Below are 65,586 nucleotides of genomic sequence, written 5' to 3' on the forward strand. Positions count from 1 at the left end.
TACTGCAATCCAACAAATACTTGTGGAAGAATATGTACGAGTGATAAGTTAAGCAAAGTCCATTTCGCTAGACTGGAAGAAGGAGGATATGAATGGTATATGGTTTAGCGGTTTTGTTAATTAAATCTTGTTGAATAATAGAATATTGACTAGAAAGGTGGAGTGGGGGACATAGGTAAAAGAAGAGGATCTAAAATCACATAAAGATGTTAAAGATTTATTATTATTTTACTGAGTAGATATGGGATCTCTGCTTTGTTCCCCAACATGTTCTTATCTGTGTTTTAATGAGTGAATCTCTTCCAGAGATCTGCTCTGTTTGCAAATCATTTGATTATATTCTCAACCACAAAGTCACAAATCATGAAGTTACATTAGTGCTGCATGAGCTTCAGTCAAGTGCTGCAAGCAGCTACACCATTGCAGAGGTCCGGTAGCACTACTCTGCAGCAATCAGTTTGAGGCCTGCAGCATATATTGCTTTAAAAATTAAGTCCTTGCTCACAGTGGAATCACTGAGAATTATGCTACTGACCTCAGTGGGATCACAAACAATTTCATTCCTGTTTCATCATGCCCAAATCTGGAGGATGCCTCAGAGGTCACTTAGTCCAAATCCCACCAGTGGGACTGGGTCCTTTATACCCAAACAGTACCTACAGTATTTGGACTGTTATCATCCACATTCAGAGACCAGAATGGAAAACAATAACAACAATGAATTTAATCCCAGTCTAATCAATGGTGATAAAGTACTTTTCACTTTCTGTGGCACGTGCCACATGAGTGGCTAAAGGAAAAATGGATGAAAAGGAAAATGAGGCATTTTTTGATATTAAAAAAATCCACTTATGTGATTGACTTTAGATGGGCAGACGAATCAGGTTTCACGCACTGCTAATGCACAGGAAATTTGGTGATGCAAGCACTCTCAGAAGGCTGTAACATTTTGAAAAGCATGTAGACAAAAAACAGTGTTAGGTTACTTAACTCTAATAACCAATTCTGATTTCGATCTAAATGACGAATGCTTTGTATATATTTATGCCAAAATCTATTTAGAAAGATTATAAAATCCAGCTCAGATTTACATAAGAGGAGCTCAGTTGCTCGGCAGCTTTGGTGGTCTGACAGTCTGAGGTACCTCGAGTCCTGTGTGCAGAGTCACCTGCGAGGAGAAAAAAACCGAAAAAAGACTTAGAACTGAAACTTGAAGATGAAGCAGGAAACCTTCAACTATAACATGAGTTTGATAGCATAGCAACCAGTCAGTGTGGAAGGGCTTCTCATCAGTTTAAAAAGAGAGTTCTGACCACCTGAAGTTGCCCTTTTGACAAATTAGAACTCCACACACACACACACACACACACACACACACACGTAGACAAAGGGAGCCAACATAATGGTTGGACTCCCAAATCCCATCAGCTCCCATCAGCTCCAGACAGCACAGCCAATGGTCAGGGAAGATGGCAGTTGTTAGCCTGTTATATGTGAAGAGAACCACTCTGACTACTGCTGTTCCAGGCAATTGATAAGTAGAAACATTTTGTGGAATACTTTCACAGCCTTAGTTAGCTATGCAGTCTCCATGCATTGTGTGGAGAAACTCCATAACCTCAGCCAGACCTAGGCAAAAAGGTATTGACTAGAGGAGCTCCCTAGCCTCAGGCCTGAAAATGCTGTGTGGGTCAGAAGTTAGTCTAAAGCAGCCTTTCTCAACTGGGGTTCCATGGAAACCTGTGAGAGGTCGCTAGGAGTTACCTCCTCTCAACTCTTTCCTGACACAACAATGAATGTCATTGGACAACATTGCTACCCCCTCACCCTTTTTGCACATGCATGCTTCTGTTCCCCCATGATTCACCCATGAAAATGGCAGGAAATATCTGTACAGTATGCAGGTATACAGCCCCACATTTCACTTTACTCCTGAGTTAATGGGGTTGCAAGCAGATTTTTTTCTGGAAGCAATTAACATGAAATTGAGTGCTAAACTCTCATTATATTCCACTAGATTTCTGGAAGAGTCTTTTATATCAGGGGTTGGCAAGGTTTACCTTGCCTGGGCTGGTTCACTCCAGTGGAAATCCCTCTGTGGGCAGGATCGCGCGTGGGGACTCGCCGAGTGGGCAGCTCGTTTTGGGGGCGGCTCGTAGGCAGGTTAAACTACCCACGTGGGCCGCTTGTGGCCCATGGGCCTTAGGTTGCTGACCCTTGTTTTATATCATGTGAAAGCTCAAATATAGTGTGGAAATTCGAAGTTAGGGAAGTGTCAGAGAAACAGAATACACTGCTTGTGTGAATGCAGCCCAAATGACCGCCTGCCCTGCCCACACCCAGAATCACCTCAGTTAAGGGGGATTTATACAGGATATATAAAGAGTGTCTGGTAGATCTTTATGTACAGTGGTACCTTGGTTGTAAAACTTAATCCGTTCAACTCCCAAAACTGTTCGAAAACCAAGGCACGGCTTCCAATTAGCTGCAGGAGCTTCCTGCATTCAATCAGAAGCCGTGGAAGCCACATCGGACGTTTGGCTTCCAAGAATGTTTAAAAAACGGAACACTTACTTCTGTGTTTTCAGCGTTTTGGAGCCAAAACATACGCATACCAAGGCATTCGAGAACCAATGCACGACTGTGTTGCCTTTAACTAATTAGATTTTCTTCATCCAAAACTTCTGGCTTTCATGTGGTTTGTGCCAGTCTACCAACAAATAATACTGTACTACTTGATTGGGCTATTTGGATAAAGGAAATTGTACCACACATTCTCTGATTTTGATTCTGGTTACTCCCAGACAACCTGGTGTGTTTTTTTAAATAGCTTTCATCCTGATTTGTTTGCACAAATTTGTGGGGAAGTTATATGACAGGGGCAGGTTTGCTGAAGAAAAGGATCAAATCTGCTTTAATTGTACAACCTAAGTTTGTCTATTTGCAGTTGAATGTGTCAGTAAGCAATTGAATCCCTACAGAAAAATGACCAGAGTTTGAAATGGCTCCAGCTTATACAGAAAGATGGATTTTGTCCTTGGCAATGTACATGAAATGTACATGGTGTGGAGTGAGAACAGAACCTGGGAGATCAGGACTCAAATCTCCACCCAGCCATGAAGCTCACTGGGTGACGGTGGGCCAGTCACAATCTCTTGGCCTAACCCACCTCAAAGAATTGTTATAGGGATAAAATGAGGAGGGGAAGAACTATGTATGCCACTAGGGACTCCTCTGAGGAAAGGTGGGATACAAAAGCAAATAAATAAATCTGTGGGAAAATAATTTTACCTGCACGTTTCGGTTGAGGCTTAATGCAGGCATGAAGACGCCCTCCACATTTTCAAATGCTGGAGGTCCCTGCTGTTGCCCATTTATGTAAAAGGTCAGGGTGTGCTTGTTGAGGTCCAGAAGAACTCCTACAGTTGCACCTTTTGAAACACCCCCTTCTGTTCTAAGGATCAGAGACAAAAATGCCTATGTTAGCTACATTACCTTGATGTATTGTACTTAATGCAGGAATCTCTTACGAAACCACAGGAAAAGAATGAAATAATCATTACTATTTGTAGAGTTGAACCCAAAAGAAATATTGGCCCACACTTACCAAATTTCCTAAATTTGAAATTGCTGAACTACAATTTTACAAGCAAATTTTACAAATGTTGATTTGCAGTGTTGGATATGACCCCACGTAACGCTATTTGGGTTTGAGGTTTGCAGGGCCGTCTTTAGCATATGTGCCACCGGGGTGTAAAGATCCGCCCAGCGCCCCCAAATTTAGTTTAGCCACCCCCAAATTAATTTTTATTGAGCTTTTTTGGGGAGGGGGGAAGCCAAAGTTGTTGACCTTTTAGGGGGGCGAACTCAAAGTTGTTTAGCTTTTTTGGGGGGGAATCGCTCACGTGTAACAGCAGTGCAGCGGAAAAAACTGCTTTTGTTTCCTGACTCGTTGGGAATATTTGATGCTACGGAGTAACGGAGCTACGGGGGGGGCGGGGACTTTCGCTCCATTGCTTTTCACTGTCGCTGATCAAAAGAGACCAGTATACAGTAGGTATACATTTGGTGCCCCCCCCCCCGAATTTGGCACCCGACTGCCCCGCACCCCTTGGGCCCCCGGGTAAAGACAGCCCTGGTGGTTTGTAAAACACTGTTGGTAGTTCAATTTCAACCCTTCATTTAAATGCAATGCAAGAAACTAATTTCAAATGCCAGGATTTCTAATTAAAGTTGATATATGTTTCCACGATCAACATTATCTGTATCAAGGGGGTAAAAAGTATAACGTTTTGTGAAAAGAAAATTCTACGCAACTAAGTCATATGTATGCTTTGTAAAATTTCAAATTTGTCTGAAAATGTATGTAAGCGGCAACGCTACAGAAATAGAAAAGGTCAATTTTAGGGCAACCACAGGGCACCATTCCCTAGAACAGCGTTCGAGCTGGGACAATCAACAGCTGCTCTTTGCTCAATCCCTGCTAGAAGAAGTTGTACCTGTGGCACATCTGCCTTCCTCAGAATTCTTAAAAATGAACCAAGGCCCTGTTCCCTTCTAAAAAAAGATCACTCCAATTTTGTGTTATATTAAACTAATAGAGGTATTTGTGTTGTTTCTGTTGTGCTTACTGTTATTATTATTAGTTTTTGATTGAAAGTAAACAGGGAAGAACTACATGCATATGTTTCCAACTGACCTGGCCATCATGAAAAGATGTTGCTTAAATGAAATAGGAATTCAAAGGCTATGAGACTAGCTCCTAGTAAATCTGTGTTTGTTACTAATAACTCTTGATAAGGTGACAGGAACAGCTGCTTAAACGGCAGGATCAAACTATGCTTATGGATTCAGCCAACTACTACATGCAAGACTGATTTGACATTACGGTAATGTGTTTTTCCTCAGGGAAGGTAGGCTAGCCCAACACTATAGCGTACAGAACCACTGAGCCAGAAATTCCCTGAATATGTGCATTGACCACACACACTTATGCTTTGTTAATGTCACTGGAGTTTTGCAACAGCATTACATCCTGACATGCAAGGCATAATCTTAGCATCAGTTTCAAGCAAATCTACAGCTACAGTGGCAGCAGCTCTCCAGGATTTCAGACTGGGAATCTCTGCCAGCCCTACCTGTAGATCAGGCATGGCCAAACTTGGCCCTCCAGATGTTTTGGGACTACAACTCCCATCATCCCTAGCTAATGGGACCAGTGGTCAGGTGGTGGGAATTGTACTCCCAAAACATCTGGAGGGCCAAGTTTGGTTAACCCTGCTGTAGATGCTGGGGAATTAACCCAGGATCTTCAGCATGTAAAGCAGATGCTCTACTACTGAGGTATGGCTTTTCACTCTTCAATGGATACAGGAGAGTGAAGAAAACAACACACTTAACTGTTGGAACAGTTATGCATAACATCATTATAAAAAGAGGAGAGGACCACAGTAAGAAACTAAGCAAACAATGGGTTGGAAAGGCATAGTTAAAGGGTGAGTATTATGTCATTAGATCAGTTTAAACCAAACTATTGCGTAGTACTGAAGTCCTGCAAGGATGCACCTTAATTGTTTGACATTTTTTATTATTGTCTTCCTTGAACAAATAAATAAATTAAGAGAGGTGGGGGGGAGGGAAAAGTACCATTGAATAAGCAGGACTCCAGCCATGCTTCTCAGTCTCCAAACCCTTATTCATAACACTAAGTCCTAGGGGATTGTGCAATGTTTATGGTAAATTACTATGATCACAAGGGAGGATGTTAAGACTACTTTCCATTAGCATAAGAGGGAATGTGAAGTAATAATTATATCAGGATTAAGAGATTGTGAAACAAGTATTGTAAACTACTATAATTAACATTGGTGCATTGGTTCTTTTGTGAAATATCATTGTAGTTATATTCTTTGGTTGAAATATCAGGTGATAAAGTTTACCAATGTGATGAATGGTGAAACATTAATTTTAATGAGCACACATGTCAAATACATTTTGATCTTCAGTGGTTTCAATTTTTTTCAATTAAGTGACAATGGTTTTGATCTTAAGTTTATTTAGTAAAGTTTACAGGGGGTAGTTTTCTGCCCCCTCTTGCCACCTGATGCTGTGGAAAAGCAACTTGTTAGAGTCTGGAACCTCCCTCAACAACATGGGATAGGACAGGGAGGTCTACTGGAAAGGGGGCGGATTCACCCAAAATTGGACAGAACCTTGTTAAGGAAGTCAACAAGATAAAAAATCCTACAGTTTTGCCATTTGTATTTCTGTATGACATTGTACTGACAGTTCAGAATCCTTTGATAATAGATTTATTAATAGCAGTAAAAACTGTAAGTAACAAAAACTGATTAATACCAAATACTCCCACCATAAAGTAGTGGCTGGCAAAGGTAGGACAAACCACTCAGCTGTCTAGAGTGGGTGAAACTGTCGGACTGAAAGATTGTAAATAATTGGGGGGGGGGGTGCTAAGAGCATCCCATGGCTGCTAGAAGCAAAAATTATGGTCTTGACATTAATGTACTTAGTTACTTCTGTCTGATCACAGTTTTGTGATATTCTGTAATTTATCTTGAGTAAAGGCAATAGCACTTAATTTGTATATTTATATTTATAAATATAAATATTTATAATAATATAATATAATATAATATAATATAATATAATATAATATAATATAACATAACATAACATAACATAACATAACATAACATAATTGGAGTCTCCTTCTTTGGAGGTCTTTAAGCAGAGGCTTGACAACCATATGTCAGGAGTGCTCTGATGGTGTTTCCTGCTTGGCAGGGGGTTGGACTCGATGGCCCTTGTGGTCTCTTCCAACTCTATGATTCTATGATTCTATGATTCTATAACATAACATAACATAATACAATAATTTTAAAATGAATAATAATCTGAAAAAGGTATTTCCTTTCTGTGTCCTCCACAGAATAGATTTTATTAAGCTTTGGTGATATTTCATAAAATAGATTTGGTGAGATTTCATAAAATAGATTGTGTGCCTATAATCCAGTATGCCTGAGAATACATTAATAAAGTAGGTTTCTAGGGCAATGAGTGAGTGCTGCCATTTTGTCGCAACACAACATGGCCTGAAATCAACACAGTGTTCTAAATTTAGTAGAGATTAACATTTTTTCCTCTTTAAATCTAATCAGGGTTTTAAAGGGGCAGATATCTGAGCCTTTGATGTGTATTGTTTTTGGGGAAACATTACTCTCAGCAGGTTTAAAATTATTCTGATAAAAGAAATGGAAACATGCTCATTGTCTTTAGGAACTTTTGAGCAGATCTCAAGCCTCCAATCTCAAGAAGATTGGAGAAGATCAGTCTACATCCCAATCCCAAAGAAGGGCAGTGCGAAAGAATGCTCCAACTACCGCACAATTGCACTCATTTCACATGCTAGCAAGGTTATGCTTAAAATTCTACAAGGAAGGCTCAAGCAGTATGTGGATCGAGAACTCCCAGAAGTGCAAGCTGGATTTAGAAGAGGCAGAGGAACCAGAGACCAAATTGCAAACATGCGCTGGATTATGGAGAAAGCTAGAGAGTTCCAGAAAGACATCTACTTCTGCTTCATTGACTATGCAAAAGCCTTTGACTGTGTTTACCACAGCAAACTATGGCAAGTTCTTAAAGAAATGGGAGTGCCTGATCACCTCATCTGTCTCCTGAGAAATCTCTATGTGGGACAAGAAGCTACAGTTAGAACTGGATATGGAACAACTGATTGGTTCAAAATTGGGAAAGGAGTACGACAAGGCTGTATTTTGTCTCCCTGCTTATTTAATTTATATGCAGAATACATCATGCGAAAGGCTGGGCTGGATGAATCCCAAGCTGGAATTAAGATTGCCGGAAGAAATATCAACAACCTCAGATATGCAGATGACACAACCTTGATGGCAGAAAGTGAGGAGGAATTAAAAAACCTTTTAATGAGGGTGAAAGAGGAGAGTGCAAAATATGGTCTGAAGCTCAACATCAAAAAAACGAAGATCATGGCCACTGGTCCCATCACCTCCTGGCAAATAGAAGGGGACGAAATGGAGGCAGTGAGAGATTTTACTTTCTTGGGCTCCATGATCACTGCAGATGGTGACAGTAGCCACGAAATTAAAAGACGCCTGCTTCTTGGGAGAAGGGCAATGACAGGCCTAGACAGCATCTTCAGAAGTAGAGACGTCACCTTGCCAACAAAGGTCTGTATAGTTAAAGCCATGGTTTTCCCAGTAGTGATGTATGGAAGTGAGAGCTGGACCATAAAGGCTGATCGCCGAAGAATTGATGCTTTTGAATTATGGTGCTGGAGAAGACTCTTGAGAGTCCCATGGACTGCAAGAAGATCAAACGCATCCATTCTTAAGGAAATCAGCCCTGAGTGCTCACTGGAAGGACAGATCGTGAAGCTGAGGCTCCAGTACTTTGTTGTTTTTTTAAAAAAGTTATTTATTAAAATTTTCAAAATTAATACAGTAAGAATATAAAAAGTCAAAAAGAAAAAGGAAAAAAAATACAAAAAAACAGAAAAAAGATACATAAAAATTAAAAACACATTAAGTTCACCAAAATTTACTTTCATTGACATATTTTCCCGACCTCCTCATACCTCCCCTTTTTGTATTCCAATTCAAATTATTGATTCAGCAAATCCTCAACCATAATTCTTAACCTAATAAATTAACATGTTATTATTTTACTTTTACTCTTTCATCCATTTCCTCAATTTATTTTTGCTAACCTTATTTTCCTTTAATTTAGTTCATTTTTTTTAAAAAAACCCAATTTTACCTTATCCAAACTTAAACATCAATACTTATACATCAATATATATTCTTAAAACATTCTTTCTAAAGTCAACCCAAATTCCCTTCCACGAATTTCCCAAATTTCATAAACATTACAAAAACAAAAATAAAAGCAAAACACATTATACTTATGTACCCTTTGGATTCCCAAACCCCACCCCACCCCTTTCCCGGTTCCAGTCCCCAACAAATGTCCATCAGTCTTAATCTAATATTTAGCCTGGAGATCTCACATCCGAGGCTCTTAATTCTCTCTCAATTCCTCTCTGCTGGTTTTTTTTGATAGTCCTTAAAATTAAACACCAACTCTCGGAGAAGCTCTGGCCCTTCAGGATCCATGTTTCTTTCAACCAGTCCTCCATACTTAAAGGTGGAACCCAAATCTTGTTTCTTACTCCTTTCAAGTCCAAATATCCCCAAGGCTCCAACCTCCACCTTGAGCAAATTTATAATCCTTAGGTCTTCGGATCTCCACATAAGGAGATCTTTCCTTTCTTCAATCTCCAATTCAGGCCAGATTTTCCACATCAAATTCTTATTTTTCTTCATTACCATCATGTCAGGCCTCAAGTCCTCCTTCATCATCTGCAGCTCTTCAGGGACAACATATGTCTCCTTCTCCAAATTCTCAAAGTTGTCAATTTTCTCTTTCTGTTCAGTTGAATAAACTTCCAGATTCAACTCCTTATCAGTTTCAATGATATTGTTTACAGTTGAGTCCAGAGTTGTAACATTTATAGCCAAAACATCAATTTGGCCTTGCAACTTTCCCAAGAGAACAAAGACTCTGTCCAATTCAGCCTGAATTCTCCCTTCTCCAGCCATTCTTGTAATGTCCCAAATCCCCCTCTAGAGGGATTTTGGTTTCTTAGTGTTCATTCCAATCCAAGTCCAAAAATCCAGCTAGTTTGTATCAGTTCTTCCTTATTTTCAACAAATTGTAACATATATAACCAGCAGAAGCAACAGAAACAAAGTTCTCTTTTTCCGTTTTGACAGCTACTTTGACAGCTGTCAAACTCTTTAGTACGTCATCAACAGGCTCTCTCGTGGAACACTCCCGGGTCCAGGAGGGTGGCACTGCGGTTCCCAAAATTAGCTCTTTATCCTCCAGCAAAATTTCTTATACTGCCAAATCGTGAAATTAAAGTCTTTTACCAAAGAAGGAAAGAAGAAAAGGTTCTCTCGACCTTAGTTAGCAGGTCTTTGCTTTAACTTGTTTACAAGACGGGGAGGCAGACTTCCTTTTTACACCTTCCCCGATCGTGCCTAATTCTTAAAAGCAAAATTTTCTTTACAGTACCAATTTCCATAGTACTCACGGGTTGTTACTTTTAGAGTCCAATTGTTCAAAAGAAGAAGTCAGCGTTCTCCGACCATGGCAATGCGGCTTCACTCTGCAGGAGAAGCAGTCGACTCTCCGTACCACACCGCTCACCCCGTCCCCCGTTCCGAAGCCTTTAAAAAGGCTCCTTCGCAGGTCGGGGGGGCGCAAATGGTGCCCGCCGAGTCACCAGGTTCACAGGCTTCACCGCCTGTGATTTTTATGGGTCCCCGCGTCGCCGCAGCGGCAAGACCCGATCCTGCAGAGCCGATTCCCTCCGGAGCTCAGAGGGAATCCGCCATTAGTCGATGGCGCTAACCCGGAAGTCCAGTACTTTGGCCACCTCATGAGAAGAGAAGAATCCCTGGAGAAGACACTGATGCTGGGAAAGATGGAGGGCACAAGGAGAAGGGGGCGACAGAGGACGAGATGGTTGGATAGTGTTTTCGAGGTTACCAGCATGAGTTTGACCAAACTGCGGGAGGTAGTGGAGGACAGAGGTGCCTGGTGTGCTGTGGTCCATGGGGTCACGAAGAGTCGGACACGACTAAACGACTAAACAACAACAACAACAAACCTATTTTTCCATCCTATAAATGGGTTGCAAACTGATTAGAAACCCTTCAACCCATTCATCCTACTTTCTCTTCAGTATTTGTGACCTTGCTATGCCAGTGTAATATGCAATATGCAGGTTGTCTAAAATAAATGCAATTACGGTAATCTATCTGTTCCTGAGCTGTGGATCATAAGTCTTGGGCTCACAAAAGAAGGGACCAAGATGGCGTTTCATTTCCACCTCACACGTTAAACATATGTTAAAGCTCTGGATCCAGTGGAATTCCATTCCTGAAATATAGAATCAGCACTCCAGGGCTAGTAGAGGGGGGGGGGGAGGCTGGAGTTAATCATAGCTAAGCTGCTTGGCTCAACAACGAGGAAATGGATAATAGACAGGATTTGACAGAATGGTAAGGATCCCCAAGCAAGCTTTATTGATTAATCTTTTTTGTGTGTACTGTGGACAGAGAAGCTGGACAAGGGCTTGGGTTTGGTGAAATCAAAGTCTTTTATCAGGCTGCTGGTGTAGCATAGTGCTCAGGAAAGTGAACTACAAGTCTAGGAGACCCTGGCTTGATTCTCATCTCTGCCATAAATTCACTAGATGGCCTTAGAAAAACCAATTTCCCGCAGTCTTAAGTACTATCATCTGCAATATAGGGGGGTGATAGCACTAACCTTAGAGGGTTGTAGTAAGGACTGCAACTAGATAATCTATGTGACGGCCATAGAATACTTGAAAGTGCCACATTTAAATGTTAAATATGAGCTGCTGCTGCTGCTGCTGCTGTTGTTCAGCAGGGCTATCCTTATTTCCTACCTTTACATCAATTTTTCATTCTGTTCTAAGAAAATGTTAAGTGATTCACAGTTTCTCCATTCAAATCTTAGGTGTCACATTATTTTCTCCACATTTTAAAATGGGCATAGCGAAGATGGATAAAATCCCAGCATGCAGCAGGAAAGATAAAAAAAAACCTTATTGAGAAGATTGCCACAGGAAGTGTTTAAATTAGTGAAGCCCTAATTCAGACACTGCACTGAAAAGCTTCTCCTGTAGCAGGATCTAGCAATGGTCTCTGATCCATCTGTGGGTGGGATGTTTTTAATGGATTTCTCATTCTTCTTGGTTTAAATGTCTCTACTCTATGTGGGGTTTATTGACTATTTGTTTGGTTGTAGGTCACTTTGGGTTGCCCTGGGCAAGATAAAGCAACTGACCATTTTAATAAATAAACAAAGAAACAATGCCTGAATCTCGCTGCAGATTTTACCACCATTGAGAGCCTTTCTTTGACTCTTTATAGCAGCACAAGCAAAATTGTACCTTGACATCTGTGCAGATAGTCATAACACACATGGATGTATGTGTGGTGTACGCATGTTCAGGAACACAGATGTTGACCACACCCCCTTGCCATGCTCAGTCTCCATGCATTGGGCAACCACTCTAATCAGGGAGTGGTTATGTGCATCCATGCCAACATGTGCAGGCTCTGAATTTATAGTTCATGCCCTCAATTTGCCAAGGATACAAATTGTGTGTACATAGCCTATGCACTTTTATGCAAATGTCATCTCCAAATAAGAGAGTCAGGCTTGTGAGGTGGGGAGGCCAACAGATATGTTTCTGCCACACACACAAGGCCTCACTTGCCCAGCTGCTTTCCCTGCTTAGGTATAACATGCAAACCAACATTTATTGTAAAGAGAATAATATATAGCCTTTATAATGATCTTCAAATATCTGAAAGTTTCCAGAACTAAGATGGAGCACAGTTTTTCCACTGGCACAGAAATTAGTAGCCAATTTACACAACGCCTATAAATATGGGTTGGCTCAGTCTATGTAGCAGTTCAGATTCTGAGGAAATCATCACCAGGTTGCTTCACCATGTGCCCTTTCCTCATAGGGGAGTCGCTCCATCCCATTAATCAACTGGATAGCCATCTTTTGAACCTTTTCCAACTTTACAATACAGTGGAACCTTGGTTCCCAAACTTACCGTAATCCATTCCAGGAGTCCGTTCGACTCCCAAAACGGTTCAGGAACCAAGGTGAGGCTTCTGATTGGCTGCAGGAGCTTCTTGCGGCCAATTGGAAGCCACAGAAGCCACATTGGATGTTTGGCTTCCAAAAAAAAATTTTCATTTGGGAGCGGGAATGTTCGGCTCCCAAGGGGTTTGGGAGCTGAGGTTCCACTGGATCTTTTTTGTGGTGAGGTGAGGTGAAGTGACCAGAAATGTATTCAGTATTCCAAATGTATAATGCAATTTTCACTATTATGCACATTTATACATACATTTTACCCTGGTATATGCATTTTTGAGTACATTATTTTGCTGGAGAACTGCATTGGAAAATCTAGAGAAGTGCAGATTTCAAAGGATGACTGTGTTTCAGTTCATGTATTCTTTCAGAAACTGTGAATTAGGCAAGTTTGTGTTTAAGTGAGAAATGAATCAGATTTCTGCCCCATCCACACTTCCAAAATTAGAGCTTGGTTGAAGAGAAAAATGATTGGAGTAGAGGCTGTCTTGAGGTGATATTTTGGTGGGGAAGTTTAGTACACGCCACTTGGGTGTCCTTATTGTCAGTCTCCTCTCCATTCGCTGATTTATATGTGATTGAAGCAGGCCCAGGTTTAAATTAAGTGGCTGCTCATATTGCATCTAGCTTGGTCCATAGATGCCATAAAAAATAATGAAGTTATAATGTCAACAAATGTCAACAGAACTACACAGCAATAAGCTTCTGATTTATGGGGAAAGTTTGCAATGTCTAGAATTGAAATGCTGGAAGGGTTCCCAAAAGCCCTCTCTCTTGAGAAGTGACTTCCTGAGGGGGGAAAGTTCCACATGCACATGAGAAAATGTCCTTGGATGCTTACCGATTGGTGTGAGAATTGCAGTGCATGAACCAGCTGCGGTTGTTGTCAACGTACATAGCCCATGCCTTGTCATCCTTTCCTAGCATCATGTCCTTGACGACGTTGATTCTAGCAATTCCAAAGGCTGGATCTGGATGGTTATCGTAACGGTCTACATGCAGTTCCCAATAGTGGATCCCCTTTGAGAAAGCTGCTGTGCCCAGGATGACGCGGTCATCATAGCTACTGCAAGTAGCAGTCTGGTTGTCATTTGAAAGGACTATGTCCCGATGGGCTGAAGAGGGATCAAATGTAAACCAGGCCACTATTGAGAAAGAAAGTGTAGACGGATTAGGAGGATGCCACAAAAGCCACTGGTTTGTTACACCCTATCTTGGAAAAGTAGCACTGGATTAGCAGGTGAAGAAGACAGATTGTGGCCTGGCTACCCTGAGTTCCATGATGGAAGACAGGTAGGATACAAATGTACTAAGTCCGAGGGACTCTTTTCCTTCTGGGAAACCTTCCAGGGCCACATGCCACTGGTAGTTTGAGTCAATGGCAAAAGAGGGCAGAGCAACAGAGCATACGCCTCAACTGTCCCACTTTAAGTGGGACATCCTGGTATTACAGAAACCATCCCAGCTTCTGACTCTATCCTGGGTTGTCCCGTTTGACTCCCACGAGAGTGCAGCCCCAAAAGACACCCATTCTGGGAAGCTGGGTTCTCGCACAAGTCACCTGGCTCCCGTTGAGAGTGGGGCCCCCCAAAGACATGTGTTTTGGGGGACTGCAGCCCCCAAAGTCGTGTGTTCCAATTTTTCCTCTGTGGCACGTTGGACGGTATGACAAAGTGCACTTTTGCACTGGAGTCTAGTTCTTACACAGACCTCTCTTTATCCTCTATCCAGGCAAGCAAGAAGCAGGATCAAAATCCAGTTTTGCTGCCAGGCAAAAAGGAGGGGGTGCAAAGCAGGGGAGGGGAGAGGGGTGGTCTGGGGAGAGGAGCTGTGTCTGAGGGTGTCTTTGGGAGAGTCCCAAAGGCCAGGTAGACAAGTCCAGGGGGCACCTTTGGCTCCTAGGCCTGAGGATCCCTATCCCTGCAGTAAATAAATAAATCACATTTAATTTCCATTGATTCCAGTAACTGAGAGTTTAGGATGTTATGCTGAAGTCCATACAGACAACCAATCTATGCAATTATATACTTCTTTACCTCAACATAACTTGGTCTCTTTTATCACCTTCGTCAAGTGATAAGGAGAATTTTTATTACACATCAACTGCCAATGTATGGTAATATGCATGATAATATGTACAACAAAATAGTTCCTTGTATTTATTAATTTATTGCATTTATATCCCACCTCCCCACCCCCCAGGAGCAAATCTAGTGATGAAAATGTGTGACATTACATGACATCATTGTGTAATATTGCATGACATCATTGTGCTGCAGATTTCCCTATTCTTACTCTGATTTCATTGGCTGGTTCTTGTGAAGCCACAGAAATTCACAATGTGGTAGCTTCCTTCTGTATCACTACCAGAAAGAATTAAGAGTTAAGGCTTCTGTTTCTGGCAGCAGCCACACATCTGCTAGAATGTCTAATTCTAGCCTTAGCAACTAGATTTGTTGTATGACACTGAACATCCCAGTTGAGCTACATAAATAACAAATAGGCAAATCTTCATCTTCTCACAATCCAAAATTGTTCATCTTGGAATTTAGCTGCAACTTATCCCTTCGCTCAGGCTTGCATATTTTGCTCTATCCGTGGCCAGGTTGATTACAAATTATGATCCTCTGAAGACTTTTTTTAAAAAGAAAAGAGATTCTTGGGAACAAATGGTTTTTCCTGACATAGTTTGGCAACATGAATATGAAGAGAGGATGAGATTAACATGTGTTTTGTGATTCATGACAGTTAAGTATCATTAATCAATATTAATTTCTTCAGTTGCCCATATGGATAGCAAGTGTAATTACAGAGAACCGAAGCCTGAATTAACATCCATATTTTATAAGACATTGCTAGGAAATTATTTCCACAGAGAGAAAATGTAATTAAGCTCTGGAATTCATCATTGATATATAATTAGGGAAAGGGGGCTGTAAAAGCAATGGACATCTCCATTTTCTACAGAAGTAGCTTCTAGCTTTTAGGTGCCAATAGTTCAAGGGTCTATGTACAGTTTTCAGTTCCATAAACTTCATCACCTTTCTAGTTTCACAGGACCACTTTTTCCCTCACCCTGTTTCAAATGTTGTTAAATATTAAGAGTTTAAAGGATTAGTTAATAAGGTAGTAAAATCAACTGATTTCCCACAATGAAACATGGATTTATTTATTTATATATTTTTTTAAAAACCCACACACAATATTTTCTACAAACTATGTGTGTGCCACACAATACTCCTTTTCTCACTAACCCTGAGTGGGCTACTTTGACAGGTGGGTGGGGCTGCCACCTATCAATCGCATGGTGTCATATGACTTCACATGACAATTTCAAAAGAAGAATCAGCAACACACTATGAAATTGAACAAAAATATTCATCTGTAGGTGCTGCTTGAACAAGCTGCATCTTGAAAACAAACAAAATGATGAAAAGAAGAATCTACACTGTTCCTGATTTTTCCTTTCCAGTTCTAATTCAATGCTTTTTGAATTTGATGCTTTTTCTGTTGTTTAATGATGGTTAAAAAGTTCAAAGATTTACTGAGATTTAGTTCAATCAATATTTTAGTCTGGCCCTGGACATATTCAAAGCATTAAATGTGGGATAACCAACCTAATATACACGATACGCTTAAATCTAATTAACACATGAAGGGGTTAATGCTATATGCCCTGCCAGGCTTTGTTCGGTCACTCTACCTCTCCTTGGGAGGAAGGTAATCAAGCCTATTGTTGTATTTCATTCTACCAGTAAAACATGTAAAGAGGTGTGAGCTGGTTGCTCCAAGCTCTGACTGCATTATTGTGTTCCTACTGTAACTTGGCCAAGATTCACTGCCTGTGTTTTCTGAATGCTGTATGGAAAAACAGATGAATTTGACCTTTGGAGAGTTTGTAAGTAAACCATCTAAACTTATCAAACATGTGATCTTCTTCTATGCTGGGAAGTGGGGAACTTCGGAAGAGGGGAGTTTTAGAACTCACGAGGATATATTTTAAAGGTCTAACAGCCAATATTTCCATGCTTTCCTTTGCTGCATATTTTGTGATTTTAAATCCCTGCTGGGTTTCTTTCACTAAAGAGTACTGGGCAGAATCTCAAAGGTACCAGAAACTACCAGAATCTCAAAGGTTCCATAGATTTTAGACAAAGAGAAATCTTTAGAAGTAACTTTATATATCTTTAAAGTTACTCACCATCAGAAGTCTGTAAAACAACAGTCTTGCTATAAGGGCCCACTCCTGATGAATTAAAGGCTTTGACTCTTGCATTGTATGTACTGTTGAAATGAAGGCCATCAATAGTGCATAGGGTCTCCTTACCAACATACACTTCCTAGACAAGGAGAAAGGCAGCAACTGAGTTCACCAAATTCTTTTTAACCTGGGATCTTTCCTAATAAGACCCTTCAAAGTAACCCGCATGTAATTTCTTGTTGCAAAACAATTAATCTCAGCAATGTTGCGACCATGCAAGGAGAATTTGCAGTACTAGGGGGCTTGCCCCTGCTTGCACCACTTGCCAGTCCAATCTCCCTCTCTCCCTAAGCCCCATCCCCTTAGATTAGGGAAGGGAATCTTTTATTTGGTTTCATGGACCCCATCATTATCTGGATTGGCTATCTGATTGGTGCCTAAAAACAGATAATGATCGCACCCTGGCAAGACATTCCACAAACAGCAAGCCACCACTGAAAAACCTGATTCATATCATCACCCTCTGCTCTATAGTTTGTTAAGGATGCTCTATCAGGGGATCCCAGGATTGTTTGAGGGAAGCTGTGACAGTTAAAGTGGTATAATTGTCTTTTTAATATATGATGTGGATGTGACCTTATTCTTCTGTCATGGGGAAGGGAATGGTCCTCTTCAGGGACAGGTTAAGACTGGATTGAAAATATTTGTTACTAAACACCAGTAGGCAATACAAGCAGTTGTTTAAGGATGCCAAACATAAATCAACGAGGAACCAAGGTCTCACTCGGAATTGGCCGCCGTCTCCGTCATCGAGTTCCAAGATGTAACCCTCCACTGGGTTATGGCTAAAAGGTGGCATCCTCCAGGCGAGGGTCACACTGTTGTTTCGAGTGCAGCACTTCTCCAGCTGCAGGAGTGGGACTGGCGGCACTGAAACAGAAACTAAGCACCGATTAGTGCAACTCTGCCCTTACCCGTGTGACAAGAAGCAAAAACCACACACATCGCAACTGGCATTGCAGTTGCAGCTCTCTTGGCACTTAACACTCTGGGGAACATTTCTGGAGCAACAATCCCGAGGATTGCAGTTTTATGACCAATTAACACTGCCTTGTGTTTGTTTGTTTGTTTTTAACCATAAGGAATATCCATATCTGAGAAAGCGGTGAACGATGAATCTTTGGCAAAGTCACCATCTGTTTACTTCACTGCACATCCAGTTTGGATTTGATATCCCACTTTATCACTACCCGAAGGAGTCTCAAAGTGGCTAACATTCTTCTTTCCCTTCCTCCCCCACAACAAACACTCTGTGAGGTGAGTGAGGCTGAGAGACTTCAGAGAAGTGTGACTGGCCCAAGGTCACCCAGAAGCTGCATGTGGAGGAGTGGAGACGCGAACCCGGTTCACCAGATTGCGAGACTACCGCTCTTAACCACTACACCACACTGGTTCAAGATCCCACCTCTCAACTCATCTCTTGGCTTTCTTCTTTTTTCTTTATTTGGAAGCAGAATGGTTATCCATAGCCTGAACACAGAATAATGCAATTGGGCATTGGTGTGCATTCGGCACTCACTATTCACCTAGAACCCGCATCTCTATAATTGAACCATACATTCTTCTACTAAGGACTAATGTACTTGTGTTATTAACTTTTATTTTACTTCTGCTCATAACTGTTGCAGCACTTTATCTCTGAAACCCTTGCTTTTACTGATTGGATGAAAGCAAAATGTCACCTTGGTTGATATTAACTAGGCTGGCATTTTGAATGGTATAAATCAGATTTGTGTAACCCACAGGCCACATATGCCCCCTAACTTCCCACATGGTAATATAGTGGAGCATTTTTTCTGCGCTGAGGTAAAAGGTGCCACGTCAAATGTGTATCATATGTCTATTGACAAAATTCTCACTACAAAAGAGTTTAGGGATTTAATGTAAATAGGTGACATTCCAGTTAAGCTTGCCATCTACAGTGGACTCAGCTATACAGCTGCAAATAAAACGTTTTAAGTGTGCTTTAAGTGCAATATACAATGTGACACTAGATGGCATTGGTGAGCCTTATGGAAAATTCGATGTATTTTTTAAAAAAACACTCTTTTTAAAAAAAAAGCATTTTCAGAACGGTTTTGATATGTGTCTAGATTCCACCAGACAGGGTTTCTATTCCTGCAAGAATTCTGTGGCTGAAATTTTGTGGTTTAACCTTTGAAGCAGAGCCAACACAGCACAATGCATGAGGCAACAGATGGGCAGGAAAGCATCTGGTGACATATCAGTAGAGCAATGAGTGGACAGCAATGTTTGGAATAGGGTGTGGTCAGCACAGAAGTTGGCACTAGGTGGAGTGCCATCAAAACTCAGCCAGGATGGAGACATGTTAGAAGTGATGCATTTGAGGATTTTGTAATACAACAGAGGGAATCTGTGTGACAGATGGCTGTTTGGACACCAATACAAAACTATTACTAGAAAGCTAAGTATGGGTACAAACATTAAGAGTCCTAATTATAGAAGCTAAAGGAAGTGCTGAAATTTAAATGGTCTGAAAAGTATAGATATGGAATGTAGTTAATGTCATGTGTACATTACTTCAAACACCAGGAGTGATAGCTCCTGGAGCTAGAGTAAACAGTAATATGTATACACCTTTGGACCACACCAGCAAGGCTGAGGGGGTGCATGTGTCTACATTGGCTCCCAGTACATTTATGGGCACAATTCAAAGTGCTGGTGCTGACCTTTAAAGCCCTAAATGGCCTCGGCCCACTATACCTAAAGGAGCGTCTCCACCCCCATCGTTCTGCCCAGACACTGAGGTCCAGCCCTGAGGGCCTCCTGGCGGTTCCCTCGCTGCAAGAAGTCAAGTTACAGGGAACCAGGCAGAGGGCCTTCTCAGTAGTGGCACCCTCCCTGTGGAACGCCCTCCCATCAGATGTCAAAGAGAAAAACTACCAGACTTTTAGAAGACATCTGAAGGCAGCCCTGTTTAGGGAAACTTTTATTGTCTAATAGACTATTGTATTTCAATATTCTGTTGGAAGCCACCCAGAGTGGCTGGGGAAACCCAGCCAGATGGGCGGGGTATAAATAAATTGTTGTTCTTGTTCTTGTTCTTGTTATTATTATTGTCTTGGCAGCTCAGGACCTCCCTATACACTGCCCAGGCTTGCATCCAAGGGAAGCTCACTTCAGTGCTGTTACACAGTGGTTTGACTTCAACCACGGAGCTGTACTCCATTGTCTCGTGAGGAAGATGGATGACAACAACAGTATATAGGTTCTGTTTGAAGAGCAGGCCCAGAACGTGAGACTTACCGTATTTTTCGCCCTATAGGGCGTACTGGCCCATAGGATGCACCTCATTTTTTGGGGGGGAAATGAATTTTTAAAAATCCCCCCCCCAGCCCCCAGAACAGGCTACTATCAGCAAGCCTTGCGAGCCCGGCAGCAACTCCCACCGGGCGCGCAAGGCTTGCCAACACCTGCGCGAAGCACGGGGCGTCCTCTGGAGGGCGCCCCGTGCTACGCGCTGCAGGCTGCCGCCCGCAAGCCTTGCGCACCCGGGGGGAGTTCCGGAGGACGCCCCGTGCTTCGCGCAGGTGTCGGCAAGCTTTGTGCGCCCGGGGGAACTTTGTGCATCCGGAGGGCGCCCCGTGCTCTGCACTGCAGGCTGCCGCCCACAAGCTTTGCGCGCCCGGGGGAACTCCCGCCGGGCGCGCAAGGCTTGCGGATAGCTTCCTGAAGCCTGGAGAGCGAGAGCGGTTGGTGCACACCGACGCCTCTCGCTCTCCAGGCTTCAGCGAAAGCCTGCATTCGCCCCATAGGACGCACACACATTTCCCCTTCATTTTTGGAGGGGGAAAAGTGCGTCCTATAGGGCGAAAAATACGGTAATAAGGACAGGCAGAACTATGCTGGCTCCCCTGGCCATGTGACAAGGTATAAGTCAGCCAGTGGGGCACATAATGCTGTCTAGACATTTGGGTAAAAAAATTCAGCCTGCAAGCTCTTTAGCAGACATGCTGCCTCAAGAGGTGCATGAAGTTATGGGTGGTGTTCAACTAAAGTTTACTCAAGAGTTAGACCCATTGAAATTAATGAACATAGAAGTCAAAGAATCATAGAGCTGGAAGGGATTCCAAGGGTCATCTAGTCCAACCCCTGCAATGCAGGAAGCCTACCCACAGCCATCCCTGGGTGGGCTCAAACCACCAACTTTCTGGTTAACAGCCAGACACACTGAGCCATTGTGCCACCTGATGAACATGACTACGTTAGAGCCATTAATGTCAGTTGGTTTACTCTGAGTAATTTTTTTTACTATCACCCAAGGTTTGGAAGCCTAGCCAGTAAGAGTCCCAGTTTTGAAATCTTTGGTGCCTTACAGCTAGTAAAATAGCTACTGTGAATATCTACAGTATCAATAGGTTGTGAATATTTACAGTAGCTGTTTTAAGAATTATGTTACTAATAGGTAATAATTCAAGATTTCTCTAACATAACATTACTAATTAATCTGTTCCTAGAGCAATGCTAAAGAAGCTCTTCTTTTCTGTATTACTGATGAAATTATACTTTTGGAGAGGAAGAGTTATTTCACCAATGGCAAGAAATGCACACACATTTTAATAAAGTCTGATCCTCATTTTCCTTCTCCTTAGTAGAAAGCACAGCATAGCTAAGGGCAGACATTCATCTCTCAGTAAGGTTGAATAAGGACAGAAGCTTGTTAAAAGCATTTCATGACTTCATTCTGCCATTTATAATAATCCACCATTTAAGTATATATTATTCATTTAAGCTTAAAGTTGTCCTAGTACAACATAGACATCCCTGGGCAGCCTAACCACTAGAAAACCATCACAGAACATCTGCACCCATTTCTGTCCCTTGGTTTCTTCATTCTAACTTCCCAGACAACTCACATGCCACCCAAGCTTTTTGTACAAATTGCATGTACAAAATTGCAACTGCCTTGCCATAGAAACCCAACTCACTGCACCCATGATTACCACTCTCACCCAGAGAGAGTGATGAGAAGAGGCAGACGTCTAAGACATCTTTACCCCACTCCCTATGGAGCCTATTTGTATACTTGGTGTGTCCTTTTCAGAAAGCATCCACTAAACTCAGGAACTGCACGTATGGGTTTGCAAAAAAGGAAAACAGCCCATGTAGGCAATAGCTTATGAATCCAAAAGCTGGAAGTGGCAAATTTAACATCTCTGCTGCTTTGGCCCTTAGAGGCAGCCAGCTTCAGACTGAGAAGGCAGCAGCACTGGGAGAGAGATGGACACACATCCCAACATAATATGGGGCAAATTGGATATAGATGGTTTGTCACTGAAGAAAGGAAGCACAGCATCCCTCCTTATGCCTGTTATCTGCCTAAACATACAAGAAGACACCTATTATAATGGAAAGATTACAGTCCAAATTCTTGCACTGGCAAATAAGGTAAAGGTAAAGGGACCCCTGACCATTAGGTCCAGTCGTAGCCGACTCTGGGGTTGTGGCTTTATTGGCCGAGGGAGCCGGCGTACAGCTTCCGGGTCATGTGGCCAGCATGACTAAGCCGCTTCTGGGAAACCAGAGCAGCACACGGAAACGCCGTTTACCTTCCCGCTGGAGCGGTACCTATTTATCTACTTGCACTTTGATGTGCTTTCGAACTGCTAGGTTGGCAGGAGCAGGGACCAAGCAACGGGAGCTCACCCCGTCACAGGGATTCGAACCACCGACCTTCTGATCGGCAAGTCCTAGGCTCTGTGTTTTAACCCACAGTGCCACCCATGTCCCTTACACTGGCAAATAGAAGCTATCAAATAATAATAAAATACATCCAAATTGAGACCAGGTTCTTTTGCAATTATACAATCTAAGAGAGACTTCACCTTAAATTCTCCTCATCTGCATATTATTTTCTGGGTTTTTTTATTTTTGATGTTGCAATTTGCTGATGTTCTTTCAGTGGCTTCATTAATATAACCCATTTAGTTTAGGAAACAATACCCTTTTGGGGAGCATATTTTTGCCTTTAACTACTTTCCTAAATTCAAGCATTTTTCTGTTGTTCCTCAAGGATTTAGCTGTCGAATTAACTGACCTAATTGCTTTAGATTGAGCCTTTAGAGTTCAGAATTAAGCCAACTGAAATCAAATGAGCTTTGGATGAACAAGGATAAAAATTTACCAAGGATTCTTGTAAAGATGAATAGTGCTGGTAACACTATTTACCTATGAACCATGCAATTCCTTCCAGCAGAAATCTCCTAGCAGTCTTCTGTGTTGCATCAAAGGAAATTGACCCATTGTTGTCTTTCATTTGATTTCATTTTTGTTTGTCCCTCTTTGTTCCTGTGCTAATCTTTGGGCACTTGCAATATGCACATTCCCATAAAAAGCAGCTCAAAAGAATCATCAGGCTGGAGCAGCCACTCATGAGTAGCTTTCATCCTAAGTAGGGGCTCTAGCCTGCTCCTCCAAGCAGCAGAATTGCAAGAGCAATCTTTCTGTGAAATGTCTGTTCAGAATGCCAAAAGGGCTACTGAAGAGAAGCTGGTAGGTTTTGCTGAGGCATTCACTCTCTTTGGACAAAATACAAATGGAGTATCATATAACTGAGGGAGATAATTTGCAGAAAGATGCAGGCTGCACCCGCTGATCCAATGTCCTCCTGGGGCATAGCCCCCAAGGGCCACAGTCCTTAGGGTTCTGAATTCACACCTTCATTGTTTTAGCATATGCGGGCTCAAATGGGATAGAATCAGGGACAAGTTTATGCAATAGAATTTACCTATCAAATGATACTCCAGCTTAAAAAGCTGTTATTATTTATTTATTTCATAAAATTGGTACACCACTTGATTATAAAGAAAATTGTTGTTGCATTACCCACCCTTCACCCTAAGGTCCCAGTGCGGGTTACAACATTGCTTATACAGCTATAATGTGTCTATGTGTCTTTGACAAAGGAAAAGTTTCACCTGTGCCTCTGGAAACTGCTTAATATGCCCTATGCTCATAACAAACGAGGCTGTGACTTCACAAGGTTTCTCCCTTTCATATAGACTATCCTCAGAGCATTCATCATTTGCCATGTCCACATGATGCTCTTCTCTTTCTCAAAATTTTATGCTACAGCAGAAAGGAAATTTGAAATTAACAATTTCTACATCTGAATTTTGAATTCAAAATTTGAATGCATTATCATTCACATATTCTCTCTGTGTGTATATATAAATTGCTGGGCTCAAATAGCAAATGCAGTAAGCCATAGGCTATCAACTACTGTCATAATTTAGAAACATAGGAAGCTGCTTGAGTCAGACTTTTGGTCCACCTAGCTCACTTTTGTCTAAACTGACTGGGTTTCAGACTGGGGACATGCCCAGTTCTATTTGGAGGTTCCAGGGACTGAATTTGGGACCTTCTGCAGGCAAAGCAGATGCTGAATCACCGATTGCAGCATTTCCCCTGTTGTCAAATGTTAAACCTTAACAATTTTCAAACATCAAATCTTGTTGGATGACAGCTGCCAATTAAGGCGAAAAACCACAATACTATTTCACATCAGACAATACTATTGCATACTACATACAATTTCACATCTGCTATCAATACAAATACTTATACCGGCACATGATAACTGCCCAAACTGTCAAATGGTAATGATCACTGCATATCATGCAGCGAATACACGGAAATGCTTCACGATTCCATGTGAGCTATGAAATTCTGAACTCAGATACTAAAGCAAAATGGCAAATATTGAAATCAGATATTATTAGATGTAAAACGCAAGCATCAAATATCAAAATGTACAAACAGAGCATACTGGAGAATATTTAGCCCACAGAAGAATTTTGGGGAACAAATTAATGTCAGCTCTATATGAATATGGTTCTCTCACACATTTTTAGAATCATGCAGCCTATGAATGAGGGCAAGCATGATTGTATGGGTAATTGAAATGACTTGTGCTGTTGATCTGCAATGCTCCACAATGGGGGAAGGCTATTTTTTTTATAAAGTTACAGTTATGTCAGTAAACGTCTTCACTTAAGAAAAGAACAGATGGCCCAGTCTGAAGCTTTTCATATTCTCAGATGTCTAACATTATCTATTACTACTGTCTGAGTTTGTTAGGGTCACAGGAAGAGGAAAGGGTTTTCTCATCACACAAATGCTTGGTTACATCTGGATAAGAAATTCCCATCTTGGAGGCCCATCGGAGGTGCCTCACTGTCACCCGCTGCTTTTTGAAATCCTGGTGTAAAAGAGAGAGAGAGAGAGAGAGAGAGAGAGAGAGAGAGAGAGAGAGAGAGAGAGAAAAGCAATCTACAAAAGCTCACCCCTACATTTCATCTGAATGAAGTCCAGCTGATGAATTGACTGCAACAATGGCTCGCTATCCAGAGTGAGATCAAATTCAGCAGATACTTTGGGTTCCAGAGCTCCTTTGACCCACTGCTCCTGAGACACTTGAACACGTTTGATTAAAGCATCTGAAATCTGAAAGGAAAACATTTAAGTCCCAAGCTATAGAATAATCATTTAAAATTGATCGTGACTCAAGCAAATTGTGGGTACAGGTGCTCTATATAGGACACTCTAGGGCTGGCCCAGAATTGTGTCCTCAACTTTTGTTGTAGCCACCAAGTCTTTTTGCCTGTGTACTCTGGATGGAACAATCCATTATGAGAAAAACATGGGAGAGATTAAACTAATGCAAATGGACCAGTCTCAGAGGAGTCCACTTTTCCCTGGCTTCTGCCATTGAAATGGATGGAGTATCCCATGTTTGAATGCACAAGACCTGTGCGTGCATCAGAGGGCACTTCCAGATTCTCACTATCTTTGAGTGGGATTCAGTCACATATTGCACAATTCCAGTTGATTGGGAGGTCTTGTGCAACAAACCTGCTTCTGCAAATTATAGAATTTTTGTGATAAGAAAAGTGGCTGGGGAAGATGCATTGAAGATGCATTGGAAAGTTTGGACTAACGCTTGATGCAACATTGTTGAACCTCTCTCTGAACAAATTAGGGTAAGTGCTCACTAAATTTTCAGCATCTTCTAACCTGCTTCCAAACAAATCAGGATGAATGCTTAATGAACGAGCACACGTGGGGCTTCAGAAGTACAATACTTCATTATTATTTTCTCATTAATCACAACATTAAGAGGCAACATACCTGTAAAAACCCAGAAGGGTCATTTTCTTTGATTACTTCAAGACAATATTCCATAAGCCCTGTAGACTGGCGCAGTTTCAGAGTACAGTGGTTTATCTGGTCCCAAACAACCTGGGGAGGGGGAAATTCCATGTATAGTAGATAATCCTCTGGGCTTTCACTGAATTAAATAACTTATTTTGGAAGCAAAAGCAGGAAAGCAAAGGCTCTTGCAGCCATATGGACACCACCTCATCTGCATCAGTGCCACTTAGTTGTCATTACTTAGCCCTAGTTCTTTATAAGAATTTCATCATAATTTTAATGGTGCTAAATAATTTGGATAATTCATGCTTAAGACAATCCGTTAAAGAAATTAAAAATAAAATACATACAAAAAATGGAAGTTCCATGCTCAGAGACAATATACCTCTGATTACCATAGACTGGAAACAAAGAGGGTGTGGCTATCTCTAGCATGCCCTAGTTGTAAGGTTTAAAGGGGCATTGACCAGCCACCATTGGACACGGATAGGCCAACTCAATATATCTTTTCTTTATCTATCCTGGTGTAAGCCTGGTTGCAGTAGCAGTGGGGAATGGCCAGGGAGCATTTTCAGGGAAGAATCAACAGACACAGTAAGGGGTGAACACACTGGTTTCCACCACTGCCACCAAGCTTCTCCTACAATGTCCTACATGTCCTTGACTTGACATAAATGTGGTTTTAGAGTTCATTTGCCATGATAACAAACAGCCCTCATTCTAATGGGGCTTGATCTTGGGGCAGTACCCAGCAGATGGTATCTCAAATAAGCCTATGCATTTATGGGTGTTGTCAAATGAAATTTCCACTCACCTTTAACTTGTGTTCACGCTCTTTGGTAACTTTTGTGAGCAGTTTTGCCTTCTGACGAGTCAAAGCATCAACCAAGGCATCACACTGAGCCACCAGACAGGCTTCATAGTCCAAGCCATTTTCCTTGAAGACAAAAAAACCCCCACATTTCCTTCTACAACTGAAAGCCTCTTTTACTCAATGCATTGCCAGTGTTTCATCTTCCTGGGGATTTTTGATTTTTTTTAATGAGGATTTGGCAGCATGCTGTTTGTGTGATTCATTACAAGTCGTGACGTTAATAACAGCTTGTTGTAAAAGTTTTGCGGGGATGCTATCAAAATGGTTATGCTGGAACATTGAAAAAGTCTAAATCTTTAGCATATTTAATTTTTTGCAGTTCTGGGAAATGTTACTATAAAATGGTTCGGCATCATGGGGAGGATATGCACAACTCCCATTCATTTCAATGGGACTTGTTTGCATAGAGAGTTTGTGGTGAACTGTCCCCACCGTCTCCAAATTTGTTTTCAAAGGTGTCATTGCAATCTGAAATTCATTTGTAGCTGCACAGTGTACAAGCGGAAAATAATTCAGTTTGAAACAAAACAGCTGACAATCAATGTATTGTTTCAGTACATGGGCATGTGTATTGCTGTAAAGTCATGAAAGAAAGAAACACGTAGCTTCAATTCTACTGAGCCTGACTGAAGTCTTAGGGACTTATGCCTGAGTAAGTATGAACAGCATTCCAGCTTTGTAAAATCAAAATAATACTTTCTTCTCCAGAGCTCTTCATTAGGTTAGATGGTAAACATAACAAATGTGTTGGTATGTGTGTCTGTGTGAACAGGATTTAAAAAAATTTATTTGGCTGATGTTATTGGATTAACATTTTACAAAGTTGACCAAATAAGCAACTTCTAAAAAGCAAAAGTTGGGCAGGATTGGAACCAAAGAAACCTTTATAAACCAAACCAACACTCAGATTCTACACACAGTTGCCTAGAAGCAAATGCCCATTGGTTTCAAAAGTGTTTACTTCTAAATAAGTGTGCATAGGAGTGTGCCCTAAAATAATGCAGTTTTCTTTCTTTATTCTTTTTGCAAAAAATGCCTATTCCTCCAACATTAATTTAAAAGATATATATGGCAATGAACAGCATAAAATCCACAATAAAATTACATTCATAACCAAGCACAAAATGCATCAATAATCAGTAGATCAGATTAATAGATAGATATAGTTGGATCACCATTCAGGAACTGCCTGGGTAAACACATGAGTATTAAGCAGGTACCTAAATGCCAATACTGTAGGTGCTATAGGATTGTCAGTACTGATGTTCATTGGAAGTTTGAATTGATTATCATTATAATCTGTTTAAATGGTGATCACTATAATTTGTTCTATCAATGCATTTGGGACACAACTTAGCACAGAGTTAGGTCTTGTGCTGGATTGCGACACAGTTAGCCATATAGTCCTATTAAAATAAAACAAAAACTACAAAACATGCTTAATATCTGCCTGTTTAGTTACTGCAGTTTGATATGAAATCCAAAACAGCTAGAATTCTGTAATTATTACCTGTATCTGCTGTAGTATATTTTTCAGCTGAACCAGAAATTCCTTTGCTTCCTTTGCTTTATCTGAAATGCCATTTAAAGCCTGAGACAGTTGTGCCTGTAAGGGGGGAAAAGCCCAGTGACGCCAAGTATAAAACAGATAATCTTTATTCTGTACAGGTTATTCCTAAAACAGTTACTTTATCTAACATTTTAGTGCTTGCTATCATTAGGTTTTTATTTATAGGAGAGAGAAAATGAACCCCTTAAAGTAGTGAGCAAGTTATGTGTCTAATCAAGACAGATTGCCTTTATGAACTCTTTTCACTCTTTTCAACTCCTTTCATTATGAACTCTTTTGGTCCTCTAGTCACTCTAAAGGGCTCTCTTTACATGCTTAGGCTGTGATCCTGTGCACAAGTACCAGGGAAGCAGCTCTGCTATACACAGTAGGACTTACTTCCAACTGCACAAAAATGTGTGTTCAGAGTCACTCTTAACAGAATTTTGCAAACTGTTGTTTTTCCTTTCAGGATTATAACATCTGGGATTATTAATCTGTACTGACTTGCTTTCTCATGAGAAAAGCACTAATCTGGACTCAGTAGTGGGGTGGGGTGGAGCTGCTGAGCCACCCTTCTGACACCGGTGTCACTGCTGCTTATCTAGATGTGGCTGGGCCAGGGCAGGGTGATGGCGAGGTTGGGACTGCAAAAGTCCCCTGGCAGAACAGCTGATATCGATCCAGCATGCCTGCTGGTGCACCTGCATGACCCAAACCTCACTGCTGTCCTGCCCTAGTTCCTTCCCTCCTCTCCAAAGCCACCCCTTTACTCACCATAGTCACCACTCCCCTCCTTAAAGGTAAAGGTAAAGGGACCCCTGACCATTAGGTCCAGTCGTGGCCGACTCTGGGGTTGCGGCGCTCATCTCGCTTTATTGGCCGAGGGAGCCGGCGTACAGCTTCCGGGTCACGTGGCCAGCATGACTTAGCCGCTTCTGGCGAACCAGAGCAGCTCACGGAAACGCCGTTTACCTTCCCGCCAGAGTGGTACCTATTCATCTACTTGCACTTCGACATGCTTTCAAACTGCTAGGTTGGCAGGAGCAGGGACCAAGCAACAGGAGCTCACCCCGTCACGGGGATTCGAACCGCTGACCTTCTGATCAGCAAGTCCTATGCTCTGTGGATTAACCCGCAGTGCCACCCGCATCCCATCTCTTACTCCCCTCCTTACCCATCTCAAAAGACATCACTCCTACTCCCTGTAAGCCTTGCCAAAGCTAAGCCTCCCTTTACAACTCGCCAAAGCGATTCCATCTCTAGACCTCGCCAAACTTTCCACTTGTTGACCAGGGCCACCTGCCTGCATGCTTCAGCTGCCCAGCCACTTGCTTGCATCCATCTCGGGGGGGGCAGTTAAAAACAGCAACAACACATGCAAACATCAAATCAATTCAAATCCAGGAGAGATACAAACTAGAATAAAGATTTCAAAAGGCATGTTGCAAGATGAAAACCTTTGGCGGGCTATAAAAATGCAATAGAGATGACACCCGCCTGATGCAAAGGGAGTTCCAAAGGGTAGATGCCTCCACACTAAAGGCTATCCAAACCCTTGTAAACTATCATGCAGCCCACAAGTTCCTTCACAATAATGGAAAGGAGCTAAATTGCCCCATGTTGTAAATGCCTTTGACTAAAGCTATTAAGAATTCCTGACTCTGGCTATTTTCCCAAGATTTTTCTTAACCACTTGTCCCAGAATCTGTCAATAGCATAGCATACAAGGACAGGTTCCTTATTGATTTTACAAATAAGCATTAATCCTACTATTCCTTCTCAGATAAAAGTTCATTGTTTATTCTGTATGTAATAGCAGCAGAAGATTAATATTGATCTTCCCTCACCTGATCTGGTTGCCGACTGAAGCTTACAAATTGCCGAGAACGGGAAGTTTCAGGACTTTGGAGGCCCACATTCTAAAACAGAGAGATTAATTCCTAAACCCGCGGAGGGCTGGTTCACAAACGGAAATGGGTAGCCCCATCCAAATGCAATTCCTCCCATAAGTGCTGCTTTGGATCAGCCCAGCCTCCAACTAGTCCAGCATTCTGCTTCCAACAGATGATTAAACTCACAAGCAAGGCATGAAGACATGACATCCCATTGTCTGTCCTGAGCAAATCCTGCCAATAACCAGTAAGTACTTATTTCTTTGACCCAGGCAATTCCTCCCCCCAGTTCTGTGCACATGTACTTCCCCTTAACCTGATACCCCTGGACTGAACTCTGGGGAAATCTACTCCTCCATTAACACTATTCAATGACTGAATATGATTTACTGGGTTAAGTTGTGGGTATGCAGCCAATGATGCAGCATTAGAAGTTCGCCAGTTGCCAGGCACATTTTGCTCCTGGCTATCAGTCACCTGTGACAAAGTGAAGATGCCTGGGTGCTAGGATGGTGCCTGATGTCTCCACCATCTGGAGGTGCATGCCTGGGGATCCTGGGATCTTGACTGTTTTCACACATTAGCAACACATCCTGTGGAATTCTATCTGTTATATTTTATCTGCACAATCAGAATGAATTCCAGGAACTGAAAAGTTGTATTGATATAACTTTTGAGCCATCTGGCACCAAAATTGGCAACTAGGTATTCCATGTTGGTGATGGTAACCCTGGTTTAAGGAGACATTTGGCGCCTAGTTTATATATCTAAAGTTCTCACACTGCTTACGTCTCTCAAACTACTACTATCAAGAGCTCAAAAAGCATTGGGTTATAATTAAATCTGTATTTGCACTTTTATTTGACTTTTATTAGACCAACTTCATTTTTACTGGACCAGCTTCTTAACTTTTAATTAGATGCTGCCTTCTTGTTGTACAGTGGTACCTCTGGTTAAGAACTTAATTCGTTCTGGAGGTCCGTTCTTAACCTGAAACTGTTCTGAAGCACCACTTTAGCTAAGGTGGCCTCCTGCTGCCGCTGCGCCACTGCCGCATGATTTCTGTTCTCATCCTGAAGCACAGTTCTTAACCCGAGGTACTATTTCTGCATTAGCGGAGTCTGTAACCTGAAGCATCTGTAATCTGAAGCGTCTGTAACCCGAGGTACCACTGTATTTACATATGTATGTGGGGAAACTGCACACACCCAGATGTGTTTGCTATTGTTTGGTATTTTATGCTATACAATGTATCCCCATCCTCATCCATTTTTCTAGGGATAGCACTCCTTATTTCATGAGAGGGGGGGAGTCCTAGTTTCCCCAGGTCTAAAAAGGAACATGAACAAATGCATTTGTTCTCCACCAAACTGCACAAGTGACTGGAACAAAGAAAGGAGCCTTCTACTGTCTGCCCATCTAGTTCATTAACGTATGCTACACTGACCTGGAGATGCCAATAAACTTGAAACAACCAGCACAAAACCCCAAGGTGGAATTCAACATTGTGTTATTACAACCATTCAATTAGTGCAAGTATTTCTGCTTGCCCAGCTAAACCATCTCCTCTTTCCCTTCCCCTGTGCAATGCACTGGGGGTTCTCTCGACCTTCCCATAACCAGTTGGGGGGTACAAGGGAGCAGGTGGGAGAAGAGGACAGAAAGCCCCAGTTGCCCTGGCAGGACTCCTTGCTTTGGCTCCTGCTAGTGCAACTGCTTAGTTGAATCTGGTCCCTATTATCCAAACCAGCATAATAAAATACTATATACAACACAGAACTAAAACAACCATCAAACCACTCATCAAAACTGCTAACCATAACACAGGAACTTAAAACCAAATCTTAAAAGGCCTGGATGAACAGACAAGTCTTAATCTTGCACCAAAAAGGCAGCAGTGTTGGTGTCTTGGCCAGCTGCAACATGGTACACACAATAAAAAAGAAGCATTTGGGAGGAGTCACCAACAACTTAAATTACACCTTGCGTAACAATTGATAAGAACAGTATTTTCAAAGGTGTGGGATGAAATGCTTTATTGATCGATGCACCATTTCAAATCACTCAACTTAATTCTAAAACTATGAGCACGAAGACAGTGTAACTTGTAACTTGTAGGTACAGTGTTTTTATTTCTCTTTGCATCAGGTTTCCCCTAATGCTGTTTCATCCTTTTTGTTGTAAATACTGGAAAGAAAATAAGCACACAATTAACTAATTTTTGTGATAATAGTGATTATCTTGTGCTCCTATAAGTGTTAATTATCCTAGTCCAATATCCTTGGCAGGATGTAAATGTGACGTCAGGGAGCCAACATCCTCACTGACTGTTCTCTTCCAAGCGAAAAGCATGTTAAAGCCACATATTTAAAACTGGCTGCAGCAGGATATTTGCATGCTGCAATTCTCCGTAATTTACAGCCTCCTGAGCCCCATAATAGTGGCTAAATCATAAATCAAAGTGCCATGGGCTGAATTGGACTGCACATTTCATCAGGTTTTATGAGTTCCTGCATGGATAAGGCTGTGGGAGGAGGCAGAGAGCGTTCACCCATCATGAGCATATGCTACTTGCAACTATTTTGCAAACTGATTCCTCCTCCTGCCCATATGTCTAGGAAGCCAGCCTTTTTGTCATGCTTAAATCATCTTTTGAATAATCTGGGGAGCCATTTAGCAAGCAGATCTAGTGCAATGTCTCCACATGGTGCAGTTCAAAATAGCTCCAGTTTGCCTATGAAGATTTAAATAGTAGGTGGGCAGTCTAAATGATCAAGGGAAATTATTTTGACTGTTCCAATTTATTGAACAAATACCTTTCCCCACAGGCACCCTGGCTATGTAGCCTCCCACCCACTTTTGCACACTGTAGTCTGAATAATGTAGACTATGCAGTTAAGAGTTTTGGGGTACAGTGGATTCTGACCAGGAAAACCAAGTCAGAGAAGATCAGGGGTTCTTTAACTATGGCATGGGAATCCCCAGTGCTTGCTGGTGATCCCCAAGATCATACTAAAAATAACAAAGGCAAATGTTGAAAGGGCCAGATAAGTCCTTCAGTTTCTGAAGAGGAATAGTTCCAGTCTTATAATATGAACTGAAAAGCGGCTGCCTCTGCTTCTTCAGCAGTGCAAGTGTTTGCTGTAAAGAGGTCAACCAACTGGGTAGAAAAAATGGTCAATGGGTGTTGTTAAGTACTGAGCTACATGAGCCAGAAATCTTCACTCACTACTGAAGTTCCTATTTAATTCATTTAAGAAATTGATTCAAACATTTGGGAAGGTCATATGCCACAATCCTCAGGGGACTGAATCACCTCACAATATATGAAGCAGATGTATTTTTGAATGCAACTAAATAAAAATATCCCTGCCCAATGTTACCACATGACAGAAAAGAATAGAATAGCAGCATTCGAGCCATCCCACAGGAACATAACTGTCACAGTTCCCTGAGAGCTCTGATGTATAAATGTATAATGTATGCATTATTTAATAACAGAAAGCGCTTCACCCAAGCGCAATGTGAATAATCAATAAATACTTTGTAGGCCTTTATTTTCAGCAAGGATGGACATAATTGGCTTTCAGCTCAATCTCAAGAGCTTCATGTTCTACTCAAAGGTAAAGAAAATACAACTGTATTTAATAGAAATAATACAAATTCAATGCTGTTATCTATGAGATCTATGTCCTGTGATATCAAAACTGACATGAATTGGTTTAAACCCTAAAATTTTATTGAATGGCTAATAGTTGAATGTGTAGTAAATAGTAAATAAAAATAATGAAGCAGAAGGGAATACTTGATTACGCTTATTCACTTACCTAGGATTCTTTATTCCCATAATTTAAGAGCCAAGAAAATAGCATTTTATCCTGCAACTTTAATACAGCTTGGTTTTTCAACAGACTTGTAGAATGGAAATGAAATCCAGAGTAGTGATGTGTGAACAAAAATTGCATTAACTGTTTTTTTTTTTAAAAATGTTGCTGGAAACCTACAAGGAAATTTTCCATATTCTCCTCCCTCACTCTGAATAAACACCTATTGCTTTTCTTAGCAAACATCCCCCCAAAACCAAATTACAATGAATACATTCCTACTATAACACTTAGTTGTTTCAGAATGGTCACTCTGAACTATTCTGCTGCTGCAAAGTGGTTTATAAAGCTGTTAGAAGTTTCCCAAGGGTGGAAAGCACAGGCAAGTTGCACAGCAGATTAGTAAGAACTGTCTAGTCAGGTATATCTAATATAATGTTATTTGTCTCTCACCAAGGTGGCCTTGAGGAAGTCACTATCCATTAGCCCCATTATAGGGAGGTTCTGGACTTCCATTCTCTTCAACCAGGCCTTTGGCTGATTACATCTGATACCCTTTTAAATGTGTTGTGGGAGCGGGTGGGAAGGGGACAAGGGTTATTGGTTTGTTCTTGTTCTTGTTTTTATTATGTATTTTGTGGGTTTTTGATTTTTTTTATTTTTCTTGTTGTGAGCGATCCCAAAAAAGATGAAGGGTGGTATACAAATTTAGTAAATAAATAAATATAATAAACAATAATAACCATCCCTGGCTTTTTGCTATGCTGACCAGAGCTGATGGGAGTCCAACAACATCTGGACATCTACAAGTTTACTACCTTTCTTTGCCCATTGTTATTCATCTTTAGAATGGGAGAAAGGGTTGTTAGAAAGGCAAACACAATGGAGATAGTACAGAACTGTGCAACTTTAAATATTTTTTGTACTGTAATGCTTGGGGGCGAAGAACCTTGGAGGAGATATTGGGATGCACTCAAAGTTCACTTCATGTAGTTCAGCTGTCCCACAATACACTTTAAGAGCTGGTTCATACAGCTATTGGGACCATTATACAGAACAGCAGCAAATTTCTAAAAGAAGTAGCACATCTCTATTCAGCCTGGATTCAAGACATGTTGTGCTGCAATGACCCTGCTCCCTAGGGTTGGGTTTACTCAATGGTGTTGGGAAAGACGGGCACCCTTTTGTTTAAAACCTGTACATGTACATTACTGGCATTCAAAAAAAATTTCCACCTGGGAGTGAAATAAATACCTGCTAAAAGTGATTTATAGGGTAGGCCTTCACCACTCTTTCAGTGCCAATTTATCTATAACGTTGGGATTCTCATCTGCTGTAGCGATTGCTAGTTCAGTTCTAGAGGGCGGTAATGGCTCCTTACGAAAGAACCGGGAGTCAATGGCCGGCTCTGATCTGGCGTGACACGCTCCAGCCTTTGCCAGCAGGCGGTGCAGGCGAGCGAGCTGTGGAGCAAAGATCAGGACCTCTCCTTGCCTTACCTTGTGCTGCTTCCACATGGCCCCCAAGGCCTTCACCTCGTGCTTGGCGTGCTTGCCTTCTTCCAGGCACTGGTAGCAGACGGGAGTCCGGCAGGTCACGCAGTACATGCTGTAGTTCTCCAGCTCGTGATCCGCGCAGGTCGGGGGCTTGCGGGCAGCCCCGGGCGCTTTGCTGCCCCCGCCGCCGCCACCAGCTGCTCCGCCGCTCGCTCCGCTCGGGGCTCCCTGCTGGCTGGGCGGAGGGACCAAGCGGTGCTTGGCAAAGGGCCCCCGGGACGGGTGGCACTTGACCTGGCAAGAGGCGCAGTAGAGCACCTCGCATTGCTCGCACATCACTGCGGCCGGCTCGGGGGGGCTGCGGTCGCACAGCTGGCACTTGGCGGCGGCCGAGGCGGCGGCCCGGCCCTGCTGGTAGCGCTGCACGATGGCCTCCAGGAGCCGGTTGCGCTGGAAGCCGCGTAGGCCGCGATGGTCCAGCGAGGCGCTGCGGTGGCATTGCGGGCAGGTCAGCGAGGAGCTGGTGCCTCCACCCCGAGGGGCTGCCGCCGCCGCCGAGGAGCCCGGAGGAGGTGGCACCAGGGGCAGAACCCGCACCCCGTTGGGAGACTTAAGGCTCGGGGTGTAGGAGCCGTAGCCGCTGTCGGTCTCGCTGTGCAGGCTCAGCTTGTCCGCATGATCCACGCCGCCGCCTCCGCCGCCCCCTCCGCCTGTTCCGCTGCCCCCTCCGGCCCCGCAGTCGTAGTCGAGAGAGGCTGGTCCGGAGGCTCCGGCCCCGGCCCCCGGCGCTGCCGCAGGGCCCCGGGGGTGCAGCATGGCGGGCAGGTGCTGCTCGGTCTCCGGCGTCTGCACGGCGATGGTTCGGGCGCAAGGCAGGCAGACATTGTGGGAGCAGGGCAAGATGATGGGCTCCCGGAACAACGAGCCACACACGGGACATTTCAGCTCCTCTTCCATGGCTGCGGGTGGCTTTGTGTCCAAACAGCGAGAGCGGGCTGGGATGGAACCGATCAGCGCAAATACAGCCGGGTGCAGTCAGCCTTATTGCTGCTCTTCCGGGAGCCCTTTCCCTCCATGTTCCACAGTAGCCGCTGTCTCTTCCTGCTGCTGTTCTTGCAGCTGGAAAGATGTCGGAGAGGAGTCAGCTTTCAGCACCGCGGCAGGATGGACAGCTCCTTGCTGAGCGGATGTTGCTGAGTTCAGCACCGCGGCGCGGATAGACAGCTTCCCCAGCTGTGTTGCTCTAGCTCGGTTCAGCACCACGATGGAGTTGGACAGCTCCTTTGGGTTGAGTTCAATAGCGCTGATGGGGTTGGCCGGCTCTTTCTGATGTACAGCTGCTGAGTTCTGCACGCATAGTGGAGCTGGAGGCGGGGGTCTTTTCCAGGCGCTGTAGCTGCTGCCGCAGCGGGACTGACCTTGCCTAGTTGCAGCCAAAGGGGTGGAAGACAGCTATTGTTTATTGCAAAGGAATTTCCTTGCCCTTGGTGTATGCAGTTAGCATAGTAGTCGGCTAGCTGGAATTCGTGTTGCATAGATTAAAGGGGAGACAGAAGGGGAAAGAACCGTAAAGGGGGCGGGAATAGCTTTTTCAGCAAATAGGTGATCGCTTGCTATGTGACTGAAAGGAGAGAACGAGTTTTATTTAAAGGGAGATGTCTTTATACGATAAAGCTCCATTATTTATAGACAGGATTGAACATAGTGGGGGTTTCTTTATCTCTAATAGCGTGCTTTCCCCCTGAGGGAAGACGGGGATGTTCAAATGAGGAAGCTTGAAAGAAGAGAGCAAGCTGCAAATATGTTTTCCTTTCCATATTCTTTATCATGCTGGAACACAAATTCCAACCACAAAATATTGCACGCTGTTAACTAGAAGAATGAAAGAGATTTTTATTATTATTATTATAGATGGTACACAGGCTGAATTGTGATTGGATAGTGGCATTCCACACACACACACAAAAGATTATGTTGGAAGTAGGGGAAAAAACCCTGCACCACTCCACTAGCAACCAAATCCAAATTTGCTTCAAAAATAAATCAGAGTTGACAGCTGAGTGTTTTGTGAGTTGGAAATAACCATCATTACAAGGATGCACTAGCAGTGGGAAATCCCATCTGTTTTTTCTTTGCTCTACATATGTTTAGGATAATAGAAAGATGGAATGCTAGAATAAAACAGAGATGATAAAAAGCCATTATTTTATGACTTGGAAGAGATTATAATGGTTTGTAACCCAAGTAGCAATCGTATAGAAAATAAACTGGGTAGGTTGCTCCAAGACCCTTTTTAGAAATAAATAGTCTTACACTTTGCTTACTTAAGAAGAGAAGAGTTTGGATTTGATATCCCGCCTTTCACTCCCCTTCAGGAGTCTCAAAGCGGCTAACATTCTCCTTTCCCTTCCTCCCCCACAACAAACACTCTGTGAGGTGAGTGGGGCTGAGAGACTTCAAAGAAGTGTGACTGGCCCAAGGTCACCCAGCAGCTGCATGTGGAGGAGCAGAGACTCGAACCCGGTTCCCCAGATTACAAGACTACTGCTCTTAACCACTACAGGAACTGTATAAAACCAGAATTGGCTGGAATGCAGTTTTAAATGCAACACATTTTATTTTCCCTTTAAATCTGTTCCTCTACTACCCAGATCTGAGCTAGTGGCATATATGGCCAAAGAGGAAGGGCCAAAAAAGAGAAAAGAAGCAATATATGTTATAGAGGTGGGTTAATAATTAGTGCCTTGGAATGCAAAGTAAATCATTTCAGTCCTGGAATCCAGCCAAAATACAAACTACAGCTAGTTAGCATGGCTTTTTCAATATTTGGCCATCTCTCCACTGTCTTATTGATATGTCAGCATGAGTATGTACATGAAAAAAATATAGGAGATTCTGAAGCAAACGTGGTTTGAAGGTGTTGAACTTCAGAATGTCCCAGAGTTTTCTTACATATATGTATTATTAACTACAATCATCGCCATCACCATCACTCTGATTCAAAATGTTTCATTAGTTTAAGAAACAGCTTGTTGTGTGATGCAGGGGCTATGGTCAGAAGGGAATTTTGTAATGTCCACAGGTGTGGAGATCCTGTCCTATGGATCACAACTTCTGTCTGGGGTATATTTTGATAACTGATGGGCCAATTGCTGGTTGACACAGAAAATGAAAAACTGTCTCAACTCTGTTCATCCTACAACTTTAAGTACCAGTTTAATAGACGTACAAACAGCAGGTGCCTGCACAATTACCTGAGCACTACACATTTAGCATATTCTCCTGTGCATGAGATCACAGTATGAGATCTTGCACATTAATTTTGACATAGATAACATGATAGAATTTCCAGGTGAATTGTGTCTACCTTGGTTGCAGGAGGTGCCTATTTCAGTTAATTGGGGATGTCTAGCAATGTGTGTCCCAAGCAGCTTACTAAACTGGAGCCACCACAGAGCAATTATTACTGTGTTTAACACTACTCACATTTTTAACAATTTCAGTAAAATCCTCAGATGTTTATTAGAGTGGTTTCCAAGTGTTTCACAGTATAAACTTGCTTATATCATTGTATTAACGGACCTACAAGAAACATGCCATTATGCTTGTTCTTGGATCATATTCTCATACAGGATTTGATCTAAGCTGTAAACTCATTGTTACATATAAAAGTTCCTGGTGCAAAACAGAGTTTCTTTCTACCTACAATTGTATGGAAGTGGCAAGGTCTAATGTCTTATTCTGGAAGTAGCTATATTCTCTTACTTCCAGTGCAAACTTGCACTGGCAAATGAATGTAGAAAGATGGTGCAAGAGAGGCAGAGGTGAACTGCTCTGCCACATTTGCTTCTCATATGATGTTTCTGCCAATACCATAACTGCTATAGCAGGGAGCAATGGGACTATAAATATGGAAAAGTTACAGCTAATTGCACTTAGGAGGTAGAAGAAAAAGGGGGTAGGAAAAAAAACCCAGAAATAATTTCTCTCTCAAAAGCAGACTACAAAAGCTTGGGATGCAAGGAGAGCACCACTTACCTCTCCTTGCATTGTCTGAAATAGCACCTTCCTCCTTGGAGTGAGCAATAGCCAATCTTCTGGGCCCTGTCTTGGCAACAAGATTCAGCCAACAACAACTGATTCTCCCATTTCACCAGTTCTTCTTCTACCCCTTTCCTTTGCATCAGTTAAAATCTTAAATTTTATTCTGGGCTTCTTGCCCTGCCAGACAAATTTAGAAATATCTTTCTGCCACTTCTTGAAACAGTCCATCTTGTCCACAATTTGCAATGTCTGAAACAAAAACAACATTCTAGGCAATACATTCATCTTTACAACTGCAATTCGACCCAACAAGGAAAGCTTCAAATTTGACCAAATTTCTAAATCTTTTTTCACTTCCATCCAACATTTTTCATAGTTATCTTTAAACAAATTCCCATTTTTAGCTGTCATGTTAATCCCCAGGTATTTCACTTTCTTAACAACAGTTAAACCTGTTTCATTCTGAAACGTCTCTCTTTCGGTCAATGTTAAGTTTTTCTCTAAAACCTTAGTTTTTAACTTGTTCAACTTAAATCCTGCCACCTGACCAAATTCTTGAATTAGTTCTAAAACTCTTTTAGTACTAGATTCTGGCTCCTGTAACGTCAAAACTAGGTCATCTGCAAATGCTCTCAGTTTATACTGTTTAGCTCCGACCTGTATGCCTTTAACCAACTGGTCCCTCCTAATCATGTTCAGCAGGACCTCCAGGACCGATATAAAAAGCAATGGGGAAATTGGGCACCCCTGTCGTGTCCCATTTTCTATCTTAAATTGTTCCGTAACCACGTTATTTACAATTAATTTAGCCTTTTGTTCTGAATATATTGCACCTATACCATTCTCAAAGCCTTGGCCTACCCCCATACCCTGTAAGTTCTTTTTCATAAAACTCCAAGAAATATTGTCAAAAGCTTGCTCCGCATCCACAAATATCAGGACTGCTTTAGTGTTTATATTCACTTCTAGCTTTTCCAAAATGTCAATTATATTCCTCAAATTATCAGATAAATGTCTTCCCGGTAGAAAGCCCGCTTGGTGCTTATGAATCTCTTCAATCAATACTTTTTTCAGTCTCTTAGCCAAAATATCAGCAAAAATTTTGTAATCCACATTTAATAAGGATATGGGACGGTAGTTCTTAAGTTGAGTCTTTTCAGTTTCCGTTTTCGGTATAAGAGTAATATAAGCTTCTTTCCACGATTCTGGTGCCCTTTTCCCTTCCAAAATTTCATTGCAGACCTCCTTCAAAGGTTGTAATAACCACTCTTTCAAAGATCTATAATATCTGGAAGTCAGCCCATCCGGTCCTGGAGACTTGCCTAGTTGCATATTTTGAATGGCACCTATTTCTCTCTTTCTCCTCCCAGACCCAAGAGCTCCAACAATGCCTCCCAAAATGGCGACGGCATTTTTAACTGCGTCATTCCAAAACTCTTAGCTTTCCAGCTTCATCTTGAAACATTGCTTTGGATCGAAAGTTTATCTCCACACAGCCTTAAATCCACAGCTGAAGTCCTTGATTTCTGACTCATTAGGGGAGGGGATTCTTGTTAAATCACATAAAAAAGGGAAGGCAGGTTTCCCCCCCCCCCCTCAGTCATTTGTCGTACCGTATCTTGACGTATCTTCTCATATTTTATTCTTGTCTTGTTATCAGAGATCTCTTCTGTCAGCAGTCTTTACTCCCCTTTTTCCTTGAAGCATGTGCAATTTATCTCGTCCAAATTGTTTCTTTTGAAGATCCTTGCAACTAGCGGCGCGAATCAGGGACGGCGTTGAGGAGTGCCGGAATCCCACAGGAGGGCTTTGTGCCTAGTGCCCCCACCCCCACAAATTCGGGGGTGGTATAGGGCACAGCAGGCAAGGGCCGTCCCCCCCACAATCCTGGGGGGGTTAAGGAGGCTAATTACCCCCATCATAGCCTCCAAATTACCTCGTGTGGGTCGGAGAAATGTTATTGTCAGCCATCTTCCGATGCGCCACCTAGTGGCCCCCCCGGTCTGTGTTCCCTTTGGAATGAGGTAAAGTGGAGATGATGGTGTCTTTATGACATACGGTTTATTTACACACACACACACACACACACACCTATACAACCTGAGCCTGTGAGGAGGGGTTCACAGCATTAATGGCCCAAGAGGCTCTTGCTTCTTCCATAGCGACAGCCTTGGATTCAAACAGAAATCAAACATCACTCGTGTTCTATCTTCCCAGCTTGCTGATTTGCCTCTAGCTTACATCACTCCCAACTCTCAACTCTGGCTTTGTCCTTCTAACTATTCCCAGGTTGAGGGAGGGGCCCCCAACCATTTGCTCTCTTGCACAGAGCCCCTTCCTTTGTTCCCCTTAATGGCCCATCACCTTACTGGGAAGCTAGTTTAGCTAATCCAGGAATTAGAAGGGATGCCCAAGCAACTGAAGAGTCTTGGCACACAGCCTACTTTCTCCCACCAAAACTCATATAACATATGTGAATGTTGTTAATGTACAATAGAATGCTAGGTAGCTATTTTCAGGTCAAATGTATATTCTAGTTAAAGCAGATGTCCAAATTTTTACTTCATCCTGCAGTGAATCTGGCTATGTCTAACAATATCTGCTTGTAGTTTATGGCTCTGGAAAGAGAACTTATGGCATAATGAATATATTTTAAATAAATGAATCTCTCATGCTGTCAAGATTATTTTTCTCTATTTTTTGGCTGTGTTCTTCATTCAAGGTACTTTCCAGATTTTTAGAGGTCAGTTGTTATACATTTAGGCCTTGGCATAATGACAGCTGGGGTGGAACAATTTAGTATGTTGAACATTTTTCTTGCTTTATTTATCTCTCTATAGCTTTTATTTCAAGGAATCCAAGAAACAACTACATTCTCAGTCAGCAAAATGGGTTGGCAGTGGAAGTGTCATGACAAACTGTGGAGCAAGAACTTTCCCGCACTTGGCAAGTAGATGCACAATTATCATTCCATTAGAAACACAGAGGTGAAGAATTACCATCCTGCTGTCATGTTTAATGCTCCAGGGGCCAGAAGTGAAATTAATGAAGCCAAGGAGAAGGAATGCCCTTCTAGCCCAAGAAAATGCTGCCTGTAATCCCCAGAGAACCTCTCATACCCACTATGAGGCTTACAGTCATACTGAAGAGCCAGAAGTAGCTTTCTTGAAGCTAGGTTGCTTTGTAACCTAGATTGCTACCGTGGAGGCACAGGTTCATTAATTTCTTCAAGCTACCCACACAAACCCAGAGAGAGCACTCAGGACAAGTTCAAATAATCAAATCTGGTGTCAGGAGGAGGGGATGCAGCCTGCAAAGAGGGTATGTCCTTTGGGAAAAGGGCATTTCCATGTCACGCTTACAGCTCTACATTTTACAAATGGGAAAGCTGAGTGGGAATGGTTTATCTCAGGCCAAGCAGAGAATTCAGGACTGAGAAAGGACATAAAGGCAGACCTTCTTTGTTCCAATCCAATACTATCCACTCTCCAAAGAACTCACAGTGAAAAAATAAAAAGCGTGTGTATGAATAATTTTAACAAAAAGTGTTTAATACTTTCATTTCCAGTCCCTTATCCTAACCTTTCAGCTCCTTGCCTGATGTTTCTTTCTCTAATATCTTTTTCACATATGTGAAATGATTTTAGGTGATTTTATCAAATGAATGTTTCATAGCTCCATTGGTTAGAGCATGGTGCTGGTAATGCCAAGGTTGCAAGTTCAGTCCCTGCATGGGACAGCTGCATATTCCTGCATTGCAAGCAGTTGGACTAGATGATCCTCAGGGTCCCTTCCAACTCTACAATTCTATGATTCAAAACTTAAGAACCTAAGAATTACCGTAATTTGCTGGATCGGAGTAAAAGGCACAACAAGTCCAGCACCCTCTTTTCAGAGTGCCCACCTTGATGTCTATGGGCAGCCTTTGTGAACGCAACAGCATTCTCCCCATTTCTTATACCCAGCAGCTGATATTCAGAAGCATACTCTGATGCCAGAGGTATAACATAGCCATCAAGGCGAGTAATCACTGATTGTACAAAGAATGCACAGAATTCACTAAGTGATTTATTGAATTTATTCCCCACCTTTTTTCTAAGGAGCTCAAGGTGGTGTACTTGGTTCTCCCCCTCATTTAATCCCCATAATAACCCTATGAGGTAGGTTAGGCTGGTCCAAGATCCCTCAGTGAATTTCATGGCTGGGTGGGGATTTGAACCTTGGTATCCCAGGTCCTAGTCTAACTCCCTAACCACTATGCCACACTGACTCTTGGTGACTACACCGCACTGACTCTCAAGTTGTCAGTGAGTCTCCAAAACTATTTATTTCAGTGAACACAACTCTTCTTTTCCACACAATTCGTGGCCACTGTGTTTAACACCAGTAGAATTACTTTTCACAGTAATTCCCATATTACTTCTCATCTTTCCCCATCCATTCCCCCTCTGGTTTAGCATTGCATTTCCTTATAAAATATAAAGGGTATAAAAAGAAGAGAAATACTTCACATTGGGTGTATTACTTTACTTCACATTGGGTGTACTGCTTTACTTATGAGAGTCTTCTTTCCTGTTTTAGAAAGGAACTTTGATCTGATACCTTGCCTGAAGTCCCCACTTCTGGTAGTCAAAGCTTTGAACCTGAATCTCTGCTTGAGAAATGCTTTTCTATTGTTAGATTACTGCCATCAGATGAAGTCATTCACACACACCAGGATAATGAAACTGAAGGAAAAGCCACAGGAAGGAGATAGAGATACAATTTGAACAAAAGATCAAGTATACAGCAGATAAGACACTTTCATACTCATGGTACAACGACAGAATGACCCTAGGAACCCAGTTGTCTTGCTCAATGAATTTTGTCGTTTATGCTTCTTCTTTGAATCTGTCTCTTTTTCCTTCAGTCTTTTCCCATCATGTCTTGCAGTGTCTTCCTGTCGTCGTGGTCGTCTTCTTCTTCTTGACTTTTTCTGATCCATTTCTCTTCACTTTGCCCCCTCCCCAACATGGATTAACATGAATTTAAATTATTAATTACTGCAATCTTTGACAAAATCATGAACTCCAATTTGCATGTCACTTTGCTTGGGTATGCTGGCTTAAATTTATCTAGGAAACTGATGAGCAAAGCAGCATTTTTAAGGGCAATTCATACAATTGGTTTACGGGAATAGGCCTTAACAGTTTTTTGCACGAGCAGCTATCATTTAGGTGATGTCATGATCACAGATCCATTACCAAGGATTATTCTTATCATATCAACCCATCAAGTAAAGCATTAGACTAGGACAAGATGAGAAAGATGGTCCTCGATAGTGGTTTGTGATAATGTGTTTTCTTCAAGGGCTTTTCTTTCTGAGAGTCAGAACTCCAAGGGAGCACTGATAAAAAAAGGAGAAAATTGAGAACTCTTGTACTTGAAGAAGAAAAACTGCAGAAATGTTTGGGGATATCTTAATTTCTCCACTCAGAGACTGTGGGTTGCCTCTCTGTCTTTTCTCTGTTGTTGCCTTCCTTGACATATTTGGTGCTGCCCTCTCTTGCTGTACTGGGTGCGCTGACTTTGACTGCCTTATGCAGAACACACAATGTTACATTGATTGTGAATGGCTTGTACAGTGCACATAACAGGGATTCAGGGAAGAAGAAGCAGTAGCTATATATACCATAACAGATGTGCCTGGCGTAGAACAGCTACAGAGATGTGAAGGCCCAGAAAAATAAAAGAAAGAAGAATTTCTTCCCCCTCACCAGGGATTCGTGTCTCTAGGAAGATTGAATTTTTAAATATTTTGCTGCCTTAAGCAAGTGCTATTTTCAAGGTCAGTCCTTCATAGGACATTGGGTACTTCCATTGAGCAAGTACCAATGAATGAGAGTCATGCAGGAGCACAAGGTGTGCTCCTTGTACAATCTGTGGCAAATGCTGGTACAGTGGTACCTCGGGTTACAGACGCTTCAGGTTACAGACTCCGCTAACCCAGAAATAGTACCTTGGGTTAAGAACTTTGCTTCAGGATGAGAACAGAAATCGTGCTCCAGCAGGTTAAGAACAGTTTCAGGTTAAGAATGGATCTCTGGAACGAATTAAGTACTTAACCCGAGGTACCACTGTATGTAGGGACGCGGGTGGCACTGTGGGTTAAACCACAGAGCCTAGGATCAGAAGGTCAGCGGTTCGAATCTCTGCGACGGGGTGAGCTCCCATTGCTCAGTCCCTGCTCCTGCCAACCCAGCAGTTCAAAAGCATGCCAAAGTGCAAGTAGATAAATAGGTACCGCTCCAGCGGGAAGGTAAACGGCATTTCCGTGCGCTGCTCTGGTTCACCAGAAGCGGCTTAATCATGCTGGCCACATGACCCGGAAGCTGTACGCCGGCTCCCTCGGCCAATAAAGCGAGATGAGAGCCGCAACCCCAGAGTCGGTCATGACTGGACCTAATGGTCAGGGGTCCCTTTACCTTTACCTTTACCACTGTATTAGGGATAAGCAAATGTATACAGTAGGAGTAGGTACTGGACACAGGCTGCAAACACTCCATGCATTTAACACACATGATGTCCACACCCACCCACAAGAATCCCAGAAACTTGCTCAGCAGAGTGCAGCTGCACCAATAACCCCCTGACAGCAGCACTGTTGTTGTTTATTGGGAGGGATGATGTGGTGAAGAGGTCAGGGCTGCTTGGCTGAACCTGCAGAAATGCTGGATTGGCTCTGCCAGAAAACCCATGCAATTCCTGCTGTCCTGCTGCTTCTTGGTAAACAGCAGTGGCACTGCTAACAGAAAGGGATTGGTGTGACTTCAGCCCACTGCTCCTGGACCAAACACTTTCCCTTGGGTACAAATCAGAACTTCATATATATGAGACTTCCTATCTCCCTATTGCTTGTAATGGATAAATATTGCATGGGCATAAATCCTTTACCTGTTCACATATTTGGATGAAATTTTAAAACACAATAGCCCCTCCTGAGTGTATACAACCTTCCTAATTTCAGACAAACAGGTTCAGGCATTTTTGTGTTTTAAAAAAAGCAGCAATCTATATTTTATTTTATGGCTGAATTGGATGAAATTTGTGGAAGGCTCTTCTGAAGGGGTGAATACCATCAGTTTTATACAGGGTTTTTTTTTTGGGGGGGAGTTAGAAAAAAGGATTCCCCTTTTCCTCTTTCTGTTTTGGAGGAAAACAGCATACATAACAGACACTATGAGGTACCCCTAGGTCAGAAACCTGCCCAATTTCAGAATGATAGGTAGTGGAGGTTTTATGCCAGATGCCTTTGAAGTTGAAGGGGTGGGGGACTAAAAGACGATTTACTTACCTCCCTGATTTTTGTGTGGGGGGTGTATATTAACATACCAAACATCATAGAGTATTACAAGTCCTTAAACTGGTAACCTGTAAAATTTCAGAAGGATTTGGTACAGGGATTAAGGAGTTAAGATGAATAAGAAAGTTTGCAGGCTGGGGGGTTGGGTTTTTCCCCCAGTTGACAACAGTTAAGTTTCTTCCTTCTACACCAAAGTACAGCAATCAAATAGAAAAAGGAGAGCCCTACAAAAAACTGTTAGTTGGTTGTAAGTTAGAGCTCTCAGTCAGAAACTTACACTCCCACCTTCCCCCCTATCCTTCTGTAGTAGGAATGGACAACCTGTGGCCTTCCAGATGTTGCTAAACTACAACACTAGTCACCCCTAGTCATTGATCATGCTGGCCAGGGCTGATAAAAGTTGTAGTTTGGGGAAACGTAATGATTTTAAAGAGACAGACAGTCTGAGTCTGCCTGAGTTCCGTAGGTTTTCCAGAGCAGCCCCAATGGGGCTTCAGAGGCAGCCAGATTTAGCTTGGGACAGTTTGTGGGACACCTGTTTCAGAAGAGTCTTGAGTCTCTCCAAATCTGCTGAATCCAGCTCAGGATTCATTTGAACCAAATATACGCCCCGGGTATATATAGACCAATGAAATATATTGTTAGGAGCCTTTGCTATTCATTTTGTTTTTCTGTCAAATATGTAGCAGTAGCAACTGTTGGATTGGGGAGGGGATCAAGTACTTGTGTATTAATTTGAGTCATGTTTTTAATATTTCTTTGTGGTTTGAGTGTTTGATAGAGGAACCTCCCTTTTCCCGTTTTTATACAGCTCTTGCGGCATCTGCTTCCTTGCACAGGATGAAGCATGTAATCCTCAGAGTTGGCTCAGATTAAGTAGTTGTTAGGGGACAAATAAGGATTTAGCCCTCCTCTTACTTCATCATGCTCAAGTCTCTACCCTGATACATGTGCATAACATATCATAGTCACGAGGTACCTTATTTAAACTTGCTTCATTTTATATATATATATATGTAGAATTGTCATATATTAGGAAATGCTCATTTTTATGTCACACTTATGTCTAATAGTAATATGAATTTTATTTCATCCATTCTTTTACTAATGAGTGCCCCAAAATGTTGTGCGTTCTTACCAAATCTCATGTTATATGCAACATGCTGCAAAATATACAGGCATGAACATAGGAAAGCATTTATACAATTTAAATACTACAAATCTCATAATATACAAGTGACCAAGAAATGTATAGTGTTGGCATCTGGAGGCTTTAATAATACAGTGCAGAAGGAGTAGCAGTGCAGATACAGTGGAACAAATGTCAGATAGATTATTTGCAGAAAACTGCTGTATAAGGCTCCTAAAATGGAGCTGGAAATGGGATTTCTCCTGCAGATTGAGCACTAGCCATGGTGCAATTGACAATTTTTGCACTGAATAAACTTTGACTCCCATGGTTAGCCAAAATACAGCTCCTTGCCTCAGCCTCACTTACCATTGCGGGGGAGGGGGGCACTAGACTACCAACCTTGGCCTTGACCTGCTCTTTGCCTACAATGAGCACTTACCTAGCCTTGCACCTGAATTCCTGATACGGCTCTCAAAAAGAAAGCACTAAAATTCAGATCTTCTCTGCTGACATCTTCCTCTGAGACACTAGATTTCTTACAATAACCCTCTGTCTCTTTAAACTGTTTTCGTATTTACTTTTTATGTCTGCCAGGAATTTGGGGGGGGGGGGGAGAGAGAGAGAGAGAGAGAGAGAGAGAGAGAGAGAGAGAGAGAATATGAAGAACTGCTGAAGGGACCAGATAAGAGATTTAATTGCCACCAGATACCGTTCTACCCCAAACTGCATTGGCTGGCAACCTGCCCACAAATCCTTCAGACATCCCTGGATGCATAATTTCGCTGAATGGAAGCTGTATTTTCAGAAAGGGTGGGTAAGCTGAAGAAATCGTGCTTTAAGTGTAGGAAATCCTGCCTGCGCAGGAGTTGGAATTAGATAAGTCAGCTTCCTTATGCTCTCTAAGGAGTTTTTATTTCAGCTTTTAAAATCTTGGTGTTTATTCTATATGCAGCAATGACTAGCACAATGATCCAAGCCTTGAATGATACATACTGGAAGGGACAGAATGCTAAACCTCCTTTGGGCTGACGGAGCACAACTCCAAACCAGTATCAACTCCATAGCAACTCTATAAAATGTAAAGAGATGGGCTATCCAATCACAGATCTGTGTTGTCTCATCCAGTCAGGCCTTTATATTCTCCACTTTGTCTCACAAGCCTCCTTTTGATCCCATGCAAGGCGAGTGACCCTATGATTTAATTGGATGTTGAAACTTTAGAGTTTTCTCAATATTTCTACCTACAACTTAACCTTTCTGGTCAGTCGGATGCTCATTTTCTCCTAATTTTCCTTCCCATTAGCCATCACTTTCATCCTTTTCTACATCTTGTCCCTTTGAACTTAAGTCACCTATCTTTTTCTGCTTGGAAAAGACAGCAAAATGCCTTTCCTGCTGGTCTGACTACAGCAGACATGACTAGAGAACTAAATGACTACTCCTAGCTTGCCCAGTTGCATAGAAAATCTTGACTACCCTAATAGAAAAGGATATGCTGAAATCCTGCATACACTTAGTGGGACTTGCATCAAAGTATGGATACTTAGTTTTGGATTGTAAGTATTCTAACAATACAATCCTATGCATGCCCACTCAGAAGAAAGTTATTGAATTTTGAGGCTTATAATGGCAGAACTCTGTCCAACCCCACCTTACTTCCATGTACATTTCATGAAAAAGAACAACCTAGTTTTGTTTTAACTCAGTGTGTACATAGCCTATGAATTAGCCCTAAGAGAAACTATTAATGACATGAAATGGACTAAGTCTGAAATTCTATACATCAGGGGGTCAGCAAACATTTTTAGCAGGGGGCCGGTCCACTGTCCCTATGACCTTGGGGGGGCGGGCGGACTATATTTGGGGGGGGGCGGGATGATGCAAGAGCACCATGAGCCCTGGTGGTTGCTACCTGTGTCTTGTGAGCGGCAGGGGCTGCCGCCACTAGCAGAACAATGAGTGGCACGCAAAAGGGCTCCGGAGAGGGGCTGCTTGAAATGGTTGCCACTCAAGAGCTGCTGCTGCTGGCACCAACAAAGCCCAGCCCCCTTCCTTCTCTAGGCAGGGCAGGGAGAAGCCAGGAGGGAGGGAGGGAGGAGGCGCCACCGCCGCCATGTAAGGGAAAGACCGTGCGTGCTGGCAATCCACGCAGCAATTCCTGGACCATACGCCGGCCAGATCCAGAAAGCAATTGGGCCTGATCTGGCCCGCGGTCCTTAGTTTGCCTACCCATGCCATACATACTTACTTGGGCACAAGCACTTTTGAATTCAATGGCTTACATCTGAGTAGACATATATAGGATTGTGCTGTAAGTTACTTACTTAAACAATAGTGTGTGTGGTGGCAGGAGGTAGAGGTACTCAGGTGTTGGATTGTAAATTTATTTTTATTTTTAAAGACCTCTTCTTCCATGCCCCACACTCCTGCTTTCAGTTTCTGTTGCGATCTGATTCTTCCTCTCATCATCTCTATTGTGGTTGTCTGCACAGCATGCAGCATGCTGTTGGTGCTTATTAATGTTATATTACGACAATCATTTCTGTATGCTGCTCTTCCAACCCCCAACCACCAGCTGTTGTGCCTTGGACAAGACTCCCCTTGTGCTAAGCTCTCTTCCCTCTCATCACTGCTATCTGTGCTAGTCTCTACTCTGATTTTCTAGCTGCTTGCCAGCTCTTTTTTACTGTCCATCTGTAGCTAGACTCTTTTCTTACCAGAGAGACAATAAAGGTAGGGGGCCAAACACATGTGAATAATGAAACAATGAAAACCCTCTCAGGCCTGCAGATGGGCTCCTGCCCCTTGGCTATAAATCCTTTTCACGGTGAATCTTGGAGCTGCAGAACAAGAGCAGAGCAACCTTCAGGGCCTGCCCTAGCCAAAAAAGCAGCCCTCCCTGTTCCTCATGTTAAAAAGAACCCACACATACACTATACAAAGGAATATAAGCCTCGCCACCCCATCCCTCCTCTCCCCCCTCTTCTTCCCCAACCTTATACTGTACTCAACACTAATGTCACAACAAATGTAGCTGATTTGTAAGAATGACTGTACAACATGAAAAAAGAGACAAGGCGTGTACTTTTGTAAACCAAGAAAATCTTTAATAAAAATTAAATTTTAAAAAAGAACAATGTATATTTTAGAAATAGGAATCCAGCCTTCCTCTGTGATACAGGGAAGAAAGGAAGGTTTTGTGCAACAGTGGTGGTAGGTTGAGTGATTCATGAGATAGGAATTGATTTTGTAAAACTGATTGAGATGGGGATTGATCTACAGTGATGGCAATGTTATTTGCAAAGAGAAAATGGAATCTCTTATACATTAATGTATAGATACCTATAAAATGCTCGGTGTTGATTCTATTGAGCAAGGAGATTACTGCTTTGTGAATGTGATTGATTGAATAATGGTGGGGTGAAGATTGGAAGGGTGCAGAGATCTGAACAAGGAAAATATTTTGCTTAGTTGCAATAATTCCCCTACGTTCCTTTGGGATTTAGGATCAAGATGTTCATAGTAACTTTATTGAAAAGGATTTCATGGAGAGGGAGCTATATACTTTATTTAAAATATTTCTATCCGCTTTTAGGTTTGTTGAGGGCCAACAGTAGAAATCAAAACAACCTTTTTAACAACAAACAAACAACAAACAAACAAAGTAGAGCCAGGAAATAAATAATTGAAAGTAGCATTAGCAATAAAAAGTAGCATCCCCCACCCCAGAAACTAGCTGTGGCCAGTGTCACAGCTGTTTAATGCACATCATGAAGAATGCTTTAACCTGAAGAAAAATAGTAAGGCTCAGAAACAGCCATACATGCATTATTCTTTGCCATTGTCTTATACTTTGCTATTATTCTGTATATAGTTCTGTATTTATGGAATCCTTCTTGAGATGTTGGCTACCAAAAAGTCAGCTGATAAATATTTTTAAGGAAGGAAGGAAGGAAGGAAGGAAGGAAGGAAGGAAGGAAGAATACAATACAATACAATACAATACAATACAATACCAGGGCCTTTTCCCTGGTGGTGCCCCATCTATGGCTTGCCCTCCTCAAGAAGGCTCACCTGGCACCTGTGCTGTTTTCTTTTTTGTACCAAGTAAAGACATTTCTGTTCTCAGAGTCTTTTAACTACATTTTTTTGGATTTTGTCCTAAAGCTGGCCCTTTTGGCTTGTGTTTACGCAAACCTTTAAGCTACTGTTCCAAACTGTTTGAATATTTTTTTATTGTTGGGACTTTAATTATTATTTTATTGGTTTTCATTTCTTGTGAACTTCCTAGAGAGACACAATTGAATAGGTTGCATAAAAGCAGAAATGCTAATGTTTAATTTATCTGTTTTACTTTTAGATTCTTACACATACAACACACACATATTATTCAGTTATGCTACAATATTTTAATCCTTTGTATGGTTTAGATTTTTTAAATAAAATCAAGCATTTACCAGAAATCCGTTGTGAAAAATAATTTGACTCTTAGCTGAAGTTTATAGCTGCCACATTATTATACGTAATAAATATTATTTTTAGTGCACTCCTTCTCTCTTTATATGCATTATTTCATTGACAAGATTACAATTTAGCATTCTTTCCTCTGCTTAATCATTTGTTTCTCACTTATTGTTTTTGACATCAATAACAAAAGGCACAAAACGCTTCATTCTTGCTGGGTGAGTTAACACATGGGGCCTGGTCTAAAGCAATCAGTCCATAACGCTATTGCAAATTGAGATGAGAGGAGCTGCCTAAAGGGAATTGAAATTAGCTAAGACATGCTGTTGTTGCCATCTATGAAGATCAGGGGAGGGATGCAAGGGGAGAGGTGAACCAACACTTTGGCAGAGATTCCAATGTGAACCAACACAGTCATTTGAAAAGGATTGCCAGGGGACTAAAGGCTTTTCTGGCCCAAGCTGTCAGACCTCATGTCACATTAATGCAGTTGGCTGAAAGAAAGTGGGTACTGGGAAGGAAGGGGATATAAGAATAAAGTCCTCCATTAGCAGGTATATTTTGCTTTTCCTTCTTCAGTAGCCATGTTACTACAGTGACTGAGACATAAACTTCCTATTCTGGAAGAAGAAGAAGAAGAAGAAGAAGAAGAAGAAGAAGAAGAAGAAGAAGAAGAAGAAGAATCTGTTGATTCTTCTTGATCCCTTAGCAGCTTTTGATACCACCAACAATGGCATTTCCTGGACTGGCTCTGTGGGTTGAGAGCAAGAGGCACTGCATTATGATTGTTCCATCCCTACCTGCAGGGCCAGTTCCAGAAAGCAGCATTGGGTGACTACTTCTTGGCTCCTTGGTGCTTGCTCTGTGCAGTCCCACAGAATACCACCTTGTCCCAAATGCTTTTTCAACATCTATATGGAGCCACTGGAGCTATCATTAGGGAATTTGGAGCAGCGTATCATCAGCACACTGTTTATAACCAGGAGTATTTCTCTGTCTCATCTGAGCCAGGTGTGGCTGTGCAAATCCTAGATTTTGAAGCAGCATTGGGAGGGACAAGGGCCAATAAGCTGGAGCTAAATCCAGGCAAGAATGATGCTGTGGGTGGGCAGCTCCCAAGCTCAGGAATCAAGAGTTTGCCTGTCCTGGCTGGGGTTGTAGTCTCCCTAAAGGATCAGATATGCAGTCTGGAGGTAGTCTTTCATTCATCACTGTTGCTGGAAGCTCTGGTGAGCTTAGCAGCCAGGAATACCTTTCATCAGTTTTGGATGTTCCTGGATAATGTTCCTGAACATTGTGGCTTACCACAATGATCCATGTATTGGTAGCCTCAAGACTGATTATCGCAATGTACTGTATGTAGGGGATTTCCTTACGGTTGGCCCTGAAGCTGCAACTGATGCAGAACTTGGTGGTTTGGTTGCTGAGTGAGGTGGCCTGTGGACATTTACATTTTTGCTGTTCAAGGAGCTGCATTGGTAGCCAATTTGCTACTGAACCAGATTTAAGGTGTTGCTATTAACATATAAGGCCCAGTTACCTGAGAAAATACCTTCCTCCACATAGGCCTGAGCTCTGCAGATCTAAACTTCCAGGCTCCTTCACCACCTGTGAAGGTATGTACTGTAGCCACCAGGGGGCAGGCCTTTTCTACTGTGGTGCCCAGCCTTTAGATAGAGTCACCTCCACCATGAAGCAAGGCAGATGCCATCTGAGCATCATTACCCATGTCTTGGTTGAACTTTCATTAACAGACTTTTCGTGAATATTTTAATTGACTTGTTTATGCTACCAAGGGTGCTGTACTGTTGTAAATGGATTTTTAATGTACTGTAAAATTTGGGTTTTAATTTTTGTGTTTTTGTTTTGGTATTCTTGTTGCACACCATCCTGAGCTGTTGTTTCTAATGAAGTATATAAATGCTTTTAAACATAAATAATTGTGACAGAGAAGTCCAGGGCTGTTAAAATGATTTATCAGCTGGCTTTGTCCAAGGACAGTTGTGCTTAACACAGAAGGTCTTATAGTTACTGCTGGTACATAAATAAGCAGGTAATGCATCAATAAAAGATACATGTCTCTTGTCCCATAGAAGTTGTATCAGAAAGAATATTTTCACCAGCTGTATGCTTCTTCCATCATTCAAAGTTCCGGGGTTAATGCATAAGCTGCACCTGGTAGAATTTTCTCTTCCAGCTATATTATACCAAAAAGTATATATATGCACATTAAAATTGGGGCTGCTACAAGCCAGTGGTGCCATGCAGTGATGTCCTATGCATGCTTACTCAGAGTTGTTCAACTGTAAGTATACACAGGATTGCAGCCTAAGTACCACAATTTCAGAGAAGCTAGAGAATTTACCCTCATACCACCATTTCCAAAAGTGCTCTGGTGGGACAATCTTGCTTTTAAACATTTTGATAATCCGTACTGTATTGTTTAACGATTGTGTGGAAACTGCAGAGGAATCCAGTATCAAGCTCATTATAATAAAAATAAACCTTGGACCTTTGCTGCAGCAGCTGCTAAATTGTAGAATCTTTCCCACATCCTCTGACCGGGGAAATTTGGCAAGCCCACTTTCCTTGTACTTTCAAGGTTATTAACCTGGATACATTCACATGATTTAAAGAATAATTTAAGCTATGCTGTTATGCTGGGCTATTTTATTGTTATTGATGGGTTGTTGTTGTTTTTTGCTTTATTCCTTAATCCTAAAAGTTGGGATATACAATAGATAAATAGATAGTTCAATACCCACCCACCCTTGTTTTATGGAATCCAAGGGGGATTTTCCAGCCAGTGTGACTAGCACTCCTGGTGAGCTCCTGGTCTTGTTGTGGAATAATGAGACAAGTAGAGACATTGACACAATCACTCCTAAATGTGTGCTCTAAGTGCAAGGAGCCTGAGAGGCTCCTGGCTTTATTAGGGACTATGAGCAATGAAATGGGCTTGTACTGTAGATTGGGTGACCTACAACCAAATTGCACTCACTATATGGCAGTGGTGGAGGCAAAGAAGGTGTACTTCTCCACCACAGTGAACTGTCAGCAGAGCTTTCTTGAGTGGTGAGTGGACTACTCAAATCTAGCCTTCAAGTAGCAACAGTTCACCACTCAGTGCTGTGATACATTTGTGATTTATGAGATCAATTATTGCAGCATGAGGATGTAGACCAAATGTTTTCAGGGGTTAGGCAAACCACATGCTCTCTTGACCCTTGCCCAACATGGCTGGTAAGATCTAGGAAAGAGGAACTGAGTGGGTCCATAGAGTGATTAAAGCCTTGTTACGGGAGAGAATCATACCACTCTGTTCTTCAGAGCAGTCAGCATGACTCCTCCTGAAAAGGCCCTCCCTGGACCCTGAGTTATTAGACAGTCAAACACAACCATCTCTCACCCCTTGCCGAAGAAATGGATGTGGCAGGACATGTATGGATGAAGAGGACTACATGGACTCCTTTCAGTCTGGCTTCAGGCCTGGGTATGTACTGGAACAGCCTTAGTGGCTTTAAATGATTACATTTTTTTTGGGAATGTTGCCCTGTTAATTCTTCTTTATCTCTTGGAGGTATTTGCCAACAGTGTCCTTCTGGAGTATCTCTGAGGATTGGAAGTTTGTGCCTGTGTGTTACAGTGGTTCCACTCCTACCTGCTGGTTTCCTTGGTGTTTATGTTGCAGGGTCCCACATATGTGAAGCTGCAGGGAACTGTTATCCAGAGATGTGGGGTGCCATCAGTATGTGGGTAACAGCTAAGATCGCTTCATTCCATCTGAATCAGGGAAGTCTGTGCAAGTGTTTGACAGATGCCTGGAGGCAGTGGTGATCCAATAAACTGAGGCTGAATTCTGATAAGATAGAGACACTATGGATAGGAGACTCTTTGAGTTCAGGAATTAGGGAGATGGCCTGTTCTGGATGGGGCTGAAGGAACAGCTACATAGCTTAGGGCTATCCTCAATTCAAGTGTCGCTAGAGGCACAGGTGGCCTTGGTAGAAACAAGTTTGTTTGTCATCTGTGACTGTTCCTGGACAGGGATAGCCTACCCTCAGTTATCTATGCTGTAATAATGTTATGAATGGATTTTTCAATGCACTCTATGTTGGGCTGCCCTTGAAGATGGTTCAGAGGCTGCAGCTTGTGCAGAGTGTGGTTACCTAGCAGTTAAGCAGGGCAGCTAGATGAGATCACATAACACTGACAGCACTGCTGTCCTCTTCCCAACCCCCTTCCTCACCCTACTCTCCCAGTTACTCCCACTGCTCCACTTATTAGGCAGCAGCAAGAGTGTGCTCATTTTCTTTCTCTTTTTCTGGACAGCTGGGTGCTGTCTGCAAATGTCCACTATGGGGATATTAGCATGCTGGTGGTTGGAGGTCAGCACTTTGCTTTGAAGTGAGCCCAACTCCAAGAGGTGCTTTTTTTTAAAGGGAGACACAGGGAGCCTCAGCTGGCATCTGTGGGCCCTAGGCTTACAGCAACTGCTCAAATTCACCAGACATTTCTCCATAAAATATGACAAGGGGCAGTTAAACATCACCCTTGGAATCATTTACCTTGGGCCCTGAATCTATGATGCACAAGAGCTGCAGTAAATTTGAAAAGGAGGGAAAACCTTTTGTAAACTGTAACTCAAATTTATGATTTATCCCGCCCCCTAATATTTATAAGTGAGCTGTCTGCTTCAGCTTTTGTTTTCTGTCTTGAGGCCAGGAAATTTCTGTAGACATGAAAGACTGCATTTGTTTGTTTGTTTGTTTGCCCGAGGGATTTATTTGACACAAGTTTGAATCCAACATTCTAATAACTGGTTCTAATAACTAATCCTAATAAAAGAATTACCGGTACCTATTTTTCAAGAAGGGCTGTATGCACAGGAAAGCTGTAACTGGGGCTTTTATGTTTTATTCACAGCCATGCACAAAGAGAAAAGTTTGGCTTGCTTTAAAAAGCAGCTTGTCTTTTCAGCGGTCAATGTCTTAGGACTACTTTTAATTTATTACTCAGCAGTAACACTAAATGCACACATGCAGCATAGAGCCATATCCATGCAGGCTTTACATTTTAATGCATGCCTTGAAATTTGTCTGTGCATATTAAAAGGCACTATCTTAATCAGCTTCCATTAGATACTACTTCTTATCTGAGACAAATGCAGCTACCAAGACAAGATAAATTAAGGGACTGCCTATGCAAATAATTTAGCTAGCTTCCTCTGTGAAGGGAAAAGCACAGCAGCTGTGACATGATTCCAAAGCCGGCACATTTCCAAAACACACAGAGAGAGCCCAATAACAGTAAACCAAGTCCATGTCAGAAGAAAAAAATACATAACCCAGAATGAACCGAGATGTCTGCATATGGAAGTGATAGGACTGAGGATAACCAACCTTTAATTCTTAAAAGAACACTTTCCCCCTCAATATATAATTTGGGAATGTTAACTGATATTTAAATCTGACTATTAGCAACATAAATATATAGATAGCTGACAGTGATTAAAATAATGAAGTGTGTTTTGTTTCTTTTAAACAGATTTATTCCCTTTTATATTTTTAAAAATTATTTTTAAGTTTCATTCATTTGATTTTTTTCTCTTCTGTTTTTAATATTTTGTTGGGAGCCGTCCAGAGTGGCTGGTGCAGCCCAGACAGATGGGTGGCATATAAATATAATTATTGTTATTATTGCTCTTGTTGTTCTTGTTGTTTCAATTGCAGCATTAAGCACCTGCTGAAATTTCACCTATTGAAATGAATAAGGCTTGAAACTGCTTAACTTCAGCTGGATCAAGATCATGAGTTTTAATGACAGGTACTGTAGAGCTGCATGGCTCTGTTCCACAATATACATGGTGTTGCTTCAGTTGAAACAGCACAAATCACTGTTTGTGCTGCGCCAGATGAAATAACTTCTCTGGATCAAGCCATTAGTCCAAATGCACACAAACCAACTCAAATCAAGTGCTTCAGCATAACTGGACTTAGGATAACAGTCTCTGTTTTGGGGAACCAATCATCCTTCTACTCCTTTATGGGTCAGCAGTTACCTTGTTCTGTAAAATTTAATTTCTGGCATGTAATTTATCTACAGATTTAAGAGATTACGCTTCTACCTCAGATAACCTCTGCTCAGCATAGAAGCCTGGTCCTTGCTACAGACCTCCCTGAAGAGAAAAGTCTGCTCAGTGTCACTAGGATAATGAGACAAATACCTTTTTAAACCCTGCAGCTCTTATCTTTTTGCTCATCTACTTTCGGTAATCAGATTCTCCAAGTCTGCTACTGTAAATCAACCTGTACTGTTGACAGCAAAGAAGCTTGTTGCTACATAGCTAGCAAACTAGGTCCTGCAATAGCTGTCATTTTGAAGAGGAAAATAGCTGGTTTCCACCAAAGGTTCTGGAAGGGGAAGACAATTCCAGGAAGATTTGAAACATCGCTTAGAGTTGTGTTCAGTTGAGTCTTGCTCAGACCCATTGAAATTGGTTAAGTTAGTCATGTCCATTAACTTCAGTGGATCTGCTCTAGGCAGGACTAGCATTGTAGGACTAGCATTGATTACCACCCATAATGTTTGCATTTCCAAAATAGCAAAAGAGGCTTAGTTAGAACTGTTAAATGACCAATTCCTAATATTGTGTTTAGATTTTGTGCTGTCACTATGCAGTGGTGTGTCCCGTCCTTCTGAAAGTAGGGCAGGCATTTTTTTATTATTATTTCTTGACTATTTTCTGGTTTGTTTTTTAAAAAAAACAGGAAGTACAAATGATAAAAAGCCATGAAACAGAACATCATACAAACAGCAAAAAAAGCCCATCTGAACTCAGAATTTTAAAACCATTACAGTACATGGGTAATTCCCCCCCCCAGTCAGAAACCAGAGTTCTGACCATAGGATGTTATCTAGCTCCTCCCTTCCAACTCTATGCCTATGAGGTGTGTACAGGTTTGAAGCAGCAAAGAACACTGCTGCTGCAAAGCTATGCTATGCACACTTTCCTGGGAGTAGTTCAGTGGAATACAGTAGGATTTACTGGGCAAACGTACATAGAACTGTACTGTATAAACAGTAAAGAGACTATTTAATGACATTGATAGAACTGCCGCCAGCTTCCTCTCAAAACAGGAAAGAGACTAAGTTTGAGTTGAAGTACCATATTTCCAATGAATAATATTGAGGCTCATTTCCCTCCCTGAAACCACCCAACTCTTCAAACCATACTTTTAAAGGCTACTGATAACATTGGTAATGTATGGCTCACAACATTTTTATGGTGTGAAAAATTCCATTTCCATTCAGAACAAGATAATCCTTCAATAAAAGCAATCTCGTTTAATACAATGAAACTGAATTTCCAACGCTGGCAGAGAATTAAGGTATTTAGAAAATAAAAGTGTGTGCAAGATGCCTAATAATTTATTTGGCAGAGTGTTATCAGGTCTTGAAAAAAAATTAAAGGGGAAAGTGGGATGGAGAGAATGTGTGTGTTCAGTTACTTTTCCCTGCCTCCTGATCTCCAATTTGCATGTCTTGAAATTATCCTAGTTGGTCATGACGCTGTAATTACTAGTTTGGCCCTTGAACTAAGTAAATATATATTATGTAAAGAATGTTCTTATACTGTCTTAGTCTAAGGAGATGGGGGGCCAAGATAGCATAGCAAGAAGGCAGGAAGGATACAGATATGCTAACTGGGGTTTTTGATGGCTCATTTGCCTCTATGCTAACAAACTCACTTGAAATAAAGCTCTTTGTCTCACACTCTTGACTCAGCTCTAGTTGGCTATCAAGAAAGCTGGCTCCACAGACAAGAGATTTGGACAAGATTTGGACTAAATTAATAGTACAATGATGCCACCTGTTATCAAAACTTGGATAAAGACAGTGCTTGGCAGGCCCTTTAAAGTGAAATGTCCCATAATTCTTGTGCTACAACAGAAAGCGTTCTCGTCTTACAGAAAGACTGCACTCGGAACACGCCCTACTTCTTGATCTTCAAGTTCATGAGGGATCAAGTGTGCGCAGTCCCATGTTGTTTTGGTTCTATAGTTTGCTTCTGCTAGGTCACCTAAAATTTCTGTAGTAACCCTGGATCTGAGGGTCATTTCCCAAGGGTGGGAAGAGACCAGCAACAACTCCTACTTGCCAAGAGGCTGAGGAGGAGGAGACAGATCTGGCTTCCAAGAAGCCTGCGGCATTGGCAGCAGCAGCGAGCAATGAATTATTTGGAGCCTGAATTTGCTGCCCCTGTGGATCTTGCCTTTTAAAGTGGTCCCCTCAACTTGCCTTATGGGTGGGCCGGCCCTGAACCCTACACAAAACAGAAGACATGATAACATGTCTAGGCATGAATGTCAAATTTTCAGACACCCTGGATTTTTCCTGTAATTCTCCTGGCTCCTTGGAATTCAATATGATGCACCAATCTCAGGTATAGTATTGCACAGAATGGAAAAAGCTAATTAACTTTTGCCTTCAAAATCTTTACTGCATCATGTTTACGGTTACCAAAAAGTCAGACAAGAAGAAAGGTACAGTATATATCCCTTGCTATGCAAAACTACGAGCCCACTCATCTATTCCTACCCTATGCCTTATCAGCAAATGCAAGCTATCTCAGGAAATGCATGTTTACTACAGGGCTCAAATCTCCATTTACCAATGATGTTCACTGGGTGACCTTGGGCCAGTCACCATATCTCAGCCTACTCTACTCCATAGAGTTGTTGTGATGATAAAATGGAGAGGGGAAGAACCATGTACGCCAACTTAAGCTATTTGGAAGAAAAGTGAGGTATAAATGTAATAATAGAAATCATTCTTTATTATTATATTCATATTCCATCTTTTCTCCAAGGAGTTCAAGGTGCCATACATGGGTCTCCCCCTGAGTCTGTCAGGATAAAATTATTGGTTCTACAGGTATTTGTCTTCACACACCCACACAGGCAGTCTAAGGTTCCAGCAAAAACCCACTCACTTTTTCCAACAACAATCCAGAGGAGCACTGATTCACAATAGATCCACACAATCTGAATCATGCTTTCAGAGTCTGCACTGAATTAGTAGCACCGCCAACGCCGTGTTAGACCCACATTGGGTATACCATTGGACTGGCAGGAGCCATTTATGATCATGATGATAAAGCCTTCATCTTTCACTCTAGTTCTTGGTTAGTGACATGCAAAAATAGGTATGTACCACCAGATTAAAAACCACTAAGAACTGTTGTGCTTGCATTGCTCACATAAACACTCTTAGGGTAGAAATACACCTTAGAAGCCGGGACTTCCTCAGAAAATGTGCTGAATTATCCTGCTCCCACTTTGTAAACAATGTCCTGTTTCCTGACAGAGTTATCTTGAGTACTTCCCTGCATCTGCTGGTGACTTTCATTTGTGTAAAGTGAGACTGCGGAAATGGAGAGGGTAATTATGTCTGGAAAGAAATCATACTACATCATAGAATCATAGAACTGTAGAGTTGAAAGGGATCTGGAAAGTCATCTAGTCCAACCCCCTGCAATGCTAAAGCATCGATGATAGATGGCTATCCAACTTCTGCTTAAAAACCTGCAACGAATGTCCACCACCTTCCGAGGGAGTCCATTCTACTGTTGAACAGCTTTTACCATAAAAAAGTTCTTCCTGATGTTTAGTCGGAATCTCCTTTCTTTTAACTTGAAGTCATTGGTTGGGATCCTAGCCTCTGGAGCAGGAGAAAACAAGCTTGCTTCATCTTCCATGTGACAGCCCTTCAAATATTTGAAGATGGCTATCATATCTCCAGAGTACATAGCTGTCATGAGCCAGAGATCAGCAATAAAAAAACCACTGGTGTCAGTGAAGTTAACTCTTTATTGAAAGAAACTAAAACAGTGCAGGCGTAGTGATCACAGCAACTCTTCCCAGTAGGTCTTTCTAAGGTTCCTCCCCTGGTTCCTTCCCCAGCAGCCTAAGGCTCTGGCATCTTGCCTCTCTTTGCTTTGCCCTCTTCATTTCTCTGTGTGTTTTGGGAGGAGGGGGGGTGGTCACAGCAGGAAGGGGAGATACTCTGGCTTATTCAGCAGCCTGCCTCCAGTCAGCCTTTTGACCTCCCCTTTGCTTCTACATCAGAAGTCACAACTGCACTGTGCCAGAGCCTCCTCCTGTTCACTAAACCCTGTTACCTCTTCAGCTTCTGACACCTCCTCCTCCCAGTCTTCTCTTCTCATTGTTGTCCAACCACCAATCCCCTGGCTCTGAGCTTTCTTTGCCTGGAGGTTCCCTTGGGAGTTCCCCAGCTAGTGCCTCCCATTACTTCTCTGCATCCAGCCAGTCCATGACAATGTCTGACTGCACTCAGCTTTCCCCTGCCCTTGTATAATGAAACCCAGTAGCACATGATTACTTCCTCCCAAGATTCCTAGTACTTCCACTTTATCAATTAGTTCTCCCCTTGGTGAGAACCGGGTCCAAGATAGATTATTCCCTTGTCGCTTCTTCCACCTTTTGGGAAATGAAATTGTCAGTGAGGCAATGGAGGAATTCTTGGCATAGTTTGTGTTCCAACAGATATGGGGTAGTTGAAGTCTCCCAAACTACTATATCTCTCCTTTTTGAATGTTAGGTAATCTGCTCCAGGAAGGCTTCAGTCTGGCTTGGAGGTTTATAGCAGACACCCACAGTAAGGCTAGTGTAGTTTCCTTCTCCTACAAATGTTACCCATACACCCACAATCTGCCTTCCATGCTCCAAGTCATGGAACTCTTCACAAGTGTACACATTCTTTACATATAATGCTACTCCTCCTCCCTTCCTGTTTGGTCCGTTTGTTCTGATATATACCTTACCATTTCTACATTCCAGTAATGCCTATTAGGTCATATTTGCCATACTTTATTGAGAGCTCAAATTTGTCCTGCTTGTTTCCCATACTCTGTGCATTGGTAGAAACAACTGAAACCATGAGTCATTCCCTCCAGCCATTTCCTTCTTGCAGTTTCTTGCCATTTATCAGGTTTCTGTAGCACTGCCTCAGTTTCCTCTGCATCAATGAAGCTATTATCCCCAGTATCAGGTGCTTCCCTGTAATCTGTAATATCGTCTCCATCACTCTCAGGATTTAGTTTAAAGTTCTGAAGGGAATGGGAGAACTCAGTTGCTCTGTGGGCAGTTATTTTTCTGCTCTGAAGCAGTTGTAACAACTACGTCTGAGTTGTAGGAATGAACACAACACATAGAATTACATAGGTTGCATCAAGGTTATGTCTTGGACCAAAAATGGTAATACAAATGTATTTATATTAACAGCCAATCCACATGCTCATTTGATGCACTATGGATGCAGTCCTATACTTGTTACACTAGATGAGAGGTAATGTGATATATTGGAAGACACAAACATCAAACAACAAACTTGGCTTCACCTTCACTTTTTTCTATTATCTTGCATATTCTTTCCATTTTCTTCACTATTCCTTTCACAATATCCATTCAATCTAGCTGCTCATTTAGGTACACTGAAATGCCCACTTATGAAAGTACTATGCTGCTGCATGCATATTTTACTCAGCCTAGAAAACAGTTTCCTGAACTTTTATCTATTTCATGCGCCAAAACATCTGGGCTCCAAATGTGTCATTGAAATCCTGTTTCCTTTGTTTCCTGTGACTGAACTGTTGTCTCTGGGATTGCTTTCAGTGACCTAATCCAAAATTATTTGTTGTAAGATAAAGTAAAATGTATTTTTGAATTTTATCATATTACAGTTTACATTTAAAATAAAAAAATGAGTAAATACATCAGATTTTAAAGCAACGCAACAAATTAAAAACAATTTCAGCTAACAAATTAAAAAGCTTTTTCAGTGGTGATGCCAAAATAGTGGAAAGCCATAAAGATTTACTAGCTCCCTTTCATTTTCTGTTTAGATCTTTTCTTAATACCTTTTTATTTCAGAAAAGTTTCCCATGTTTAGTAATTTGCTGCTTTCAAACAGGCTGGGGAATCTCAAGTAGCAAAACAGGGCCAAACGCTAACAATTTAAACTTGGATGACATGGTACCACATTCAACTACTTTAAATAATACAGTATACAGATATTTTCACTTGCCTTACCTTGGATAGCTGCTGCCAAATTAGGCAGTCCTTGGCTAGTAGAAGAATGGCATGGCTCAGTCTAATTTATCAGGAAGTTTCTCACATCCTAATTGTGGGATTAGTCAGCAAATGTGACAGTGTCCATGTGGTAGAAAGATGATGCAACATGGTATTTTTAAAAGAAAAGAAAGTTGGGTCCTGCTTCACATACTTACAACTGAATGCTAAATGTGCATAAAAAGATTCAGAGTCACACTTGCCCTTTTATTTCCCTGAAGCAGATGTACCTAATTGCTTCTCTTCTACAATTTTAGTTGGAGCCTTGCATGTTGCTTTGTCAAAGGCAACATACTTTATTTTCTTACCCACAGAATGCCCTGCTTCAAACACTCCCTTCTAATGGAATAGTCAACTTGGAATAATCGCCTTTCTCCCAGCACCATTCATTTATTTAGCATTATTTGTTTGCTTTGTTTGATTATTTATATTAGTTGTTAATGTATTGTTTATTTATTTACACATCAATACTCAAGGCATAATGCATATATAACATTACCCATATGCACACAGGCAACACCTGTTTTATTTTATTTCTTCCCCCCTCCTCCCCCAATCCCAACTTCTAAAGGAATCCTTGCTAAAGGAAAGTAGCTACTCACTTATCACCTTC

General features: G+C 41.9%; 1 protein-coding gene across 3 annotated transcripts; it reads right to left on the minus strand.

Moving 5' to 3' along the window:
• Nucleotides 1-687: 687 nt before the first annotated feature.
• Nucleotides 688-37,479, minus strand: TRIM67 (tripartite motif containing 67). Of its 3 annotated transcripts, none has more exons than XM_053382472.1 (10): nt 35,843-37,479; nt 28,586-28,681; nt 27,016-27,138; nt 26,178-26,288; nt 25,340-25,493; nt 17,752-17,909; nt 16,968-17,106; nt 13,608-13,911; nt 3,292-3,454; nt 688-1,168 (listed from the first exon to the last, which is right to left on the minus strand). In XM_053382472.1, exons 1-10 carry the CDS (start codon nt 36,794-36,796, stop codon nt 1,103-1,105), a joined length of 2,268 nt encoding a protein of 755 aa, XP_053238447.1. In that variant the 5' UTR covers nt 36,797-37,479; the 3' UTR covers nt 688-1,102. The 3 variants fall into 3 exon arrangements, with proteins under 3 accessions (XP_053238447.1, XP_053238448.1, XP_053238449.1); XM_053382473.1 differs by having other exon boundaries at nt 17,752-17,897; nt 25,334-25,493; XM_053382474.1 differs by having other exon boundaries at nt 17,752-17,897; nt 35,843-37,478.
• Between the last annotated feature and the right edge of the window lie 28,107 nt (nt 37,480-65,586).

This window comes from Podarcis raffonei, chromosome 3 (assembly GCF_027172205.1).
Source record: "Podarcis raffonei isolate rPodRaf1 chromosome 3, rPodRaf1.pri, whole genome shotgun sequence".
NCBI classification, from domain to species: Eukaryota; Metazoa; Chordata; class Lepidosauria; order Squamata; family Lacertidae; genus Podarcis; species Podarcis raffonei.

What these genes read in the sequence shown, in the direction of transcription:
- TRIM67 (XM_053382472.1), bottom strand. Translation starts at nt 36,796, where the DNA reads ATGGAAGAGGAGCTGAAATGTCCCGTGTGTGGCTCGTTGTTCCGGGAG. An exon ending in ACCCTTCTGGGTTTTTACAG is followed by an intron (nt 25,494 to 26,177) that starts GTATGTTGCCTC and finishes TTTTCCTTTCAG; the next exon opens with ATTTCAGATGCTTTAATCAA. An exon ending in GCCTCAACCGAAACGTGCAG is followed by an intron (nt 1,169 to 3,291) that starts GTAAAATTATTT and finishes TTCTCCTCGCAG; the next exon opens with GTGACTCTGCACACAGGACT.